Source organism: Oncorhynchus mykiss, chromosome 9, assembly GCF_013265735.2.
Source record: "Oncorhynchus mykiss isolate Arlee chromosome 9, USDA_OmykA_1.1, whole genome shotgun sequence".
Lineage (NCBI taxonomy): Eukaryota > Metazoa > Chordata > Actinopteri > Salmoniformes > Salmonidae > Oncorhynchus > Oncorhynchus mykiss.
The window spans coordinates 66,106,436-66,178,524 of NC_048573.1; the positions used below are offsets into that span (position 1 = coordinate 66,106,436).

Here is a 72,089-nt window from a genome sequence, read left to right on the forward strand (position 1 = left end):
GCTCCATTTTTATGGAATGGTCTGCCTACCCATGTGAGAGACACAGACTCGGTCTCAACCTTTAAGTCTTTATTGAAGACTCATCTCTTCAGTAGGTACTATAATTGAGTGTAGTCTGGCCCAGGAGTGTGAAGGTGAACGGAAAGGCACTGGAGCAACTAACCGCCTTTGCTGTCTCTGCCTGGCCGGTTCCCCTCTCTCCACTGGGATTCTCTGCCTCTAACCCTATTGCAGGGGCTGAGTCACTGGCTTACTGGTGCTCTTCCATGTCATCCCTCTGAGGGGTGCATCACTTGGGTGGGTTGAGTCACTGACATGATCCTCCCGTCCGGGTTGGCGCCCCCCCTTGGTTTGTGCCGTGGCAGAGATCTTTGTGGGCTATACTCGACCTTGTCTCAGGATGGTAAGTTGGTGGTTAAACATATCCCTCTAGTGGTGTGGGGGCTGTGCTTTGGGTTATATCCTGCCTGTTTGGCCCTGTCTGGGGGATTGTTGGATGGGGCCACAGTGTCTCTCAACCCCTCCTGTCTTAGCATCCAGCCTGCTAGTCATCTATGAACATTTGAACATCTTGGCCATGTTCTGTTATAATCTCCACCCGGCACAGCCAGACAAGGACTGGCCATCCCTCATAGCCTGGTTCCTCTCTAGGTTTCTTTCTAGGTTCTGTTTTTTCTAGGGAATTTTTCCTAGCCACGGTGCTTCCACACCTGCATTGCTTGCTGTTTGGGGTTTTAGGCTGGGTTTCTGTACAGCACTTTAAGATATCAGCTGATGTAAGAATGGCTTTATAAATAAAAGTGATTTTGATTTGAGTTGACTCAGTTATGCCAGCTCTGTCAGGAGGAATGGGCCAAAATGCACCCAACTTATTGTGGGAAGCTTGTAGAAGGCTACCTGAAACGTTTGACCCAAGTTAAACAATTTAATGGCAATGCTACCAAATACTAATTGAGTGTATACAAACTTCTGACCCACTGGGAATGTGATGAAAGAAACAAAAGCTGAAATAAATAATTCTCTCTACTATTATTCTGGCATTTCATATTCTTAAAATAAAGTGGTGATCCTAACTGACCTAAGATGGGAAATTTTTACTAGGATTAAATGTCAGGAATTGTGAAAAACTGAGTTTAAATGTATTTGGCTAAGGTGTATGTAAACTTCCGACTTCAACTGTACCTGGACTTCAGCGTCTGAGCAGACAGAGCACCATAGCACATATTGTTAATGATTTATTCAGCTGTGGTATTTGCACTCATATTACGCCTACGTTAACTGTATGATAGTGTATTATGTAGCATGGGCGTACAAGTATGTTTAACTAACATTTGCTCCTTGTACTCCATGCACCAAAGATGTTTAGCATGACAAGGAGTGGCAAGGCACTGTAGCTGAACAGACTAGTACCCAGAATGCATTATTGTACATTACCTTTTGCAAGGATTTGCTAAACATGTTTATAATCTGAAAACTGGCAACTCAGAATGGCATGCTTTGAAATATTTAATTTGAGGGAGAGCATTTATCTCCATGATAATAATAATTGATTGAATACATATTTTTTTTAAATCCGGTCTCGAATTCATTACCTGCTAATTCACATTTGTATTGTTCCTTTTACTCTTATCAGACAATACTTGACCTTCAATCAGTAAAATATTTGAAACTTTATAGGTTTAATGTGGCCTCCAGAAAACAAGGATTTGGGGGCATTAAGGTTATCTACATAGACAATAAGAAACCTTACTTTGCTAGGGGGGCATCTAGTGGCCAAAATTGATATGGACTCAACAAGCATGTTGTGCATTAAAAAAAAACACATACATACACCCACATTTACTGTAAAAGGTTTCAATAAATGTTATTAGCATATATGTAATTTATTTAGTCATATTTTAAAGGGTTTTGTACCTTGACCTCCTCACATGGCATGTATTGGTTAATATTTAACAGAGATTGTGCCTCAATTGTGTGAGTGCGTGCACACGTGCTCGAGTGTCTCATAGAACAAGATTTCCTAATCTCGGTCCACATCGGCTAGCCAGCCACGGCCTGTTTGCTGTCCCTTCACACTAGTTTAGTCTAGAAGCCTATTACCTTAAAAACAACATCAGATATGCAAAGTGGAGGCTTTTGAACTGAGAGGGACATGCTGGGAAAAAACTATTGATAAAGGCATGCACAGTGAACAGGTTTTCCATTCATTTTAATCAATGAAATACCTACATTTATTCAGAAGAATATGAATTTTAATACTATCACGAAGCCCATAACAAAAAGGGAGACAAGGTGGAGATAAGGAATAACCAAATATATTTATTAACTAAGGTAACCTAAATGCAATTAACAATGGTGTGTGTAATCAGTAGTGTAAGTGAGTGAGTGTTTGGCATGCATAAATGTGATAATGTGGGGTGTTGAAAGGTGCCAAAGCAAGCAAACAAACAAACAAACAAACAAGCAAACAAACAAACAAACAAACAAACAAACAAAATGCCACAAAAAAATACCACAACAAAATCTATTAAGGTGTCTGCATGGAGAAAGTCTCCCCAATGAATGTGGGAGAGGTCTATTTGTCCTGGGACACACCCGGGCCGAAGGTGTTTCCCATGTAGCTGACAACCCTCCTGGCTCCGCCCACCAGCATCCTAATAAGAAAACCAGAGCAAAGAGAGAGAATACGGCAGACAGAGTGGGAGGGTCATCACAATACTTTAACGAGATTAGAAGCCTAAATATCTTTATAGGCCTATGTGACTGCAGTTATAACTAGGCCTTTATAACCTACTCAGAATAACTGCCGCCTGGTCGTATTTGCACAATTCTAACTGACTTTGGTATAATTTACAGAACCAGTCAAAAGTGATAAAAAAACTACTCATCCAAGGGTTTTTCTTTATTTTTTACTATTTTCTGTATTGCAGAAGAATAGTGAAGACATCACAACTATGAAATAACACATATGGAATCATGTAGTAACCAAAAAAGTGAATCTACGGGATCGGTGTCCCTATACCGGGACAGTTGAACTAACGTGCACTAATGTGATTAGAATTGTGCAAATACTACCAGGCTGCAGTTATTTACCCAGAAGTTCTGAGTAGGCTATAAAGGCCTAGTTATAACTGCAGTCACATAGGCCTATAAAGATACGTAGTGTAGGCTACTAATCTCGTTAAAGTATTTAAAAGTCATATTCTTCTAAATAAATGTTGGTATTTCATTCATTCAAATGACTAGAAAACTTGTGTGAAGCGTTTTACTGTTTTGAATTGTTAGATACTACTGCACTGTTGGAGCTAGGAACACAAGCATTTAGTTAGATATTACTGCACTGTTAGAGCTAGGAACACAAGCATTTAGTTAGATATTACTGCACTGTTGGAGCTAGGAACACAAGCATTTAGTTAGATATTACTGCACTGTTGGAGCTAGGAACACAAGCATTTAGTTAGATATTACTGCACTGTTGGAGCTAGGAACACAAGTATTTTGCTACAACATCTGCTAAATATGTGTATGTGACCAATAACATTTTATTGGATTTTATTTTTCAGTTGCTTCCTGCATCCTGGATGCATCCTGCATCCTGGGCGTATCTTTGTATCTCTATTATTTTATCAGATCTGGAACGCACCCAATATCCTCAATAGTATTTGTTTTTGTACTGTTTTTGGTTTGAACAAGGTAATGCGCAGATTCACTGATCTACACATTATCATGCATTGCGAACAAGGTAATGCGCAGATTCACTGATCTACACATTATCATGCATTGCGAACAAGGTAATGCGCAGATTCACTGATCTACACATTATCATGCATTGCGAACAAGGTAATGCGCAGATTCACTGATCTACACATTATCATGCATTGCGAACAAGGTAATGCGCAGATTCACTGATCTGCAAATGATTGTCCACTGCGAAATAACTAACCTGTAAATAGTTTTTTACGTGATCTGTACCGAGGCTGCAAAAATCTGTAATTCTGCGCAGCGTCTCACACATTTTGATTTTCTCAATCTAGGAGCGTGGTTTCGGGAAGGAGGCGGGCTCTTAGGTCAAACGCGATATTTCCATCCGTCAAATGCCGCGGTTTCGGAGATTACACTGTAACGCTTAAAAACGTGGATTTTTACAGGGACGTTAGTCATGCTGTAGGTTATTTTCTGAGCGGTTGTGTACATTGAGAGCTACCAACTTCAATACTGGACTGACCCACTGTGTGATGGTGTAACGTCGTCCTTTAGTCTCGAAATTCATCAATTCATTGTAGGCTAGGTTGCACTCTCAATGTAGAGGTTGCTTTCCATATTCTCGTCAACAAACTCTGGTCAACAAACACAGGTAATTATTATATTTTGGGACACAATAACTGATGATAAAATGTATTGACGGGGAAAGATGATCGCGGTAACACGCGTGCGTCGCTGTTATGTTGTCGTGGTGGTCTCTGTAACATTGTATCAATTTATCTTCTCCAGTTATTAGGACTAGTCCAGATTCTCACCCACCAGGAGATTAAGGCTAGGGAAGATACGGGGTAGCTTGCAAACTGTACTATACAATGTTACCATTGTGTTAAGACATGTTTTTCAGTGCAGTACAGCAGGCAGCAGAGGGGGTATAGACAGTGTAACCTAGTCTGTCTGTTAAGGGGTTATATAAACTTGGCCTATTTAGTGTAAATAATTAACTTCCTGGTCCATGATAAGAGGTCTCTAACCTCCATATGTGTTAAAGTGAGTTTGTTTATCTGAAAGCTATGGTGGCAAGGGTCTCTGTAGTTCCATTGCACGCCTGAAATGTCTTTTGAAATTTAACTTCTAGTCAATGGACCGGATTCTAGTAAACTGGCCACTCCTGTTTGCGCTTTCACTCTTGTAGTTTCACTCTCATCTAAAATAAATGAATCCAACAAGAACATGAATCACCTACCTGGGTGATAAGATTGCATTGCTATCGGCCAACTGGTTTCTCTAGACAAAGTCTACAGAAGAGCAAGGTTCCTGACACACCTCCAGTGTGTACTTTCACATGTAGTTGGGCTGAGCTGTCATGGTTCATGCAAAACAAGCAATTTACTCCTTAAAGGGCAGTTCCGCCACTTTTCAACAATTCATTATCTTCAGCACAATACCAGTTTATACATATGTGAAAATTTTGCATTTCTATGATCTGTGTTTAAAAAGATGAGAAGAAAGTTCCTAAAATAATTATTCCCTGAGACATCACAGGGCAGGGTTAAAAGTAAGAAAATCACTGAAAATCACACAGAGGTTTTTGGATATAAAGAGGAACTTTATCGAACAAAACAAACATTTATTGAGTAAATGGGAGTCTTGTGAGTGCAACCATATGAAGATCATCAAAGGTAAGTTATTCATTTTATCGCTATTTCTGACTTGTGTAACTCCTCTACTTGGCTGGTAACTGTTTGTAATGATTTGTCTGCTGGGTGCCGTTCTCAGATAATCGCATGGTATGCTTTCGCCGTGAAGCCTTTTTGTAATCTGACACCGTGGTTGGATTAACAAGAAGTTAATCTTTAAACCGATGTATAACACTTGTATGTTTTATGAATGTTTATAATGAGTATTTCTGTTTTTGAATTTGGCGTTCTGCAATTTCACTGGATGTTGGCCAGGTGGGACTGTCCCAGAGACCCTAGTGAGGTTAAACTTTTGATGTCATCGGGTAAAACTTTTTAATTATAATTTTTCTCTACAAAATGTAGAAATGTACCATTTCCACATACTTTATGTGCATACTGGCATTGTGCTGGATAATTTGAAAATTAGGTTTAAAAGTGGTGGAGTTGTCCTTTAAATCATTCAGACATTTATGATTAACGATCAGTTGGTTTCTGGCTACTTGAAAGAAACTATTTTTGAAATTATTGTTGCTTCTAGGTGGCTATCTTGTCTGCCTATTCATCCCTACTGTTCTCTTTCAATCTCAGACAGAGATGCTGTGATCATAGTGACAAGGAGGAACTACTAGAGACGAGGAGAGGGAGGGAGGAGGTCACCATGAAAGGCTTGAGTGGCTCCAGATGCTGCTTCTACATGGGTTTCTTAGTGGGAACCCTGAGCCTGTACTTCCTGCGCCAGGTGGGTTAAAGTGAAATGGAAACACTAGGCCTCAGAACACCAGCTAACTGTAACTGTAAATCGCCATATTGGCATTGTTGCATCATCTGTAGGAGAGTTTTGGAATTCCTGAATTTATTGAGACCATGACCTCTACGTACATTAATGAGCATTATTTTCTGGTGTCAAACCATAAATGAAGACATAATACATATTTTGAAAGCTGAGAAACAGCCCTTTCAAACGATATAACATGCAATACAGATGTAGGATCTTAATTTGAGCTAGTTTGCTACAGCAGGAAATTTGAATTATGTGGATTATAATTAATTAAACATTACATTAGGGCAAATCAAGTCTGAATGTTTTAAGTGGAAATTACACACGTTAGAAGCCCTTTTAAACGTTGAATACACTACAAGTTTGCAGGAAAATTCTCATCAACAAAAGTGATCAAACTAAGATCCTACATATCTAGCACCATATCAATCAAAGGGTAATCCGTCAAGAAAAAACACCTGTGAAAATGCGTAACTTATATGCTTTCCCCCCAAACAACTGCCATTTACACAACTTCCTAATGAATATAAAGAAAAAAGCATATTGAAATCATGATAGTGATAGCTTTTACTGTGAATGACTTACAGTCGTTTCACTGACTTGTTACACTATTATTGCACTGTACATGCAACTTATTATGTGACATGTTAAGCACATTTTAACTCCTGAATATATTTAGGCTTGCCATTAAAAAAGGGGTTGAATAAATAATTGACTCAAGACATTTCAGGTGTTAATTTTTAATTAGTAAAACATTCTAAAAACATAATTCCGCAGTATCGAGATATGTAGCTATGTAGTTAGCTAGCTAGCTATATAGGGATGATACATTTTACAGGTAAAATAGCAATCCTACAGCAGCCCTCTCTTCTGTATGACTGGCTAGCTAGCAAGCTAGCTTCATATCTTAACTGAATTACTAGCCAGTTCATTTTATCTAGGTCTAGCTCATACCTAATGAAAAATGCTCTTCAAAATGTCAAGAATGAGTATTTTATTTTGTACAGTTATCAATGAAAACATTTACATCAAAAAGACAAGACGAGAGAAAAGCTAAATCAATTAGGCTAGCTAGCTACCTTGCCTGGTTTTATCTGATTGTGTACTCGGCTTGTTATCAACATTTAATTTCACACTTAAATTGGAAATGTAACTATTATAATTACCAACATAAAAACAAATTGTTTACAGTTTCTTAAATGTAATTGTCTTGATCTAAATGACAGAGCATTCGAAGTTATGAGAAACCTTTTAGGTCCACTAGAAGCAAGGCGCCTCCTGGTGGCACTTCAACATAGCACTACCCATACCTCTAAGAAACATTGTCCAAGATCAGAAGACAAAAAATAAAGATGTTTATGTGTTACAAGCCCATATTTAGTATTATTGGATTGAATACATCTCTTTGTTTAGCTTTATTTCCAGAAGTGTTTCCAATATCTAGTGGCCCTATAGCCCTGTAATTAGTATTCATTCTATACAGCTGTAATTACTATTCAAGTAGCCCTACCTACAGTTGAAGTCGGAGGTTTACATACACCTTAGCCAAATAAATTTAAACTCAGTTTTTCACAATTCCTGACATTTAATCCTAGTAAAAATTCCCTGTCTTAGGTCAGTTAGGATCACCACTTTATTTTAAGAATGTGAAACATCAGAATAATAGCAGAGAGAATGATTTATTTCAGCTTTTATTTCTTTCATCACATTTTCAGTGGGTCAGAAGTTCACATACACTCAATTAGTATTTGGTAGCATTGCCTTTAAATTGTTTAACTTGGGTCAAATGATTCAGGTAGCCTTCCACAAGCTTCCCACAATAAGTTGGGTGAATTTTGGCCCAATCCTCCTGACAGAGCTGGTGTAACTGAGTCAGGTTTGTAGGCCTCCTTGCTCGCACACGCTTTTTCAGTTTTGCCCACAGATTTCCTATCGGTTTGAGGTCAGGGCATTGTGATGGCCACTCCAATACCTTGACTTACTTGTCCTTAAGCCATTTTGCCACAACCTTGGACTTATGCTTGGGGTCATTGTCCATTTGGAAGACCCAATTGCAACCAAGCTTTAACTTCCTGACTGATGTCTTGAGGTGGTTGCTTCAATATATCCATATAATTTTCCTTCCTTATGAAGCTATCTATTTTGTGAAAGTGCACCGGTCCCTCCTGCAGCAAACCACCCCCACAACATGATGCTGCCACCCCCGTACTTCACGGTTGGGATGGCGTTCTTAGGCTTACAAGCCTCCCCCTTTTTCCTCCAAAAATAGCGATGGTCATTACGACCAAACAGTTCTATTTTTGTTTCATCAGACCAGAGGACATTTCTCCAAAAAGTACGATCTTTGTCCCCATGTGCAGTTGCAAACTATAGTCTGGCTTTTTTATGGTGGTTTTGGAGCAGTGGCTTCTTCCTTGCTGAGTGGCCTTTCAGATTATATCGATATAGGACTTGTTTTATTGTGGATATACAGTGGGGCAAAAATGTATTTAGTCAGCCACCAATTGTGCAAGTTCTCCCACTTACAAAAGATGAGATAGGCCTGTAATTTTCATCATAGGTACACTTCAACTATGACAGACAAAATTAGAAAAAAAAATACAGAAAATCACATTGTAGGATTTTTTAATTAATTTATTTGCAAATTATGGTGGAAAATAAGTATTTGGTCAATAACAAAAGTTTATCTCAATACTTTGTTATATACCCTTTGTTGGCAATGAGAGGTCAAACGTTTTCTGTAAGTCTTCACAAGGTTTTCACACACTGTTGCTGGTATTTTGGCCCATTCCTCCATGCAGATCTCCTCTAGAGCAGTGATGTTTTGGGGCTGTTGGTGGGCAACACAGACTTTCAACTCCCTCCAAAGATTTTCTATGGGATTGAGATCTGGAGACTGGCTAGGCCACTCCAGGACCTTGAAATGCTTCTTACGAAGCCACTCCTTTGTTGCCCGGGCGGTGTGTTTGGGATCATTGTCATGCTGAAAGACCCAGCCACGTTTCATCTTCAATGCCCTTGCTGATGGAAGGAGGTTTTCACTCAAAATCTCACGATACATGGCCCCATTCTTTCCTTCCTTTACACAGATTAGTCGTCCTGGTCCCTTTGCAGAAACACAGCCCCAAAGCATGATGTTTCCACCCCCATGCTTCACAGTAGGTATGGTGTTCTTTGGATGCAACTCAGCATTCTTTGTCCTCCAAACACGACAAGTTGAGTTTTTACCAAAAAGTTATATTTTGGTTTCATCTGACCATATGACATTCTCCCAATCTTCTTCTGGATCATCCAAATGCTCTCTAGCAAACTTCAGACGGGCCTGGACATGTACTGGCTTAAGCAGGGGGACACGTCTGGCACTGCAGGATTTGAGTCCCTGGCGGCGTAGTGTGTTACTGATGGTAGGCTTTGTTACTTTGGTCCCAGCTCTCTGCAGGTCATTCACTAGGTCCCCCCGTGTGGTTCTGGGATTTTTGCTCACTGTTCTTGTGATCATTTTGACCCCATGGGGTGAGATCTTGCGTGGAGCCCCAGATCGAGGGAGATTATCAGTGGTCTTGTATGTCTTCCATTTCCTAATAATTGCTCCCACAGTTGATTTCTTCAAACCAAGCTGCTTACCTATTGCAGATTCAGTCTTCCCAGCCTGGTGCAGATCTACAATTTTGTTTCTGGTGTCCTTTGACAGCTCTTTGGTCTTGGCCATAGTGGAGTTTGGAGTGTGAATGTTTGAGGTTGTGGACAGGTGTCTTTTATACTGATAACAAGTTCAAACAGGTGTCATTAATACAGGTAACGAGTGGAGGATAGAGGAGCCTCTTAAAGAAGAAGTTACAGGTCTGTGAGAGCCAGAAATCTTGCTTGTTTGTAGGTGACCAAATACTTATTTTCCACCATAATTTGCAAATAAATTCATAAAAAATCCTACAATGTGATTTTCTGCATTTTTTTTCTAATTTTGTCTGTCATAGTTGAAGTGTACCTATGATGAAAATTACAAGCCTCTCATCTTTTTAAATGGGAGAACTTGCACAATTGGTGACTAAATACTTTTTTGCCCCACTGTAGATACTTTTGGACCTGTTTCCTCCAGCATCTTCACAAGGTTGTTTGCTGTTGTTTTGGGATTGCTTTGAATTTTTTGCACCAAAGTACGTTCATCTCTGGGAGACAGAACGCGTCTCCTTCCTGAGCGGTATGACGGCTGCGTGGTCCCATGGTGTTTATACTTGCGTACTATTGTTTGTACAGATGAACGTGGTACCTTCAGGCCTTTCGGAAATTGCTCCCAAGGATGAACCCCACTTGGAGGTCTACAATTATTTTTCTGAGCTCTTGGCTGATTTCTTTTGATTTTCTCATGATGTCAAGCAAAGAGGCACTGGGTTTGAAGGTAGGCCTTGAAATACATTCACAGGTACATCTCCAATTGACTCAAATGATGTAATTAGCATAAGCTTCTAAAGCCATGACACCATTTTCTGGAATTTTACAAACTATTTAAAGGCACAGTCAACTTAGTGTATGTAAACTTCTGACCCACTGGAATTGTGATACAGGGAATTATAAGTGAAATCATCTGTCTGCAAGCAATTGTTGGAATAGTAGATGTCCTGACCGACTTGCCATTATTGTTTGCTAACAAGAAATTTGTGTGAGTGGTTGAAAAACGAATTACGGTACTCTCTCCTTGCATTGTTGTTACTGTTGACTGTACCTACGGTATTTTGTATACCTGCTATGGTATTATGATGTTATCAGTCAGTAAACTTAGTTGAATTTGAATCACGTCATCTTTATTTGTAAAAACAGGTGTGGTTCGAGATGAGCATGGAGCCCGATGTGCTGGGAGAGGGCCAGGACAGCTCAGTAGCAGCGTTGTCGAAGAAGAGACAGGCTAGTGACAGTAATAACTGGAGGATGGAAGGAGCAACCCTCATCAACCTCAACCATCCACACCACATAGGTACACAGGCCCAATAAGACACAGGACCTCTTCAGGTTAAAGGAAATGAATTTCCTCTGAAGTTTCTCATAAATCTGTGTGGAAGTATGAAAGGTGTGTGTTGGGTATTTTAATATAGAAAATAGATCTCTTTGCTGCCACAAAGACAATTCATTATTGAAATAGGCTCATTCCAAAACATCCATACATCTCCCCATAGAAATATGAATACTATACAGTGTCTCTCTTCCATCAATTAAAGTTGTTTCTAATTTGGCTATGGTTTTCAGGTGAGGACAGTAGCGTGGCAGATGAGCTGTACCGGAAGGTGCGCATCCTGTGCTGGGTGATGACTGGTCCCAGTAACCTGCAGACCAAGGCCCGCCACGTAAAGGCCACCTGGAGCCGCCACTGCAACGTCGTGGTCTTCATGAGCTCTATCGACGACCCAGGTAGGTACCCAGCCAGGTAGCCTAGAGGGCAGAGAGGCGGGCTGGTTCGAGGTTGGCCGGTTCGAATCCCATTAACGGTAAAAATCTGGATGCTGTCTCCTGCTTTTGTGCCCTTGAGCAAGGCACTTAACCCTAACTGCTCTCGGTCCAGTGTTGGTGAAATGGCAATAAAGTATTCTTCTTCTCCAGACTTCCCCACAGTGGGGCTCGGCACGGGGGAGGGCCGCGACCAGCTTTACTGGAAGACCATCCGGGCCTTCCACTACGCCCTGGAGCATCATGGGAATGATGCCGACTGGTTCCTCAAGGCGGACGACGACACCTTCGTTGTGGTGGACAACCTCCGCTGGGTCCTGTCCAATCACACGCCCGAGGAGCCCCTCTACTTTGGCAAGCGCTTCAAGCCCTACGCAAAGCAGGGGTACATGAGTGGTGGAGCAGGATATGTGTTGAGTAAAGAAGCTCTCAGGAGGTTTGTGGAGGGGTTCAAGACCAAGGTGTGTACCCATACCACCTCTGTGGAGGACTTGGCTCTGGGACAGTGTCTGGAGAAGATGGGTGTTCTGGCTATGGACTCGAGGGATACCCTTCAACGGGAGACGTTTCATCCGTTTGTTCCCGAGCATCATCTGACAGGGAAGTTCTCCAAGAGCTTCTGGTACTGGAGCTACTGCTACTACCCCATCGTAGAGGTCTGTCTTGTTGTTGTTACTTGTTGGCTTTCAGTTTCACAGATTATTCAAGTGAAACGGACAGTGTTTTAACTACTTTGCAGATATGAAACAAATAGACAATCATAATATCAGTCAAAAATATCAAATTCCCAATTCATGCTACAAAACCAACATTATGAGGTTTTAAGAATAGGGTCTATTTGACTCAACATTCCTAGCTAAAAACATTGGAGGAGTGGGTGAGTGACTGGTTTATTCCCCACCTATAATTTTTTGGTTGCTATACACAGCTAGTGATGCAGGTGTCATTTGGTTAGCTAGCAAGAACTTGAACGACTGTTATCCAGTTAGCATATCTCTTGCTTTCGCAAATTCACTCTGGCTATTTACCCCAATTTCAAAGCACTCTCATCTGAGTGCGCCAGGGCGCAGAATAACTGATACATTCACGAACGCTCTAGATAACATTTAAACAAGGTGCAAAAGGACGAGTAGGCTACAATTCCCTATTGTTTATCAGTGCAATTTTGACGAGGGTTTATCAAATGTTCCTTTGTTAAATTTTAGCCCAACTTGACCTAGCTAGCATTAGTTGTTGAGCTTGTTGATGTGCATAACTGTGAGAGCCTACCTTTTCATGGTTGTTTGATCAATAGGACTGAAAAGTTCCCAGATGTTAAGAGGACTCCCATGTGATATTTACATATTTGCAAAAATCCATTCAGGTGTATTTTGTGGCTTTTGGCAAATGTGTTCTAATGATCTAAAGTTGCGCAGTTGCAATGATGAATGTGAATGATGACAGGCCTGTGTGGCAATGGCTTGTTTGCATAAAGGCCTATTGTAGCTCTGATTGGCTATGGTGCACTGGTCTGCATAGACTGGTTGAGACAGATGTTTTATTTACTGCAGTGTTTATTAATTGTCCAAATGCACTGCCGCTTTCCCACTCTATATTGCTATAGAATTTTCACAAATACCTTAGTATACGTAACTCCCAAACATTCCTAAAATGTATGAAAACGTGAAAATGATCGCTTGTCCGATACATTTATTTTTTATTTTTTTTTATATTTCAAACTATGTTTGATGTATTTCAAATCAAATTTAATTTGTCACATACACATGGTTGGCAGATGTTAATGCAAGTGTAGCGAAATGCTTGTGCTTCTAGTTCCGACAATGCAGTACTAACCAACGAGTAATCTAACCTAACAATTCCACAACTACAACCTTATACACACAACTGTAAAGGGATAAAGAATATGTACATAAAGATATATGAATGAGTGATGGTACAGAACGGCATAGGCAAGATACAGTAGATGGTATCAAGTACAGTATATACATATGAGATGAGTAATGTAGGGTATGTAAACATTATATTAAGTGGCATTGTTTAAAGTGGCTAGTGATAAACATTTTTTTACATCAATTTCCATTATTAAAGTGGCTGGAGTTGAGTCAGTATATTGGCAGCATACTATTCCCCCTATTCCGCCCCAGCCATTACCATGAGCCCGTCCTCCCCAATTAAGGTGCCACCAACCTCCTGTGACACCAAGTGTTTTTGGTCTATTAAAAGGTATGGCATCTTTTGACCAGTGCATCAGTCTTACACAAACCCTCTTGGTGTAATATATATGGTATATTTACACTTATTTTCAATGAACAAACGGCCTGAATATAAACAACATATTATGTAAAGGCTATCTCACAGTGAATGACAACATTAATGAATGTTGGTTCTACTTCATACCTTTCAGATCGTCAGTATCATTGGAAGTATAGATTATATCCCTCGTGCTCCGTGCGGGTCCAGTAATAATAACAACAAAGTCACGCCGGTGACGTGACAGCGTGGGAGGACGTGCCCCCACGCTTCATAAAAAAAACGGACGTCAGACCACATCTCTTATTTCTTCTTCCAAAGTTAGCTGAGCCATATCACCCAAGTTGACTGCTCCACTGCATCTTCCCAGGTAGCGGTACGATAAACTAAACTCTGTGAGTTGTGTGTACTGTCGGTCTGTCACCAACAGCCTGTGACCTATGGGTCAGAGCGCAAAATTCACCCTCCAAGGCTGTGTGACAGGTCTCCCCTACCTATCCCTTTTATCTGAGGATATCGGGCTTCCTTGTCTTGTGCGGATTTAGCCCACTTGCTAGGGTGTGTCTGTGTTGGCCACCGCACTCTGATGCTAACCTTGTCAAGATATCCTCCACTGCTGTGCTCATTATTGAGGCCACAACTATTTAAAACTCCAACTGGTCACTTCTCGAGATAACCGCGTCCAGGAAGGTTGTTAGCCTAGTCAGCTATAAGACGTGAGATTCGGATTGCCTCCCCTAGGCATCCCTCTCCCCTGGTACACTATATTACCAAAAGTATGTGGACACCTGGTCATCAAACATCTCATTCCAAAATCATGGACATTAATATGGAGTCCGTCCCCCCCTTTGCTGCTATAACAGCCTCCACTCTTCTGGGAAGGCTTTCCACTAGATGTTGGAAAATTGCTGCGGGGACTTGCTTCCATCCAGCCTTAAGAGCATTACTCAGGTCGGGCACTGATGTTGGTTGATGTAAGGGAATTCTGTCCTATGTGCACAGAAGTGACCACAGGAATCTTCTTTGATCAGAGGTTAGTTTGTTTAATAAGGATTGCAAGCCGGATTGCAACCCGGAGTATACAATTACAGTAATTTGCAAGTAACACACTCAGCACAAAATATGGTGTTTTCCCTTTTTATCCCCTACTGAGGATCACCCCGACCAGGGTGATGTCCCTTAACTTTAATACCATATAAGCTCATAATTAATAGTTGCTAATACAAAGATGTCTCTGCTAGGTGGAGTTCAGGGGTGGGAGGGGGAACTGTCATGCTGAAATAGGGAAGGGCCTTCACTAAACTGTTGCCAAAAAGTTGGAAGCACAGAATTGTCTACAATATCATTGTATGCTGTAGCGTTAAGATTTCCCTTCACTGGAACTAAAATCATGAAAAACAGCCCCAGACCATTATTCCTCCTCCACCAAAATGTACAGTTGGCACCGTGCATTGGGGCAGGTAGTGTTTTCCTGGCATCAGCCAAACCCGGATTTGTCCTTCAGACTGCCAGATGGTCCAGCTACTCATTGGACCCTATGATCACTCGGCTACTCATGCCTCTCCCTAATGTCAATATGCCTTGTCCATTGCTGTTCTGGTTAGTGTTTATTGGCTTATTTCACTGTAGAGCCTCTAGCCCTGCTCATTATACCTTATCCAACCTTTCAGTTCCACCACCCACACATGCGATGACATCACCTGGTTTCAATGATGTTTCTAGAGACAATATCTCTCTCATCATCACTCAATACCTAGGTTTACCTCCACTGTATTCACATCCAACCATACTTTTGTCTGTACATTATGCCTTGAATCTATTCTACCGTGCCCAGAAACCTGCTCTTTTTACTCCTCTGTTCTGAACGTACTAGACGACCAGTTCTTATAGCCTTTAGCCGTACCTTTATCCTACTCCTCCTCTGCTCCTCTGGTGATGTAGAGGTGAATCCAGGCCCTGCAGTGCCTAGCTCCACTCCCATTCCCCAGGTGCTCTCATTTGTTGACTTCTGTAACCGCAAAAGCCTTCGTTTCATTTCATTAGAAGCCACCTCCCTAAGTTTGTTTTATTCATTGCTTTAACACACTCTGCCAACCCGGATGTCCTAGTTGTCTGAATCCTGGTTTAGGAAGGCCACCAAAAACCCTGAAATTTCCATCCCTAACTTAACATTTTCCAACAAGAGAGAACTGCCAAAGGGGCGGAGTTAGCCTACAGTTCTGTCTTACTATTCAGGTCTGTGCCCAAACAATTTTTTCCTTCTACTTAAAAATCGACCTTTCCAGGAACAAGTCTCTCACTGTTGCTGCTTGCTGTAGACCACCTTCTGCCCCCAGCTCTGCCCTGGACACCATATGTGAATTGATTGCCCCCCATCTATCTTCAGAGCTCGTGCTGTCAGGTGACCTAAACTGGGACATGCTTAACACTCCAGCCATCCTACAATCTAAGCTTGATGCCCTCAATCTCACAAAAATGATCAATGAACCTACCAGGTACAACCCCAAATCTGTAAACCTAGGCACCCTCATAGATATCATCCTAACCAACCTGCCCTCCAAATACACCTCTGCTGTCTTCAACCAGGATCTCAGCGATTACTGCCTCATTGCTTGCGTCCGTAATGGGTCTGCGGTCAAACGACCACCCCTCATCACTGTCAAACTCTCCCTAAAACACTTCAGTGAGCAGGCCTTTCTAATCTCCCTGGCCCAGGTATCCTGGAGGGATATTGACCTCACTAATTTCATGAATCAGTATATTACATAAGAAATATTTGATAGTTGTTTTTTCTCCACATTCTGAGCTGAGAGAACACTGCATCACCATGATGCTGGGCATGCATGGCTGTTCCTCTTGTGGAGCTGAACTACAAGTACAAGATGGTCATGACCTGTGCCCCGCCTGCCTAGGCTTTGGCCACCTGCGTGAGGCCCTTACTGACCCCTGCATTAACTGCACCATCCTTCCTGTGAAGGTGAGGGAAGTGTGGCTAGCCAGAGTTGAGGGCCTGGTTTTCACAAATAATTTACCAGTGTTGTTTGCCAGGACCCACCCAGGACCACCAAAAGAGGGAAATTCCACAAAACCGATGGTGCCCCCTTCGTGAAAAAGTCAAAAAATAAGAGCCTCACTCGGAATGTCAATTCCCTATCCTCTGAGATAGAGCAGCTAAAAATGATTTTGTCTTCTTCCGAGCCCCCTGAGTTGGGGCCCTATAGGACTCCCTCCAGAGGACTCAGATAGCCTTGATGATGACCTGCTTTCCACTCGGGCATCCAACTGGCACTTTACTCACCAGGATGATGAAAAGCCCAACATGGCGAAGGGGGTGCCAACCAGTTGTGGACCCATTCAGCCTCAACGCTAAAGATGGGTCAGAGGAGTCATTCCGAGGTTCTGATCACACTGAGTCAGAAGAAAGTTCTGCCTCACTATGCGCTGTCCTGTCCTGTGTACATTCTTAGCTAGGCTAGAGCTTGAGCACCCTCAAGCCACAGCCCCTGCAGCTAACCTGTTCTTTAAGAAGGCCCCAGCAGCTACACCATTCAAATCAAATCAAATTTATTTGTCACATACACATGGTTAGCAGATGTTAATGCGAGTGTAGTGAAATGCTTGCACTTCTAGTTCCAAACAATGCAGTAATAACCAACGAGTAATCTAACCTAACAATTCCAAAACTACTACCTTATACACACACAAGTGTAAAGGGATAAAGAATATGTACATAAAGATATGAATGAGTGATGGTACAGAACGGCATAGGCAAGATGCAGTAGATGATAGAGTACAGTATATACAGTGGGGCAAAAAAGTATTTAGTCAGCCACCAATTGTGCAAATTCTCCCACTTAAAAAGATGAGAGAGGCCTGTAATTTTCATCATAGGTACACTTCAACTATGACAGACAAAATGTGAGAAAAATTCAGAAAAAAATTCAGAAAAAAATTCAGAAAATCACATTGTAGGATTTTTAATGAATTTATTTGCAAATTATGGTGGAAAATAGGTATTTGGTCAATTACAAAAGTTTATCTCAATACTTTGTTATATACCCTTTGTTGGCAATGACAGAGGTCAAATGTTTTCTGTATGTCTTCACAAGGTTTTCACACACTGTTGCTGGTATTTTGGCCCATTCCTCCATGCAGATCTCCTCTAGAGCAGTGATGTTTTGGGGCAGTTGCTGGGCAACACAGACTTTCAACTCCCTCCAAAGATTTTCTATGGGGTTGAGATCTGGAGACTGGCTAGGCCACTCCAGGACCTTGAAATGCTTCTTACGAAGCCACTCCTTCGTTGCCCGGGCGGTGTGTTTGGGATCATTGTCATGCTGAAAGACCCAGCCACGTTTCATCTTCAATGCCCTTGCTGATGGAAGGAGGTTTTCACTCAAAATCTCACGATACATGGCCCCATTCATTCTTTCCTTTACACGGATCAGTCGTCCTGGTCCCTTTGCAGAAAAACAGCCCCAAAGCATGATGTTTCCACTCCCATGCTTCACAGTAGTTATGTTGTTCTTTGGATGCAACTCAGCATTCTTTGTCCTCCAAACACGACGAGTTGAGTTTTTACCAAAAAGTTATATTTTGGTTTAATCTGACCATATGACATTCTCCCAATCTTCTTCTGGATCATCCAAATGCTCTCTAGGAAACTTCAGACGGGCCTGGACATGTACTGGCTTAAGCAGGGGGACACGTCTGGCACTGCAGGATTTGAGTCCCTGGCGGCGTAGTGTGTTACTGATGGTAGGCTTTGTTACTGGTCCCAGCTCTCTACAGGTCATTCACTAGGTCCCCCGTGCGGTTCTGGGATTTTTGCTCACCGTTCTTGTGATAATTTTGACCCCACGGGGTGAGATCTTGCGTGGAGCCCTAGATCAAGGGAGATTATCAGTGGAGTGTACCAATGATGAAAATTACAGGCCTCATCTTTTTAAGTGGGAGAACTTGCACAATTGGTGGCTGACTAAGAGTAGGGGTAGGTGACCCTGGTGTCCTGGCTAAATTCCCTTTCTGGCCCTCATACTATCACAGTCACCTAATCATCCCCAGCTTACAATTGGCTCATTCATCCTGTCCCTTGTAACTATTCCCCAGGTTGTTGCTGTAAATGAGAATGTGTTCTCAGTCAACTTAGCTGGGGAAAGCAGGGTCAAATAAAATAAATAACTCTTGCGAGTGTGCAGCCGAGAGCACAGCGCTGACACTGACCCTAGTCATCGTACTGGGTCTTACCGTGAACAACGAAAATAGCAACTGCACACCAAGCCAAAAGGTCACCTTTTATTTGCATGGTTCTGAACTTCCACACGATGAGGGCATGTGTAACACCTCAGTGTGTGGACAGCATTAATCTTCTTCTGCAAAAATTCCTGTTGAATGTGTTGGTGAAGGTACGAACGTTCAACAACTGATGGGCATGTTCGTGGTGACCGTACTGACGGTCTCCAAATATTTGTAGAACCATAGTTACATTCGTAACTTCCGATTGTCTGTCCCACTGGGTCTTTGGCCCTAGTTAGTACAGCTTTAAAATAAATACATAAATTACATTGATGCTGAGGTGGATGATTGCAGTAGAGACAAAACTCTGTCAACAATAGGAACATTTGCCAATTTGTTACAGATAAAAGCGCTAGTTCTTTGTGCTTTGCAATGCAAATGAGAAGTCTATTATGAGTCTGTCAGACAGAGACCATCGAGACACACGGCAATACAATTAGGGTTAAACAAGCGTATTTGTGATGGAAACACAGCCAGTGTATCTGCTGTTCGATACCAAGGTAGCCTATTTCCAAATGGTTATCAGATCGACAGTCAAAAAGGGGCAATGAGATGTTCATAGTACCCAAGATACTGAAAGCCATTTGAAACAGACAGTGAACACCACAATAGTCAGGTATAAATTCAAGCTGTTGAATTGAATATACAAAAATCCCTGATATTTTTAAGGGTGCGATTCGGAGCCTTGGTTCCTGTATCCCGCTCTGTCAACAGATACAGTGAAAGGCCATGTAGTACGTTTTAGAATACTGTGTGTGATGTGTGTGCTTTCCTTCACCAGGGTCCCCGGTGCTGCTCAGACCTGGCAGTATCCTTTCACTATGTGGATGCAGAGCTGATGTACACACTGGAATACTGGACCTACCACCTCCGTGCCTACGGCTACAGGTACCGCTACAGACCTCCACTATCCCAGGGCCTGGTGGAGCGGCAGGCCCAAACAGAGAGGCCTACAGTGGGTACAGCTGGGAGAGGGAGAACCCCAGCTGGTATTACTGTTGGGGGTGATGGAGACCAGTCCAAAGCCGAGTCCGGGGCAAAGCCTTTGTCAGACAAAGGTGGGAAGGAGACATTGGGTAAAATCCCCATTGACAACAACAGGACTGCAGTCACACAGGAGAGGCAAGGGTGATTCTCTCTGTATGGGTTACATGTGTTTTTGTAATGGGAATGTGTAGTGTATGGACCAGGATGGGGCAATTCCACTTAAATTCAGTCAATTTAAGTTTACTTCCTGAATTGACTGAATTGAAGTGGAATTGACACATGAATAATGAAAAAATGATTACCCACAGTGCTCTTATGGCCAGTTCCACCACAGTGCAGGTTTAATTGATTATGGGGATTTTATATATATATATATATTTATCTTTTAAGTGAGTCCATATACTGTAAATCATTTAACTTGAAAGTCTTAACTGTTTTTATTTGATATCTGTTGCGATTTAATATGATATTCTGTTTGAATTGAAATAGTATGCAGTTACTTACCATTCATCTATATCCAGTACTTGACAGCTTATTAGGTGTTACGCACGCCTCTTTCGTTACGCTTGATAACTTGGTACAATAGACTGTGATGCCCTTTGGAATGCGTAATGCATCTGTTACTTAAAAGGTTTAAAACGTGCATTGTATTTGAGGTTTAAAAAGGGTTTTGAAGTTTTTAATTTCCACTTTGAAAGTTCAGACTTGATTTTCCCTTACGAAAAAATTTATCAACCCCTACAAAAAAGTCCATTAATTATAATCCACATAATAATTCACATTTCTTGTTACTACAGGATTATTTTCTTGCTGTAGCAAACTGGCTCATTTAAATCCTACATCTGTAGATGCTTTGAATGTCATGAAGATTGTAAAATGGTTGATATGGTTGGAATGACTTGGCTTCTTTCTTAACGGTAGTTTTTAAGCCATTTACCTTGTTCTTTGGTTTCGTTGTCTTTTTGGGAGGTCAAAGAGAAGATTTCATATCTACCTTAATTTTCTACACTAAACATTGACCTGTATGTTTTTCAGCTGGAATGAAACAAGCTATTTAGGGTGGGTTCAATCCGATTGCCGGTTATTGGCATTGCAGCTTTTAAAGGCCATTTTGTGTACCGATTTACTAAGGCTGGGATCTCTGCGAAAGCGGCAACATTGCCTTTGAAAGCCGCAATGCCTATAACCCGTGATTGTATTGAATCCCAGCCTTAGTATACATCATATTACCTTTTGTACTGTATACTCTACCAGTATAATTGGTGACAGCTGTGGGATCCTGTATTTCCATAGTCTCTCGTTCCATTTGATAAGATATTACAGTTGTGATATGACAAGAAGTACAAAGATGGGTTAAATTAATATTTTAATTTACAACAACGAAAAAGTGTTTTATCTTGAACTTTTGGGGAAAAAGAACCAACTATGTTAAGGAAATAGATCATATCAGATGTGACTGTTTTTTTTTTGTGACAATACATGTTATATACAAACTGTATAGTTATTAGTTACTATGACAACCCATCTGGAATGTTACAGTAATATGTTGGTTTGGTCAGTTTAAATTCCATTGACGTTTTCAGAATACTTTGTTTTTGTAAAATATATCGTTGATCTTCTGTATTGTATAATAATATCTCCAATCTTCTGAAAAGGGGTGTTGCCTTAGCTGGATGGTAGAGATGGGTCCAGATGAATGTCTTGTCTATAACCCACGACGAAACCTGGATCAAAACCGGAACAGTGGATGTACAGTATCATACATTTATAATCAATAAAGGTTCATAAATGTGTTTTTAAAATAGTTTTATAGTTTATTTAATTCAACATGAAATATGAAGCACTTGATTTCTTATTCAATGTATTCTGGTACGTAGAGAGCTGAACTAAAGCTGTTCATTTGAGTGGAGGCCTACAGAGAATTGTCCTGCACAGCAGGAAATGCAAACTTGTAGTATATTTGAGTTTTAAAAAAGGCTTCAAAAGTTCAAAAGATTTGATTTGCTAACTGAAAATGTATCAACCCCTACAAAAATGTCCATTAGTTTTAATCCGCATAATTCACATTTCTTGTTGCTGCAGGATTATTTTCTTGCTGTAGCAATCTGGCTCAAATTAAGATCCTACATCTGTAGATGCTTTGAATGTCATGAAGATTGTAAAATGGTTGATATGGCTGGAATGACTTGGCTTCTTAACGATTGTTTTTAAGCCAAGCAAACTGGCTCAAATTAAGATCATGCATTTGTAATTAACACGTGAATGGAAAACAGTATATAATGCATGCAGTCTACTGAGTGACATGGGAGAGAAGATGCCTTACACACTCACTCACCTCAGTCTGCACTTGTTAAAGAATAGACCTCCTTTTCTTGTTTCTGGGTACACCTCCTTCCTCAAAGGACGCATGTTACCTGTAAGACAGAGCCCACACTGAGTGACTTAGCTGAAAAAATACTGTACATTGGATTACTATAGAGGTATAGATACCGTAGACTAATTAATATGATCATGTATCCCACTTAGCCAAAGCTTTTATCCAAAGTTACTTAAAATACAGTATGATCCCTGTAGGAATTGAATCCATGGCCTTGGTGTTACTAGCACCTCACTCTTATCAACTGAGCCACACAAGCTGAGTTGCAGAGGATCATTATATAAACTATATTCTCATGTATGTGTAGCGGATTTGATATACTATGTCTATTTATGTCTGTTTATCGGTCACAGGGTTATATTTTTTAACAATATTCAATGTAGCAAACAAGCTAGTGAGCTAGGCTAGCTAGCTATCGAGAGGGGCTGCTAGCTAGCTTCAAAGGGTGCCTGCTCGTGCCCTGGGGAATGCGTGTCCATATCCAAGTAACTATTTTCTAATGTATATTACAGTTAATGTATTGGATGGTTTATTTGTTCAACAGGGGAGTAATGTCATCTCATGGTTCAGGGGGATGCAGAACGTATTTGGGCTGTTATTACAGTATTACTCTGTCGTGGTTCTATCATCAGACTTTTGAACTGTTTGTCTCTTGCTGATGTGGTCATCATAAAATGGAGCTGTTTGCTATACAAGACTGGGAGACTGAATGTTAGTGTGTTCATGGAGGAGACTGAAATACTGAATGGTGTTTTGTTTCATTGGGTAATGTCAATTCTATTTTTGTTATTTTGTGAAATTCAATCTGAGATGAATTTCCTATTTAGGTCAACTTGATATATGAATATTAATTTATTCAACTTTTGATTGATTATTAAAACGGAGTCACTTGATAAAGTTGAAACATTCTCATGTGCTTCCTTTTTTACACCGCATTTAATATTACTACCTTACTGCTCTCAGATCTCCATTCTGAGGGTAGTAACATTTTGGGGGCTCGTCTGTGATCTACAACACTGACCAGAGTTGTGGATCGTGAAAGAACCACGGCGACAAACGCTTGGAGTCCAGAGCAAGCTGGGTTGGGTTAAATGCGGAAGACACATTTCAGTTGAATGCATTCAGTTGAACAAATTACTAGGTATCCCCCTTTTCAGAAGTGTTCGACGTAGACACACAGAAGTCAATAGATGGTAGGGGGAATGGCATGAGTTAACACATGTAAAAAGCTAGTGTAGGACATTCAAAAACGATTGATCCAGCTCAACGAAATGCAGTCATACAAACTGGCAGCTGTCCTGATTGGGGAAACGCTTGTAGAGGCTCCCACTGTCACAGGGACTAATGATGCAGAAATGCATGACTACATTGTGTTACATGAACAGTAAACAGCTGAGTGAGCTGGAAGATGAGGGCGTCGGTCAGCTGCTATTTCTGCAGGATCTTGTCACCCAACTGCTGGGGGACACCGACGACTACACAACAGCCAGCGAGATGAACTGGACTCCATCAAAGGACAACGAACAAGGACAGCGAGAGTCAACAGACAACAACGTACAGACACACCAACGTACAGCGGCCATGTGGTGGTTCCTGAGGAAGTCGCCATTCCTGACACCAAAAATGCAGAGACCTAGTGTTCTGGTGAGCGTGTCAGACGTGGCAACCCTTCTGCCACAACATGAATTGAAGGTCTTTGGTGGTCAAATAGCCGAGTCAGGTGCTGATATTAGTTATAGTAGCATTTTTTAAGCAAATTGAGGAAACCAGAGCAAACATTTCTGAATCAGAGGTACAGTGCCTTGCGAAAGTATTCGGCCCCCTTGAACTTTGCGACCTTTTGCCACATTTCAGGCTTCAAACATAAAGATATAAAACTATTTTTTTGTGAAGAATCAATAACAAGTGGGACACAATCATGAAGTGGAATGACATTTATTGGATATTTCAAACTTTTTTAACAAATCAAAAACTGAAAAATTGGGCGTGCAAAATTATTCAGCCCCTTTACTTTCAGTGCAGCAAACTCTCTCCAGAAGTTCAGTGAGGATCTCTGAATGATCCAATGTTGACCTAAATGACTAATGATGATAAATACAATCCACCTGTGTGTAATCAAGTCTCCGTATAAATGCACCTGCACTGTGATAGTCTCAGAGGTCCGTTAAAAGCGCAGAGAGCATCATGAAGAACAAGGAACACACCAGGCAAGTCCGAGATACTGTTGTGAAGAAGTTTAAAGCCGGATTTGGATACAAAAATATTTCCCAAGCTTTAAACATCCCAAGGAGCACTGTGCAAGCGATAATATTGAAATGGAAGGAGTATCAGACCACTGAAAATCTACCAAGACCTGGCCGTCCCTCTAAACTTTCAGCTCATACAAGGAGAAGACTGATCAGAGATGCAGCCAAGAGGCCCATGATCACTCTGGATGAACTGCAGAGATCTACAGCTGAGGTGGGAGACTCTGTCCATAGGACAACAATCAGTCGTATATTGCACAAATCTGGCCTTTATGGAAGAGTGGCAAGAAGAAAGCCATTTCTTAAAGATATCCATAAAAAGTGTTGTTTAAAGTTTGCCACAAGCCACCTGGGAGACACACCAAACATGTGGAAGAAGGTGCTCTGGTCAGATGAAACCAAAATTGAACTTTTTGGCAACAATGCAAAACGTTATGTTTGGTGTAAAAGCAACACAGCTCATCACCCTGAACACACCATCCCCACTGTCAAACATGGTGGTGGCAGCATCATGGTTTGGGCCTGCTTTTCTTCAGCAGGGACAGGGAAGATGGTTCAAATTGATGGGAAGATGGATGGAGCCAAATACAGGACCATTCTGGAAGAAAACCTGATGGAGTCTGCAAAAGACCTGAGACTGGGACGGAGATTTGTCTTCCAACAAGACAATGATCCAAAACATAAAGCAACATCTACAATGGAATGGTTCAAAAATAAACATATCCAGGTGTTAGAATGGCCAAGTCAAAGTCCAGACCTGAATCCAATCGAGAATCTGTGGAAAGAACTGAAAACTGCTGTTCACAAATGCTCTCCATCCAACCTCACTGAGCTCGAGCTGTTTTGCAAGAAGGAATGGGAAAAAATGTCAGTCTCTCGATGTGCAAAACTGATAGAGACATACCCCAAGCGACTTACAGCTGTAATCGCAGCAAAAGGTGGCGCTACAAAGTATTAACTTAAGGGGCCTGAATAATTTTGCACGCCCAATTTTTCAGCTTTTGATTTGTTAAAAAAGTGTGAAATATCCAATAAATGTCGTTCCACTTCATGATTGTGTCCCACTTGTTGTTGATACTTCACAAAAAAATACAGTTTTATATCTTTATGTTTGAAGCCTGAAATGTGGCAAAAGGTCGCAAAGTTCAAGGGGGCCGAATACTTTCGCAAGGCACTGTAGTTAGAGCTGTCCTCAAGGTTATCAGAATTGGGCACATTCTTAGAGATGTTCGTTAACTATGAAGGACTTACAGTTGATGAATTAAAGTCATTTCTCAAATCACACATGAAAGATAAAGCCAGTAGTGAGCCGTTGCAAAACGACTAGATAAAGAGACCCCACAGGAATTTGCATATAGGCTTATTGGGTTGAAACAGCGCATAGTGCTGGCCACGAGGGTGCAAACACACTAACATATGACAAACCATTGGTCCAGCATGTTTTCCTTTGCCCTTTACATCAAGGCATCAAGGGTTCAGTGTCAAACATGCAAATATAGGAAGTGATTTAAAAGCATATGTATCTGATTTTAAGATTAAAGATGATTTCCTTGTAGATCTAATCACTGAGTCAGCAAGGGATGACGCAGAAATCCAAAATCCCATGGGGGTCTTACAGACAGTGCTCAGTAGTTGCTAATGTATTACAGCAAAGTGAGGGGGGTGAAAGTGTGACGGAATAAAACCAAGGCCACATACAAGGTGATGTTCAGGCAAACAGAGTAGCCATCCAAGAGTTAACTACTCAAGTCACAGTCCTCGCAAAGAACCTGGAAAAAATTATCAGACCAAAAAGTGAGCGTGGGCAGTGTGCTGACACTATGGTAGCAAAAACAGCAGTGTTAGAAGAAGGAGGATAAGGGGAAATGCAACACCAGTGTGAAACAAGCTAAAGATAAATGTATCTATTGCTTCTTCTGTGGACAGGCTGGCCACCGAGCAGTGGGTTGTCTGCCGAAAGGACAGAGACTGGGAAACTGGAGGAGGTCACAGGGCGGGGACGACCAGTGACCTCAAACATGGGAAAGTCCCCTCCTGAGGTATTTACTGACCAAACCGATACTACAGCAAGGTCTAGTGACAGAATTATTCTCACTTTATTCAGAAGATGGACAATACAGTAATGGGCAAAATACAAAATACATAGCACAGTTAATTGGGGGAAAGTGTCTGCTCTCATGTTTCATGGAGTGTCATGTGAGGCACTATTAGACACAGGCGCACAGGTTAGCATAGTGGGAAAGAAGTGGCTTGAGAAGACACTGCCCACCACTGACACATTACTTGGAGATAAAGAACACCGCAATATGAAAGCAGCAAATGGAACCAGAGTACCCTTTGAGGGGTGGATTGAGGTGCTGGTGGACATCCAAAGTACCAAATATGGCTATAACGGTTCCCATGCTAGTGAGCCAGAGCTCTGTTGACTTCCCACTTGTGGGCTTTAATGTTATTGAGGAGCTCATAAAGGAAGGAGGTGGTAAGCCACAACAAAATGGGTTTGACTTGAAATCAAATCAAATGTTATTAGTCACATGTGCTGAATACAACGGGCCTTACAGTGAAATGCTTACTTATGAGCCCCTAACCGACAGTACAGTTAAAAAAATATGGATAAGAATAAGAGATAAAGGTAACAAGTAATTAGAGAGCAGCAGTAAAAAATAACAATATATACAGGGTGGGTGCCGGAGTCAATGTGCGGGGCACCGGTTAGTTGAGGTAGTATGTACATGTAGGTAGAGTTAATTAAAGTGACTATGCATAGATGACAACAGAGCGTGGCAGTGGTGGGGAGGGGGGGGGGGGGGGCAATGTGAATAGTCTGGGTAGCAATTTGACAAAATGTTCAGGAGTCTTATGGCTTGGGGGTAGAAGCTGTTTAGAAACCTCTTGGACCTAGATTTGGTGCTCCGGTACAGCAGGAAGCTTGGCCGCAGTGATGTACTGGGCCGTTCGCACTACCCTCTGTAGTACCTTGCGGTCGGAGGCCGAGCAGTTGCCATACCAGGCAGTGATGTATCCAATCAGGATGCTCTCGATGGTGCAGCCATAGAACCTTTTGAGGATCTGAGGACCCATGCCAAACCTTTTCAGTCTCCTGAGGGAGATTAGGTTTTGTCGAGCCCTCTTCACGACTGTCATGGTGTGCTTGGACCACGTTAGTTTGTTGGTGATGTGGAGGCCAAGGAACTTGAAGCTCTTAACCTGCTCCACTGCAGCCCCGTTGATGAGAATGGGGGTGTGCTCAGTCCTCTTTTTCCTGTAGTCCACAATCATCTCCTTTGTCTTGATCACTTTGAGGTAGAGGTTGTTGTCCTGGCACCACACGGCCAGGTCTCTGACCTCCTCCCTATAGGCTGACATGACCCTCCAGCATGACAATGCCACCAGCCATACTGCTCGTTCTGTGCGTGATTTCCTGCAAGACAGGAATGTCAGTGTTCTGCCATGTCCAGTGAAGAGCCCGGATCTCAATCCAATTGAGCACGTCTGGGAGCTGTTGGAACGGAGGGTAAGGGCTAGGGCCATTCCCCCCAGAAATGTCCGGGAACTTGCAGGTGCCTTGGTGGAAGAGTGGGGTAACATCTCACAGCAAGAACTGGTAAATCTGGTGCAGTCCATGAGGAGGAGATGCACTGCAATACTTAATGCAGCTGGTGGCCACACCAGATACTGACTGTTATGTTTTATATTGACCTCCCCCCCTTCGTTCAAGGACACATTATTCAATTTATGTTAGTCACATGTCTGTGGAACTTGATCAGTTTATGTCTCAGTTGTTGAATCTTGTTATGTTCATACAAATATTACACATGTTAAGTTTGCTGAAAATAAACGCAGTTGACAGTAAGAGGACATTTCTTTTTTTGCTGAGTATATGTGCAAAAGTACTATCTCACAACTAAATGAAACCTTCACTCTTGCGCAGACATTTAGAAACAAAACATGCCAATTTGAAAAATAAGCCAGGGTAGTTTTTTTATTGTTGGATCTATAGGGGCGCTATTTCATTTTTGGATAAAAAACGTTCCCGTTTTAAGCGCAATTTTTTGTCAGGAAAAGATGCTCGACTATGCATATTATTGACAGTTTTGGAAAGAAAACACTCTGAAGTTTCAGAATCTGCAAAGATATTGTCTGTAAGTGCCCCAGAACTCATTCTACAGGCGAAACCAAGATGAAACGTCAAACAGGAAATGAGCAGAATTTCTGAAGCTCTGTTTTCTTATGTCTCCTTATATGGCTGTGAATGCGACAGGAATAATCTTAGACCTTCTGCCGTTTCCCCAAGATGTCGGCAGCATTGTGACGTATTTGTAGGCATATCATTGGAAGATTGACCATAAGAGACTACATTTTCCAAGTGTCCGCCTGGTGTCCTGTGTCGAAATTGGTGCGCAAAGCCAGGTGCAAGTATTTTTCCATTTGATAGAGAGGAGAAACCATGCTTCCACGAACGATATATCATCGATTGATTCTAAACAACGTTTGTCATGTTTTCAGTCGATATTATGGAGTTAATTTGGAAAAAAGTTCGCGTTTTGAGGACTGAATTTTCGGGTTTTTTTGGTAGCCAAATGTGATGTACAAAACGGAGCTATTTCTAATACACAAAAAATATTTTTGGAAAAACTGAGCATTTGCTATCTAACTGAGAGTCTCCTCATTGAAAACATCCGAAGTTCTTCAAAGGTAAATGATTTTATTTGAAGGCTTTTATGTTTTTGTTGAAATGTTGCCTGCTGGATGTTAGCGCTAATGCTAACGCTAAATGCTACGCTAGCTAGCTACTTTTACACAAATTATTGTTTTCCTATGGTTGAGAAGCATATTTTGAAAATCTGAGGTGACAGTGTTGTTTACAAAAGGCTAAACTTGAGAGATGGCATATTTATTTCATTTCATTTGCGATTTTCATGAATAGTTAACGTTGCGTTATGGTAATGAGCTTGAGTCTGTATTCACGATCCCGGATCCGGGATGGGGAGATCAGAGAGGTACTACTTTCGAGTAGTAAGACATGTATAAAAGCAACAGATACCATTAATAAGAAGTGGCTAGGAGCGTCTTATATGGTGAGTTACTGAGTGGCTAGGACAGGCAAGCCCCATACTATTGTGGAGGACTTAATTATTCCTGCTGCCGCGGATATGGCTGGGACAATGCTGGGGGAAAACGCCAAAAAGACTATACAGACAATGTCTTCATCAAACAACCCTGTTTCATGACACATCAGTGACATGGCAGGAGATGTTTTGAAACAATTACTGCTTCGCATACATGCCAGGGAATTCTATGCGTTACAGCTGGATGAGTCAACAGACGTGGCGGGCCTGGCACAGCTCCTGGTATATGTCCGTTATGTTAATGGGGGTCAATTAAGGAAGACATCCTTTTCTGGAAACCCCTGGAAACCAGGACAACAGGAGAGGATATTTTTAAGGTACTGGACAGCTTTGTGACATCAAATGGACTTCGGTGGTCAAGATGTGTTGGTATCTGTACTGATGGTGCAAAAGCCATGACAGGGAGACATAGTGGAGTTGTAACGCGCATGCAAGCAGTTGCTCCCGACCCCACTTGGGTACACTGCAGCATCCACCGAGAGGCTCTTGCTTCCTAAGGAATGCCTGACAGCTTGAAAGACGTTTTGGACACCACGAGTGAAAATGGTTAACTTTGTTAAAGCAAGGCCCCTGAACCCTCATGTATTTTCTGCACTATGCAATGATACGGGCAGCGATCATGTAACGCTTTTACAACATACAGAAGTGCGCTGGTTATCAAGGGGCAAAGTATTGACACGCTTTTTTCAAATTGATAGACGAGCTTAAAGTTCTTTACTGAACATAAATGTATTTTGTCTGACCGCTTGCATGATGACGAGTTTCTCCCACGACTGGCCTATCTGGGTGATGTTTTTCACTTGTCTGACTGCTTGCATGATGACGAGTTTCTCCCACGACTGGCCTATCTGGGTGATGTTTTTCACTTGTCTGACCGCTTGCATGATGACGAGTTTCTCACACGACTGGCCTATCTGGGTGATGTTTTTCACTTGTCTGACTGCTTGCATGATGACGAGTTTCTCACACGACTGGCCTATCTGGGTGATGTTTTTTCTCACCTGAATGATCTGAATCTAGGATTACAGGGACTCTCTGCAACTATATTCAATGTGCGGGATAAAATTGAGGCAATGATTAAGAAGTTGGAGCTCTTCTCTGTCTGCATTAACAAGGACAACACACAGGTCTTTCCATCATTGTATGATGTTTTTATGTGAAAATGAACTCAAGTTTACGGACAATGTCAAATGTGATATAGCGAAGCACCTGAGTGAGTTGGGTGCGCAATTACGTTGGTACTTTCCCGAAACGGATGACACAAACAACCCTATTCATTATCCCTTTCATGCCCTGCCTCCAGTCCACTTACCGATATCTGAACAAGAGAGCCTCATCAAAATGGCAAGAAGTGGTTCTGTGAAAATTACATTTTTGTCACGCTCTGATCTGTTTCACCTGTCTTTGTGATTGTCTCCACCCCCCTCCAGGTGTCACCTGTTTTTTGCTAGTCTGCCCGGTTTTGACCCTTGCATGTCCTGACCCCGAGCCTGCCTGCCACCCTGTACCTCCTGGACTCTGATCTCTGATCTTTTGCCTGCCCACGACCATTCTCTTGCCTGCCCCTTGGATTATAATAAATATCAGAGCCTCAAACCATCTGCCTCCTGAGTCTGCATCTGGGTCTCGCCCTGTGCCCTTATATAATTGATTCAGAAGCCACTGCCAGATTTCTGGATTTGGCTGTGCTCAGAGTATCCTGCCTTGGCAAATTTCGTTGTTAAGACACTGATGCCCTTTGCAACCACGTACCTATGTGAGAGTGGATTCCTCGCCCACACTAGCATGAAAACGAAATACAGGCACAGACTGTGTGTGGGAAATGATTCAAGACTGAGAGTCTCTCCAATACAACCCAACATTGCAGAGTTATGTGCATCCTTTCAAACACACCCTTCTCCTTAACCTGTGGTAAGTTATTCACAATTTTCGATGAACAAATCACATTTTATATGTAAGATGGCTAAATAAAGAGCAAAATTATTGATTATTATTATTTGTGCCCTGGTCCTATATGAGCTCTTTGTCACTTCCCACGAGCCGGGTTGTGACAAACTCACAGTCATTCTTATATTTAATAAATGTATCGTATAGTGTGTGTGTGTGTGGCATGCTTACAATGATGGCATAAAACAACATTTGAGAGTGCTCTGACCCTGGTGCTAGAGGGGGTACAGGTGGCCCTGGTGCTAGAGGGTTGTACAGCTGACCCTGGTGCTAGAGGGGGTACAGGTGGCCCTGGTGCTAGAGGGGGTACAGGTGACCCTGGTGCTAGAGGGGGTACAGCTGACCCTAGTTCTAGAGGGTTGTACAGCTGACCCTGGTGCTAGAGGGGGTACAGCTGACCCTGGTGCTAGAGGGGGTACAGCTGACCCTGGTGCTAGAGGGGGTACAGCTGATCCTGGTGCTAGTGGGAGTACAGCTAACCCTGGTGCTAGAGGGGGTACAGCTGACCCTGGTGCTAAAGAGGTTGAATATTTGAAGGGGTATGGGACGATAAAATGTTTGGGAGCCACTGATCTAGATTCAAGGCAGGAATAAGTAGTGAGACGAATGTAGTTCGACGAATCAGAATTCCGGGAGATATAGGTTGTGTGAACCTACGTGATGACACACCTGTACAGAAATCCTACAACTCCATTCCAAAACCATTGTAGAAGGAAGTGAAGGAGCATGTGCACACACTGCTTGAAAGAGGGGGGGTAAGAAAGTCAGTGGTCCTACTCATTACCTGTTGTGTGAGAACAGTGGGAGAGGTGAGGCCTATTCTCTGATTTCTAGGTTCCTATAGAAGATTTCTTGAGACTCGCAAAACCGTTGAATGAACTGCTCCAGCCCGACTGAGAAAATACAGTGGAGAGCAAAATGTCCCAAAGAACATCGAAAGGAAAGCTGAAAACCAAATGTTCAGGTCAATTGCCATCAAAGATGCCAGTAGAATGGACAGCAGCACACCAGGCCATTGTAGATAGATTTGTGAATGCAGTTAACTACCAGTAAACTACCAAAGGCAGCAGGAAAATATATGAATGATAGGTTATAGGCCGAAGACCTTGTCTCCAGCTGAAAATAACTATCACCTACACTCCAGAAAGCTCGAATTCCTGGCTCTAAAATGGGCTGTGACAAGTTCCGTGATAATCTCTACTATGCCTCATCTTTTACAATATACACAGATAACAATCCCCTTATATTTGTGATGAGTACTGTCAGGTTTAACGCTGTAGGGCACAGATGGGTGCGTGAACTAGCAAACTTACATTTTTTTTTATTTATTTTTTTACATTAAGTACCGCCCAGGGAAAGTCAATATTGACGTAGACACTCTATCCAGAAACCTACTTGCCCTCCAATAAGGGTGAATGCGAGTTCACCAACAACATGACTCAAGATGTAATTACTGCCATCTGGAAGGAAAGTAAAGGTGTCAAAGAAAAGGAGGCTATGTGGGCAGCTGCTCTGTCAATCAGTCTTCCATTTCCTGACAACACTAATGTCTGGGAAGACATGATACCGTTAACCGTTGAGGACATCCAAGCTGCCGAAGAGGTTAAAGGGGCGACAACCAACAGACACCGAGAAAAGTGACCCTCCAAACTGGAGATAGAGTCTTGGTGAAGAATATGTTAGAGAGAGGAGAACCAGGCAAGTTGCAGGCCTACTGGGACATTGCCATACACAGGGTGGTAATAAAGATTGGGGAAGTACCAGTCTACAAGGTGGAAAGGGAGAATGGTGCTAAGGGCATCAGAGTTCTCCATAGCAACATGCTGTTGTTAGTGAACGACATACCTGTGTGAAACATGAGACCTTGGAAGAGAGGAAACAGCATGCTAGTAAAAGATCATCAAACATGGAACATGGAGGAGATGGGGATGAAACTTCAGAAGAATCTAATGAGGAGGAAGACATCTGTTCTCGTGGAGTTAACCCAGTTGCAAGCGCAGAACACCCAAGACCTCAGATAAAATCACTGACAGAAGAGGCCTATATGTTTCATCCCTGTATTCAGGATACAGAAAGTAGTTAGTATGAGAACATGAAGCAGGAATCAGAGGTCCTAGAAGAACCAAACAATGAGGATTGGGACAATGCCGAAGGGAGAGAGGACCATGTTGAAAGGAGAGATGACACTCCCGAAACTGTAGTTGGGCCCAATCCAGACAATGGTTGTTCATGTATGAATGACGTCATGGATTCAGATCAGCAGTGCGTAGAGGAAGGGATGGATATCAGAAGATCCCAATGTATCCAAAAACCCGTGGTGGAAAAAGTACTCAAAAGTCATACTTGAGTAAAAGTAAAGATACCTTAATAGAATATGACTCAAGTAAAAGTGAAAGTCACCCAGTAAAATACTACTTGAGTAAAAGTCTAAAAGTATTTGGTTTTAAATATACTTAAGTATCAAAAGTAAATGGAATTGCTAAAATGTACTTAAGTATCAAAAGTAAAAGTATGAATCATTTCAAATTCCTTATATCATGCAAACCGATAGCATAATTTCATTTTTTTTTTTGTATATATATTTACGGATAGTCAGGGGCACACTACAACACTGACATTAATTTACAAACAAAGCATTTGTGTTTAGTGAGTCCACCAGATCAGAGGCAGTAGGGATGAACAGGGATGTTCTCTGTTTAGTGAGTCCTCCAGATCAGAGGCAGTAGGGATGAACAGGGATGTTCTCTGTTTAGTGAGTCCACCAGATCAGAGGCAGTAGGGATGACCAGGGATGTTCTCTGTTTAGTGAGTCCACCAGATCAGAGGCAGTAGGGATGACCAGGGATGTTCTCTGTTTAGTGAGTCCGCCAGATCAGAGGCAGTAGGGTTGACCAGGGATGTTCTCTTGATAAGTGCGTGAATTGGACCATTTTCCTGTCCTGCTAAGCATTCAAAACTAGTACTTTTGTTGTCAGGGAAAATGTATAGAGTGAAAAGTACATTATTTTCTTCAGGAATGTAGTGAAGTAAAACTAGAAGTTATCAAAAATATAAATAGTAAAGTAAAGTACAGATAGCACAAAAAACAACTTGAGGTACTTTAAAGTATTTTCTACTTGAGTACTTTACACCACTGCCTAAAACCAAGGAGCAAGCTAACTTATGACACTCTTGGACAGCCAACATACCAGGTGTGGAGACCTAACATTCATGCCTTATAGCAAACTCTACCACCCACTCCACCAATATGCATGTCTACTTACCAATGTCAGCAGTGTGACCAATATCAATACCAGTGCCGAAACCTATACAGAACACCAGACATACCGCTCAGTTACAGACTTGCTGAGTAATAAGAGGAGGGACTATTTAAAGAGGGTGCGTGTGTAGCAGGTTGCAAATAATTGAGTTAGAACTTAAAGTACATGGGATTCAAGGGATACCTTTTATATTTTGCTGGACTAAGTCTATCCATTCCTATGCAGTCAGGTATTTATTATGCAGCAGTAGATGCAATTACAGTCAGGACACAAGAGGGCGCTCTAACTTTGGTATTGGACTAGGAATCAAGGGAGTAAGTACTGAGCTGGCTTCAGTGTTGACATGTTCGCAGTTTTCTAGCGAAATTGGGCTACTTTGAAAACGATGTCGATGTTGGTCGCGGGTGGCGGGTTTTTGGGCTACTTCCAAAATCATCGCAATCGTATTTCTCCTTTAAAATGTTTATATATATATATATATATATTTCACTGAGTCAGGGAGACAGAGCAGCACGCGCGCACATCGTGATAACTTTTTACCGGTTGTAGCTAGGCTATTTAGATGGGTCATTATGGAGACACCCCCTTTCCATAAAACATTAACAAGCTAGAACTGATAACGGCGAGAATGCATTTGAAAACGACTTTAGGCGCACTAGAGTACTTTAGATAAATTCGCTCAGAGGTGGTTTAAAGTAAACTGCATTTTTGAAGGTGACTTTTCTTATGGATAACCGTATCAGGCGAAGGGTTTTACTCATGCTCAGTTCTAGGGACATTTGAAATGGAAGTTTGTGTTATGGGGAAATGTCCACAATGAAAATCACATTACATGTGGGGACTGATAGGCGACATTTGCATCTGATGGCCATCAAGTAAGCTATTCATTTATATGCCATTCTCGGCTACTGTAGCCTGCCATTTGATTCAATAAATACAGTATGTTGAAATGATTATGTCACTGGAGTCGATGCAAATCAATTTGTGCCACTTGTGTAGCCTACCTGGAGCTGGCAAACGAATTTAATAGAATATAATTCAGTTTGTTGTTGTATCCTTGTGTAATTATGCAATTATTAATGGCCATGTTTAGTTAAATTAAATTGGAAGTTATCAATTGTGATCATGGTCACAGCTCTATCACAAATGTGTCATTCTCCATTGTGGATTTTTCCCTGAAATTAGATGTTGGCATGTTGGCCTATCAGGGGCTATAGGCCACCTGCATCTGTCACAGTTGAATTGCAATTATATTGAATTATATTGCCTATTGAAATAACAAGTCAATCTCGCAAATAGGCGATTTATGTTTGTAGTCTTAACATTTGGCAGATAATGACGGCACAATTGCGAGAAAATAGACTAATATTCGTTTTTTAAAGTTTGTCCAAGTGATTCTTGCAGAGATTTCGAGACCCTCTGTCCAACTTTCATCACTCAAACTCTCAGGTCGATGTATCTATAGTTATGCACGTGCACAACCAGGGTTCATTTAAGCAATAAAGCACGAGGGGGTGTGGTATATGGCCAATACACTACGGCTAAGGGCTGTTCTTATGCATGATGCATCGCGGAGTGCCTGGATACAGCCCTTAGTCGTGGTATATTGGTCATATACCACAAACACCAGAGGTGCCTTATTGCTATTATAAACTGGTTACCAATGTAATTAGAACAGTAAAAATAAATGTTGTGTCATACCTGTGTTATAAGGTCTGATATGCCACTTATGTCAGCCAATCAGCATTCAGGGCTCGAATGATCCAGTTTATAATTATAATTGAGTACTGAATGCTGATTGGTTGAAAGCCATGGTATATTAGATGTGTACCAAGGGAATGACAAAAACATACTTTTTACCATTCTAATTACATTGGTAACCAGTTTATAATAGCAATAAGGCAATTTAGGGATTTGTGGTAAATGGCCAATATACCACGGCTGAGGGCTGTTCTTACCACACCTCCTCCAGCCTTACTGCATAATCAAAGCAGTCAAAACAAGTCCAATCTACATCCATTGATGGACAATGATCTGGATAGTTTAATACGGGTGTTTTATCTTTTCTCTCGCGACTTATTCTTAAACTCACAAGAATTGTTATTTTGATGAAAAAACAAATTTTGCTTCTTAGTCTAAGTCGTTAAAAATGACATTGATATTCCTTCTTAATTCGGTTGATAACTACGGAAAAAGGGTAATTGGATAAATGTGGCAACTCTTGCAACAACATTTTTTAGGGGCTAATGGTCAGGCCTTGTGGGCGGGTTTTCAGAGGTCATTGGCCTATACATTTTAGCATTTTAGGGGCTGCTAGCTAGCTTCAAAGGGTGCCTGCTCGTGCCCTGGGGAATGCGTGTCCATATCCAAGTAACTATTTTCTAATGTATATTACAGTGAATGTATTGGATGGTTTATTTGTTCAACAGGGGAGTAATGTCATCTCATGGTTCAGGGGGATGCAGAACGTATTTGGGCTGTTATTACAGTAATACTCTGTCGTGGTTCTATCATCAGACTTTTGAACTGTTTGTCTCTTGCTGATGTGGTCATCATAAAATGGAGCCGTTTGCTATACAAGACTGGGAGACTGAATGTTAGTGTGTTCATGGAGGAGACTGAAATACTGAATGGTGTTTTGTTTCATTGGGTAATGTCAATTCTATTTTTGTGATTTTGTGAAATTCAATCTAAGAATCATTTCCTCTTTATGTAAACTTATTTGATATGAATATTCATTTATTTAACTTTTGATTGATTATGAAAACGGAGTCACTTGATACAATTGAAACGTTCTCATGTGCTTCCTTTTTTACACCGCATTTCATATTTCTACCTTACTGCTCTCAGATCTCCATTCTGAGGGTAATAACATATACATTAACATATACCCATCCACCTACACTCACCAAGTTCAGAGTTTCTTCTGCCCATTAGCCCAACAAAGACGTCGTCCATCTCCCCTGTTACAAAAAAGGCTTAGGTCATTATCAAATGCAGGTGTTCACAGTATGTTTACATTTTTTAGGACCTTGGGTATGAAAAAATCACTTTATGAATTAGTATTATATGACACGAAATGCCTCATAATTTTCAATTAAAGATAATAACATTTCTATTGATATGTAAAAGAAACAGTAAATGAATGGTTATTACTAACTTTTATGGGGAGATGGTGGTAGATCATTTATATCTGGGGAAAAACAAGTCAAATGTCAAAAAATCATAAATCCCAATAGATCTCCAATAAAAAGTGAATTAGTCCTATTAGTCCTTTACCAGCAGTGAACACCAGCATCAGCATTGAACATGTTATGAAATAATTAAAGATGTATCATTGGTATAAACACTTCTATCCATCATGAAAGGCCTAAGTCAACACAACATCATCTCTTTAGGCCAGGGCAAGCACTTTGTGACAACTGTTGTCTGCTGATGTAAAAAGGTATTTCTAAATAACTTTAGTTTGATCTAGGATGTGGAGTAGACAGAGCAGACGCTTACCAGCGCTCCTTCTCCCCATCAGCCCGACAAAGCTGTCATAATCCAGACCGTTATATCTCTTCAGAATGGTCCGCTGGATGTTTCCCAAACCTGGACCCTCCTGTAATGATGACACATGATTGTATTCAGTGTTTTTTATTTTTGTTCGATCACCTGTGCAAGTTTTTAGATGTAAGTGGTATACTCCCGGGTACAAAACTCTGAACTGATAACACTTGTAATGCCCCCTATTTTATGTTCAAAACCTTGCATACATTGGGGTTTCACACATCTTTCACCCCTGAGTCATCCATGCCAAAATATTTTCTGTGAAATACCATGAGAACATTTTGTTTGGTCATCAATACATCAGATAACGATAGGCTAACCATTTAATCATTTTAACTACCATTTAATCCAATAGCAAAAAAACAACGTTAGTTTTTATAGTGTTGAATAGAAAGAATAGTAGATGGTAAGTATCATTTCCCATACAGTATATTTGTATCCAGTGGCAGATTGTGAGCATATTGAGAAACATGTAAAGCTTATAGTTTAATTATCCTTATAAATTACATACGTAGGACAAATCATCAAAATAGTGGTATTGTAAAGCAGTTGGCTACTGTAAAAACGCAGCACAGTGTTGTATGTCATTTGTGCCTCATGCAACATTTTTCAAGATCACTTTTTTCACCTTTTTACCCATATTGCCTGTTTCTCTGCTTACAGTGTATCAATGCAATTCAGATAACGAGTGGAATATAATATGTATATATATATATATATTTAGGTATTTCAGCAGTGCATTGTACACTACACTAGAATTCCAAACGGTAGCACATAGTGACTAGTTCTACTTTGTTCTGTTGAAGAACAATGGCTGATGGAGAATGATGATGTAGTATTTACAGCCACATCCATATATGATTCGGTTTTACCTTCCAACATATATGTATGTCAAATTGACACATTTATGAGGTAAATATATAGAAATGTACAGTGTTCAGCAGTAATCAAACTATAATGTTAACTAGGCACTACATACATTTGTTTCAGTAGTTATTAGTGTTGATCAGTTTGATTAAGTGATAGTTAATTGTATTGTTAACAAATGACATTAAAAAAGTAAAGAGGATATTGCATTGTGAAAAGCAGATACGTAGGTTGAATATGTATACACATTGGAAGAGTGATTTGGTGCAGTGGATAAGATACTTTGTGAATTAGCTTGTTGTACTCAGTCAATTGAAAATGTACTTGGAAGTTTTGAAACACCAGCCATTGATGATCTGTTTAGATTTGTGTGCTTAGAGTTGTGAAAATGTAACACATACTGTACTTGTGAAAATTGCACCAAAGTGATGACTGTGGTCATTCCACCCCCCAAAGATCAATGTGATGACGTTGAATCAGCTTGGAAAACGATTTGGATTTTCCAAAGGTAATCAATGAATGGCATTGCGTCTCTTTTTCACCCAACTTTTAACCTACATCCAATTACATGGTAAATAGTTTTGTTGATTTCACGTTGAATTAGTCGACAACTCAACCAAATGTAAATCAAAACTAGACGTTGAACTAACGTTTGTTCCCAGTGGGCAAGGTCTGGTGAAATATGAAGGAATTAATTCATTCCAACTCATTTAATGTTTTCATGGCATATGAAACAATGTTATCTCTCCACATTCCGGATTTGATTCAACCTATTCATTGGCTATAGTGTATTTTATCAGTAATTTGAATTCATAAATCTTATTTATTGTATGAAGGAAAAACAGAACATTTACGCGCTAACCAGAGATTTAAATTGAAACGTTAGGCTGAAAAACTTCCATACCTCTGAGTCGGTTGATCTGTGTGCCCCAGCCGCAGGTTCCTCGCAGCTGGACTGGCTTGAGTGGAGTTTCATGGCGACAAACAAAGCCACCAGCAAAATGCCGCTTCTCATCTTTTTACCACTACCTGTAAGGTGAGTGACGATGGGTTAGCAACAATATAGCCAAACAACTTGAAAAGTTTGGATAAGAGCTCTGCGGAAACCAATCTCGCATCACATTTGAGCCTGATTTTAAGCGAATTAATATTGTCCCTCAATAAATATAATATAGCTGACAGATATGACTCTACAATACAATCTTTAAAAAAAAACTGAAAATAAAAAGACCCAAAAGGAAATGGCTTCTTGTTTGAAAATATGCATAATGCGCACTGAAATGTTGCCATGCATTTTGAATGTAAAGTCTATATTAATAAACAATGGCAGTAATGTTTGCTTTGTTCGGATGTTTTCAAGGACATTAATCATGTTTCAACAACAACAGTACAATATTTATGTTTTTTCCCCGCTGCGTTCAAGGTTGGGTTATCAGCGTCTCCAAATGTCGCTGAAATATGCACGCCATTTAACAAGCATAGCAATCATTTAAAAACATCTAGATATATAATACATCAATACAGGGCATATTTCTCTAAAATAAATACTTACTTACCTGTTTTCCGATCGAAGTGGTAATATTCTGTTACACCGCGCGTGTGCCCAGGTGCGTTCTGGAGTGAGGAAAGGCGTGAATAGCTCCTGCAGTGCAGCGACGAGATCCACGACGAAAGTGAGAGGTCCAGTCCACCTCTGTTTATTAAATGATAGCTGGGTATCTGCGCGAGTCCAATCGGATGCAGAAACGTAGGTGGGTTCTCGACGTCATAGCACATTCTCGTGTACACTCACTCATATTCATACTACTCGTGATGATGACCATGCTGTTCAAATGGAGCCCGTGGCGCCTAGCTGTCATCGGAAAAACGAACACCATGATCCATTCAATGGCCTCAAACGTTCCATAGTCCTATTCTTTGATACATGACACAAATCTAATTGGTACTGAAGATAAGTGGATTATGGTTCATTTTGGTTTTTGCTATGCCTTAGTTAACTGCTAAATAGCTGCTCTCATCGTGGTGGCCTGTGCTCTTGATCGCTTAATTGTAGTGGTCATTGACAAGAGCCCAATCCGTCTAGGAAGTCATTATAGACTATAGAGATAGGAGCTGCCACAGCACCGTGAGGCTACATGGATGGACGTCTTGGAGACAGCTAATTGAGCTGCTGCCTGCTTGCCGGGTTGATTAGCAGAAAGAGATCCTGTAAAGATGTCAAAGTGATTGGCAGTCAGTGTGTGTGTGTGTTTCCAAAGGTCTTTTTAAATTGCTTCCTCTGCTGCTAAATTCCTACTTAAACGCTTTTGACAGCCGTTGCGATCAAACATCGATTCTGCAACTTACCACAAGCATGACATTAGACCCAAAGAGTACGATTAATTTCTTCACAAGGAATAAGAAAATTGAGTAAAAGCTTTTTCAGGATTTGTGGGTCCCCTGCGGGATGGTTGAGCTAATGTAGGCTAATGCATGAGGTTGTAAGCAAGAAGAACATTACTCAGGACTTAGACATATCTGATATTGGCAGAAAGCTGAAATTCTTGTTAATCTAACTGCACTGTCCAATTTACAGGAGCTATTACAGTGAAATAATACCATGCTATTGTTTGAGGAGAGTGCAGTTTTGAACATGAAAAGTTATTCATAAACAAATTAGGCACATTTTGGCAGTCTTGATACATTTTGAACATAAATGCAATGGTTCTTCGAATCAGTCTAAAACTTTGCACATACACTTCTGCCATCTAGTGACCAAAATCTAAATTGTACATGGGCTGGGATAATACATTATGGCCTTTCTCTTGCATTTCAAAGATGGTACAAAAAAAAATACAAAAGGTGTTTTTTCATTTTATTATCTTTTACCATATCTAATGTGTTATATTCTCCTACATTCCTTTAACATTTCCACAAACTTCAAAGTGCACAATTTTGCACTAACTACGTTTTATCAGACATTTTGAAAAACACAAATAAATAATCATAACATTTAAAACTATATAAATATATACAGAAATAAGACTCATAAATATAAAAAAGAAGTAACAAAGACAAATAGAAACAAATTGTAGTATATAAATACAAATAAATAAGTATCAAATTGTTAAACTATTATCCTATTGCTAACAAGAAACACACAAATAAAACTAAATTGCACTAAATCACACAAATACACAAAAAGAATAACACACTCATATGAGAGATGGAGAGCACATGGGCATTCGTTACTCACAGCATTTATAGTGGTGGAACATCCCACATACAAACCCAGTAATAATAAAATCATCATTGTTACCTCGAAAATGGAAACTTAAAACTTTGCAAAATGGAAATTATTTATTTTGTTTATGTTATGCAGTGATGCACACATAAACACATGTGTGTACCCACACACACACATGTATGTCCACGTGCTACACAAACACACCTGAAGAATCCTGCTGTGGAGAAGTGGAAGCAAATGGGTCCTCAGGCTCAGACAACATTTGTGAAGACACCTGTGTGGCTGAGGAGGTGGAAGGCCCCTCATCCCAAGGCGCCAAGATAATTTCTGAAGAGGCCTGTGTGGCTGAGGAGGTAGATGGCTCCTGATCCTGGCCAGTGCCAGAGGGTGCTCCAAAATATTTCAGAGGTGCCCTTGAATCTGCATTGAAATACAATATATATGAGTCTGACACCCTAAATACATGTGTTGCACAATTAAATATACATGTCATTATGCACAATTTATCAAACTTTCAGAATAGGAACCAAATGAACCATACAACCGCCTTGGGTAATTCTTGGCATAAGACACCAAAAGACTCAATATATCACAAAAGATTCAAAATATCAGCATAATATAGACAGACGTCTTTTAAGTTAGCCTACAGCATTGGAAATTCCCCTTACTGAGTTCAGGACCTAGACAATACAATCACACAAAACCTTTATGATGTCACCTCAATGAAAGTTAACAAAATCAATAATGCACTAGTTAGGTTGTAATCACTTTGCTACAGGCTACACACACTGTCATGATGAAACTGTGAAATTATATCAAATGTCTTGTAAGCTAGTTGGACAGAAAACGGAATATTGTCGCCCTATGTGTAATAGCATAGCAAGCAACATGGGCTAACAAACATACAGTGCCTTGCGAAAGTATTCACCCCCCTCGGCATTTTTCCTATTTTGTTGCCTTACTACCTGGAATGAAAGTAGATTTTTGGGGGGTTTGTATCATTTGATTTACACAACATGCCTAGCACTTTGAAGATGCAAAATATTTTTTCTTGTGAAACAAACAAGAAATAAGAAAAAAAAACGGAAAACTTGAGCGTGCATAACTATTCAACCCCCAAAGTCAATACTTTGTAGAGCCACCTTCTGCAGCAATTACAGCTGCAATTCTCTTGGGATATGTCTTTATAAGCTTGGCACCTCTAGCCACTAGGATTTTTGCCCATTCTTCAAGGCAAAACTTCTCCAGCTCCTTCAAGTTGGATGGGTTCCGCTGGTGTACAGCAATCTCTAAGTCATACCACAGATTCTCAATTGGATTGAGGTGTGGGCTTGACTAGGCCATTCCAAGACATTTAAATGTTTCCCCTTAAACCACTTGAGTGTTGCTTTAGCAGTACGCTTAGGGTCATTGTCCTGCTGGAAGGTGAACCTCCGTCCCAGTCTCAAATCTCTGGAAGATTGAAAGAAAGAAGAAATAATTTCCCTGTATTTAGCACCATCCATAATTCCTTCAATTCTGACCAGTTTCCCAGTCCCTGCTGATGAAAAACATCCCCACAGCATGATGCTTCCACCACCATGCTTCATTGTGGAGATGGTATTCTTGGGGTGATGAGAGGTGTTGGGTTTGTGCCAGACATAGTGTTTTCCTTGATGGCCAAAAGCTACATTTTAGTCTCATCTGACCAGGGTACCTTCTTCCATATGTTTGGGGGGTCTCTCACATGCCTTTTGGTGAACACCAAACTTGTTTGCTTATTTTTTTCTTTAAGCAATGGCTTTTTTCTGGCCACTCTTCCGTAAGCCCAGCTCTGTGGAGTCTACGGCTTAAAGTGGTCCTATGGACAGATACTCCAATCTCCGCTGTGGAGCTTTGCAGCTCCTTCAGTGTTCTCTTTGGTCACTTTGTTGACTCTCTGATTAATGCCCTCCTCGCCTGGTCCGTGAGTTTTGGTGGGCGGCCCTCTCTTGGCAGGTTTGTTGTGGTGCCATATTCTTTAATGGTGCTCCGTGGGATGTTCAAAGTTTCTGATATTTTTTTACAACCCAACCCTGATCTGTACTTCTCCACAACTTTGTCCCTGACCTGTTTGGAGAACTCCTTGGTCTTCATGGTGGCGCTTGCTTGGTGGTGCCCATTGCTTAGTGGTGTTGCAGACTCTGGGGCCTTTCAGAACAGGTGTATATATACTGAGATCATGTGACACTTAGATTGCACACAGGTGGACTTTATTTAACTAATTATGTGACTTCTGAAGGTAATAGGTTGCACCAGATCTTATTTAGGGGCTTCATAGTAAAGGGGTGAATACATATGGATGACCCCTTATTTAGGGGCTTCATAGTAAAGGGGGTGAATACATATGGATGGCCCCTTATTTAGGGGCTTCATAGTAAAGGGGTGAATACATATGGATGGACCCTTATTTAGGGGCTTCATAACAAAGGGGGTGAATACATATGGATGTCCCCTTATTTAGGGGCTTCATAACAAAGGGGGTGAATACATATGGATGGCCCATTATTTAGGGGCTTCATAACAAAGGGGGTGAATACATATGGATGGCCCCTTATTTAGGGGCTTCATAGTAAAGGGGGTGAATACATATGGATGGCCCCTTATTTAGGGGCTTCATAGTAAAGGGGTGAATACATATGGATGGCCCCTTATTTAGGGGCTTCATAGTAAAGGGGGTGAATACATATGGATAGCCCCTTATTTAGGGGCTTCATAGTAAAGGGGTGAATACATATGGATGGCCCCTTATTTAGGGGCTTCATAACAAAGGGGGTGAATACATATGGATGGCCCCTTATTTAGGGGCTTCATAGTAAAGGGGTGAATACATATGGATGCACCCTTATTTAGGGGCTTCATAACAAAGGGGGTGAATACATATGGATGGCCCATTATTTAGGGGCTTCATAACAAAGGGGGTGAATACATATGGATGGCCCCTTATTTAGGGGCTTCATAGTAAAGGGGGTGAATACATATGGATAGCCCCTTATTTAGGGGCTTCATAGTAAAGGGGCGAATACATATGGATGGCCCCTTATTTAGGGGCTTCATAGTAAAGGGGGTGAATACATATGGATAGCCCCTTATTTAGGGGCTTCATAGTAAAGGGGTGAATACATATGGATGGCCCCTTATTTAGGGGCTTCATAACAAAGGGGGTGAATACATAAGGATGGCCCCTTATTTAGGGGCTTCATAGTAAAGGGGTGAATACATATGGATGGCCCCTTATTTAGGGGCTTCATAACAAAGGGGGTGAATACATATGGATGGCCCCTTATTTAGGGGCTTCATAGTAAAGGGGGTGAATACATATGGATGGCCCCTTATTTAGGGGCTTCATAGTAAAGGGGTGAATACATATGGATGGACCCTTATTTAGGGGCTTCATAGTAAAGGGGGTGAATACATATGGATAGCCCCTTATTTAGGGGCTTCATAGTAAAGGGGTGAATACATATGGATGGCCCCTTATTTAGGGGCTTCATAACAAAGGGGGTGAATACATATGGATGGCCCCTTATTTAGGGGCTTCATAGTAAAGGGGTGAATACATATGGATGGCCCCTTATTTAGGGGCTTCATAGTAAAGGGGTGAATACATATGGATGGACCCTTATTTAGGGGCTTCATAACAAAGGGGGTGAATACATATGGATGGCCAATTATTTAGGGGCTTCATAGTAAAGGGGTGAATACATAAGGATGGCCCCTTATTTAGGGGCTTCATAGTAAAGGGGTGAATACATATGGATGGCCCCTTATTTAGGGGCTTCATAACAAAGGGGGTGAATACATAAGGATGGCCCCTTATTTAGGGGCTTCATAGTAAAGGGGGTGAATACATATGGATGGCCCCTTATTTAGGTGCTTCATAGTAAAGGGGGTGAATACATATGGATGGCCCCTTATTTAGGGGCTTCATAGTAAAAGGGGTGAATACATATGGATGGCCCCTTATTTAGGGGCTTCATAGTAAAGGGGTGAATACATATGGATGGACCCTTATTTAGGGGCTTCATAACAAAGGGGGTGAATACATATGGATGTCCCCTTATTTAGGGGCTTCATAACAAAGGGGGTGAATACATATGGATGGCCCATTATTTAGGGGCTTCATAACAAAGGGGGTGAATACATATGGATGGCCCCTTATTTAGGGGCTTCATAGTAAAGGGGGTGAATACATATGGATGGCCCCTTATTTAGGGGCTTCATAGTAAAGGGGTGAATACATATGGATGGCCCCTTATTTAGGGGCTTCATAGTAAAGGGGGTGAATACATATGGATAGCCCCTTATTTAGGGGCTTCATAGTAAAGGGGTGAATACATATGGATGGCCCCTTATTTAGGGGCTTCATAACAAAGGGGGTGAATACATATGGATGGCCCCTTATTTAGGGGCTTCATAGTAAAGGGGTGAATACATATGGATGGCCCCTTATTTAGGGGCTTCATAGTAAAGGGGTGAATACATATGGATGGACCCTTATTTAGGGGCTTCATAACAAAGGGGGTGGATACATATGGATGGCCCATTATTAAGGGGCTTCATAACAAAGGGGGTGAATACATATGGATGGCCCCTTATTTAGGGGCTTCATAGTAAAGGGGGTGAATACATATGGATAGCCCCTTATTTAGGGGCTTCATAGTAAAGGGGCGAATACATATGGATGGCCCCTTATTTAGGGGCTTCATAGTAAAGGGGGTGAATACATATGGATAGCCCCTTATTTAGGGGCTTCATAGTAAAGGGGTGAATACATATGGATGGCCCCTTATTTAGGGGCTTCATAACAAAGGGGCTGAATACATAAGGATGGCCCCTTATTTAGGGGCTTCAAAGTAAAGGGGTGAATACATATGGATGGCCCCTTATTTAGGGGCTTCATAACAAAGGGGGTGAATACATATGGATGGCCCCTTATTTAGGGGCTTCATAGTAAAGGGGGTGAATACATATGGATGGCCCCTTATTTAGGGGCTTCATAGTAAAGGGGTGAATACATATGGACGGACCCTTATTTAGGGGCTTCATAGTAAAGGGGGTGAATACATATGGATAGCCCCTTATTTAGGGGCTTCATAGTAAAGGGGTGAATACATATGGATGGCCCCTTATTTAGGGGCTTCATAACAAAGGGGGTGAATACATATGGATGGCCCCTTATTTAGGGGCTTCATAGTAAAGGGGTGAATACATATGGATGGCCCCTTATTTAGGGGCTTCATAGTAAAGGGGTGAATACATATGGATGGACCCTTATTTAGGGGCTTCATAACAAAGGGGGTGAATACATATGGATGGCCCCTTATTTAGGGGCTTCATAGTAAAGGGGGTGAATACATATGGATGGCCCCTTATTTAGGTGCTTCATAGTAAAGGAGGTGAATACATATGGATGGCCCCTTATTTAGGGGCTTCATAGTAAAGGGGGTGAATACATATGGATGGCCCCTTATTTAGGGGCTTCATAACAAAGGGGTGAATACATAAGGATGGCCCCTTGTTTAGGGGCTTCATAGTAAAGGGGTGAATGCATATGGATGGCCCCTTATTTAGGGGCTTCATAGTAAAGGGGGTGAATACATATGGATGGCCCCTTATTTAGGGGCTTCATAACAAAGGGAGTGAATACATATGGATGGCCCCCTATTTAGGGGCTTCATAGTAAAGGGGGTGAATACATATGGATGGCCCCTTATTTAGGTGCTTCATAGTAAAGGGGGTGAATACATATGGATGGCCCCTTATTTAGGGGCTTCATAGTAAAGGGGGTAAATACATATGGATGGCCCCTTATTTAGGGGCTTCATAGTAAAGGGGTGAATACATATGGATGGCCCCTTATTTAGGGGCTTCATAGTAAAGGGGGTGAATACATTTGGATGGCCCCTTATTTAGGTGCTTCATAGTAAAGGGGGTTAATACATATGGATGGCCCCTTATTTAGGGGCTTCATAGTAAAGGGGGTGAATACATATGGATGGCCCCTTATTTAGGGGCTTCATAGTAAAGGGGTGAATACATATGGATGGACCCTTATTTAGGGGCTTCATAACAAAGGGGGTGAATACATATGGATTTCCCCTTATTTAGGGGCTTCATAACAAAGGGGGTGAATACATATGGATGGCCCATTATTTAGGGGCTTCATAACAAAGGGGGTGAATACATATGGATGGCCCCTTATTTAGGGGCTTCATAGTAAAGGGGGTGAATACATATGGATGGCCCCTTATTTAGGGGCTTCATAGTAAAGGGGGTGAATACATATGGATAGCCCCTTATTTAGGGGCTTCATAGTAAACGGGTGAATACATATGGATGGCCCCTTATTTAGGGGCTTCATAACAAAGGGGGTGAATACATATGGATGGCCCCTTATTTAGGGGCTTCATATTAAAGGGGTGAATACATATGGATGGCCCCTTATTTAGGGGCTTCATAGTAAAGGTGTGAATACATATGGATGGACCCTTATTTAGGGGCTTCATAGTAAAGGGGTGAATACATAAGGATGGCCCCTTATTTAGGGGCTTCATAGTAAAGGGGTGAATACATATGGATGGCCCCTTATTTAGGGGCTTCATAACAAAGGGGGTGAATACATAAGGATGGCCCCTTATTTAGGGGCTTCATAGTAAAGGGGTGAATACATATGGATGGCCCCTTATTTAGGGGCTTCATAGTAAAGGGGGTGAATACATATGGATGGCCCCTTATTTAGGGGCTTCATAGTAAAGGGGTGAATACATATGGATGGACCCTTATTTAGGGGCTTCATAAAAAAGGGGGTGAATACATATGGATGTCCCCTTATTTAGGGGCTTCATAACAAAGGGGGTGAATACATATGGATGGCCCATTATTTAGGGGCTTCATAACAAAGGGGGTGAATACATATGGATGGCCCCTTATTTAGGGGCTTCATAGTAAAGGGGGTGAATACATATGGATGGCCCCTTATTTAGGGGCTTCATAGTAAAGGGGTGAATACATATGGATGGCCCCTTATTTAGGGGCTTCATAGTAAAGGGGGTGAATACATATGGATAGCCCCTTATTTAGGGGCTTCATAGTAAAGGGGTGAATACATATGGATGGCCCCTTATTTAGGGGCTTCATAACAAAGGGGGTGAATACATATGGATGGCCCCTTATTTAGGGGCTTCATAGTAAAGGGGTGAATACATATGGATGCACCCTTATTTAGGGGCTTCATAACAAAGGGGGTGAATACATATGGATGGCCCATTATTTAGGGGCTTCATAACAAAGGGGGTGAATACATATGGATGGCCCCTTATTTAGGGGCTTCATAGTAAAGGGGGTGAATACATATGGATAGCCCCTTATTTAGGGGCTTCATAACAAAGGGGGTGAATACATAAGGATGGCCCCTTATTTAGGGGCTTCATAGTAAAGGGGTGAATACATATGGATGGCCCCTTATTTAGGGGCTTCATAACAAAGGGGGTGAATACATATGGATGGCCCCTTATTTAGGGGCTTCATAGTAAAGGGGGTGAATACATATGGATGGCCCCTTATTTAGGGGCTTCATAGTAAAGGGGTGAATACATATGGATGGACCCTTATTTAGGGGCTTCATAGTAAAGGGGGTGAATACATATGGATAGCCCCTTATTTAGGGGCTTCATAGTAAAGGGGTGAATACATATGGATGGCCCCTTATTTAGGGGCTTCATAACAAAGGGGGTGAATACATATGGATGGCCCCTTATTTAGGGGCTTCATAGTAAAGGGGTGAATACATATGGATGGCCCCTTATTTAGGGGCTTCATAGTAAAGGGGTGAATACATATGGATGGACCCTTATTTAGGGGCTTCATAACAAAGGGGGTGAATACATATGGATGGCCAATTATTTAGGGGCTTCATAGTAAAGGGGTGAATACATAAGGATGGCCCCTTATTTAGGGGCTTCATAGTAAAGGGGTGAATACATATGGATGGCCCCTTATTTAGGGGCTTCATAACAAAGGGGGTGAATACATAAGGATGGCCCCTTATTTAGGGGCTTCATAGTAAAGGGGGTGAATACATATGGATGGCCCCTTATTTAGGTGCTTCATAGTAAAGGGGGTGAATACATATGGATGGCCCCTTATTTAGGGGCTTCATAGTAAAAGGGGTGAATACATATGGATGGCCCCTTATTTAGGGGCTTCATAGTAAAGGGGTGAATACATATGGATGGACCCTTATTTAGGGGCTTCATAACAAAGGGGGTGAATACATATGGATGTCCCCTTATTTAGGGGCTTCATAACAAAGGGGGTGAATACATATGGATGGCCCATTATTTAGGGGCTTCATAACAAAGGGGGTGAATACATATGGATGGCCCCTTATTTAGGGGCTTCATAGTAAAGGGGGTGAATACATATGGATGGCCCCTTATTTAGGGGCTTCATAGTAAAGGGGTGAATACATATGGATGGCCCCTTATTTAGGGGCTTCATAGTAAAGGGGGTGAATACATATGGATAGCCCCTTATTTAGGGGCTTCATAGTAAAGGGGTGAATACATATGGATGGCCCCTTATTTAGGGGCTTCATAACAAAGGGGGTGAATACATATGGATGGCCCCTTATTTAGGGGCTTCATAGTAAAGGGGTGAATACATATGGATGGCCCCTTATTTAGGGGCTTCATAGTAAAGGGGTGAATACATATGGATGGACCCTTATTTAGGGGCTTCATAACAAAGGGGGTGGATACATATGGATGGCCCATTATTTAGGGGCTTCATAACAAAGGGGGTGAATACATATGGATGGCCCCTTATTTAGGGGCTTCATAGTAAAGGGGGTGAATACATATGGATAGCCCCTTATTTAGGGGCTTCATAGTAAAGGGGCGAATACATATGGATGGCCCCTTATTTAGGGGCTTCATAGTAAAGGGGGTGAATACATATGGATAGCCCCTTATTTAGGGGCTTCATAGTAAAGGGGTGAATACATATGGATGGCCCCTTATTTAGGGGCTTCATAACAAAGGGGCTGAATACATAAGGATGGCCCCTTATTTAGGGGCTTCAAAGTAAAGGGGTGAATACATATGGATGGCCCCTTATTTAGGGGCTTCATAACAAAGGGGGTGAATACATATGGATGGCCCCTTATTTAGGGGCTTCATAGTAAAGGGGGTGAATACATATGGATGGCCCCTTATTTAGGGGCTTCATAGTAAAGGGGTGAATACATATGGACGGACCCTTATTTAGGGGCTTCATAGTAAAGGGGGTGAATACATATGGATAGCCCCTTATTTAGGGGCTTCATAGTAAAGGGGTGAATACATATGGATGGCCCCTTATTTAGGGGCTTCATAACAAAGGGGGTGAATACATATGGATGGCCCCTTATTTAGGGGCTTCATAGTAAAGGGGTGAATACATATGGATGGCCCCTTATTTAGGGGCTTCATAGTAAAGGGGTGAATACATATGGATGGACCCTTATTCAGGGGCTTCATAACAAAGGGGGTGAATACATATGGATGGCCCCTTATTTAGGGGCTTCATAGTAAAGGGGGTGAATACATATGGATGGCCCCTTATTTAGGTGCTTCATAGTAAAGGAGGTGAATACATATGGATGGCCCCTTATTTAGGGGCTTCATAGTAAAGGGGGTGAATACATATGGATGGCCCCTTATTTAGGGGCTTCATAACAAAGGGGTGAATACATAAGGATGGCCCCTTGTTTAGGGGCTTCATAGTAAAGGGGTGAATGCATATGGATGGCCCCTTATTTAGGGGCTTCATAGTAAAGGGGGTGAATACATATGGATGGCCCCTTATTTAGGGGCTTCATAACAAAGGGAGTGAATACATATGGATGGCCCCTTATTTAGGGGCTTCATAGTAAAGGGGGTGAATACATATGGATGGCCCCTTATTTAGGTGCTTCATAGTAAAGGGGGTGAATACATATGGATGGCCCCTTATTTAGGGGCTTCATAGTAAAGGGGGTGAATACATATGGATGGCCCCTTATTTAGGGGCTTCATAGTAAAGGGGTGAATACATATGGATGGCCCCTTATTTAGGGGCTTCATAGTAAAGGGGGTGAATACATTTGGATGGCCCCTTATTTAGGTGCTTCATAGTAAAGGGGGTTAATACATATGGATGGCCCCTTATTTAGGGGCTTCATAGTAAAGGGGGTGAATACATATGGATGGCCCCTTATTTAGGGGCTTCATAGTAAAGGGGTGAATACATATGGATGGACCCTTATTTAGGGGCTTCATAACAAAGGGGGTGAATACATATGGATTTCCCCTTATTTAGGGGCTTCATAACAAAGGGGGTGAATACATATGGATGGCCCATTATTTAGGGGCTTCATAACAAAGGGGGTGAATACATATGGATGGCCCCTTATTTAGGGGCTTCATAGTAAAGGGGGTGAATACATATGGATGGCCCCTTATTTAGGGGCTTCATAGTAAAGGGGGTGAATACATATGGATAGCCCCTTATTTAGGGGCTTCATAGTAAAGGGGTGAATACATATGGATGGCCCCTTATTTAGGGGCTTCATAACAAAGGGGGTGAATACATATGGATGGCCCCTTATTTAGGGGCTTCATATTAAAGGGGTGAATACATATGGATGGCCCCTTATTTAGGGGCTTCATAGTAAAGGGGTGAATACATATGGATGGACCCTTATTTAGGGGCTTCATAGTAAAGGGGTGAATACATAAGGATGGCCCCTTATTTAGGGGCTTCATAGTAAAGGGGTGAATACATATGGATGGCCCCTTATTTAGGGGCTTCATAACAAAGGGGGTGAATACATAAGGATGGCCCCTTATTTAGGGGCTTCATAGTAAAGGGGTGAATACATATGGATGTCCCCTTATTTAGGGGCTTCATTGTAAAGGGGGTGAATACATATGGATGGCCCCTTATTTAGGGGCTTCATAACAAAGGGAGTGAATACATATGGATGTCCCCTTATTTAGGGGCTTCATAGTAAAGGGGGTGAATACATATGGATGGCCCCTTATTTAGGTGCTTCATAGTAAAGGGGGTGAATACATATGGATGGCCCCTTATTTAGGGGCTTCATAGTAAAGGGGGTGAATACATATGGATGGCCCCTTATTTAGGGGCTTCATAGTACAGGGGTGAATACATATGGATGGCCCCTTATTTAGGGGCTTCATAGTAAAGGGGGTGAATACATATGGATGGCCCCTTATTTAGGGGCTTCATAGTAAAGGGGTGAATACATATGGATGGCCCCTTATTTAGGGGCTTCATAGTAAAGGGGTGAATACATATGGATGGCCCCTTATTTAGGGGCTTCATAGTAAAGGGGGTGAATACATATGGATGGCCCCTTATTTAGGGGCTTCATAATAAAGGGTGAATACATATGGATGGCCCCTTATTTAGGGGATTCATAGTAAAGGGGGTGAATACATATGGATGGCCCCTTATTTAGGGGCTTCATAGTAAAGGGGGTGAATACATATGGATGGCCCCTTATTTAGGGGCTTCATAGTAAAGGGGGTGAATACATATGGATGGCCCATTATTTAGGGGCTTCATAGTAAAGGGGGTGAATACATATGGATGGCCCCTTATTCAGGGGCTTCATAGTAAAGGGGTGAATACATATGGATGGCCCCTTATTTAGGGGCTTCATAGTAAAGGGGGTGAATACATATGGATGGCCCCTTATTTATGGGCTTCATAACAAAGGGGGTGAATACATATGGATGGCCCCTTATTTAGGGGCTTCATAGTAAAGGGGTGAATACATATGGATGGCCCCTTATTTAGGGGCGTCATAGTAAAGGGGGTGAATACATATGGATGGCCCATTATTTAGGGGCTTCATAGTAAAGGGGGTGAATACATATGGATGGCCCCTTATTTAGGGGCTTCATAGTAAAGGGGGTGAATACATATGGATGGCCCCTTATTTAGGGGCTTCATAGTACAGGGGTGAATACATATGGATGGCCCCTTATTTAGGGGCTTCATAGTAAAGGGGGTGAATACATATGGATGGCCCCTTATTTAGGGGCTTCATAGTACAGGGGTGAATACATATGGATGGCCCCTTATTTAGGGGCTTCATAGTAAAGGGGGTGAATACATATGGATGGCCCCTTATTTAGGGGATTCATAGTAAAGGGGTGAATACATATGGATGGCCCCTTATTTAGGGGCTTCATAGCAAAGGGGTGAATACATATGGATGGCCCCTTATTTAGGGGCTTCATAGTAAAGGGGGTGAATACATATGGATGGCCCCTTATTTAGGGGCTTCATAGTAAAGGGTGAATACATATGGATGACCCCTTATTTAGGGGATTCATAGTAAAGGGGGTGAATACATATGGATGGCCCCTTATTTAGGGGCTTCATAGTAAAGGGGGTGAATACATATTGATGGCCCCTTATTTAGGGGCTTCATAGTAAAGGGGGTGAATACATATGGATGGCCCATTATTTAGGGGCTTCATAGTAAAGGGGGTGAATACATATGGATGGCCCCTTATTTAGGGGCTTCATAGTAAAGGGGGTGAATACATATGGATGGCCCCTTATTTAGGGGCTTCATAGTACAGGGGTGAACACATATGGATGGCCCCTTATTTAGGGGCTTCATAGTAAAGGGGGTGAATACATATGGATGGCCCCTTATTTATGGGCTTCATAGTAAAGGGGTGAATACATATGGATGGCCCCTTATTTAGGGGCTTCATAGTAAAGGGGTGAATACATATGGATGGCCCCTTATTTAGGGGCTTCATAGTAAAGGGGGTGAATACATATGGATGGCCCCTTATTTAGGGGCTTCATAGTAAAGGGTGAATACATATGGATGGCCCCTTATTTAGGGGATTCATAGTAAAGGGGGTGAATACATATGTATGGCCCCTTATTTAGGGGCTTCATAGTAAAGGGGGTGAATACATATGGATGGCCCCTTATTTAGGGGCTTCATAGTAAAGGGGGTGAATACATATGGATGGCCCCTTATTTAGGGGCTTCATAGTAAAGGGGGTGAATACATATGGATGGCCTCTTATTAAGGGGCTTCATAGTAAAGGGGGTGATTACATATGGATGGCCCAATTTTTAGGGGCTTCATAGTAAAGGGGGTGAATACATATGGATGGACCCTTATTTAGGGGCTTCATAGTAAAGGGGGTGAATACATATGGATGGCCCCTTATTTAGGGGCTTCATAGTAAAGGGGGTGATTACATATAGATGGCCCATTATTTAGGGGCTTCATAGTAAAGGGGTGAATACATATGGATGGCCCCTTATTTTGGGTCTTCATAGTAAAGTGGGTGAATACATATGGATGGCCCCTTATTTAGGGGCTTCATAGTAAAGGGGTGAATACATATGGATGGCCCCTTATTTAGGGGCTTCATAGTAAAGAGGGTGAATACATATGGATGGCCCCTTATTTAGGGGCTTCATAGTAAAGGGGGTGAATACATATGGATGGCCCCTTATTTAGGGGCTTCATAGTAAAGGGGGTGAATACATATGGATGGCCCCTTATTTAGGGGCTTCATAGTAAAGGGGGTGAATACATATGGATGGCCCCTTATTTAGGGGCTTCATAGTAAAGAGGGTGAATACATATGGATGGCCCCTTATTTAGGGGCTTCATAGTAAAGGGGGTGAATACATATGGATGGCCCCTTATTTAGGGGCTTCATAGTAAAGGGGGTGAATACATATGGATGGCCCCTTATTTAGGGGCTTCATAGTAAAGGGGGTGAATACATATGGATGGCCCCTTATTTAGGGGCTTCATAGTAAAGGGGGTGAATACATATGGATGGCCCCTTATTTATGGGCTTCATAGTAAAGGGGGTGAATACATATGGATGGCCCCTTATTTGGGGGCTTCATAGTAAAGGGGGTGAATACATATGGATGGCCCATTATTTAGGGGCTTCATAGTAAAGGGGGTGAATACATATGGATGGACCCTTATTTAGGGGCTTCATAGTAAAGGGGGCGAATACATATGGATGGACCCTTATTTAGGGGCTTCATAGTAAAGGGGTGAATACATATGGATGTCCCCTTATTTAGGGGCTTCATAGTAAAGGGGGTGAATACATATGGATGGACCCTTATTTAGGGGCTTCATAGTAAAGGGGGTGAATACATATGGATGGCCCATTATTTAGGGGCTTCATAGTAAAGGGGTGAATACATATGGATGGACCCTTATTTAGGGGCTTCATAGTAAAGGGGGTGAATACATATGGATGGCCCCTTATTTAGGGGCTTCATAGTAAAGGGGGTGAATACATATGGATGGCCCCTTATTTAGGGGCTTCATAGTAAAGGAGTGAATACATATGGATGGCCCCTTATTTAGGGGCTTCATAGTAAAGGGGGTGAATACATATGGATGGCCCCTTATTTAGGGGCTTCATAGTAAAGGGGGTGAATACATATGGATGGCCCCTTATTTAGGGGCTTCATAGTAAAGGGGGTGAATACATATGGATGGCCCCTTATTTAGGGGATTCATAGTAAAGGGGGTGAATACATATGGATGGCCCCTTATTTAGGGGCTTCATAGTAAAGGGGGTGAATACATATGGATGGCACCTTATTTAGGGGCTTCATAGTAAAGGGGGTGAATACATATGGATGGCCCCTTATTTAGGGGCTTCATAGTAAAGGGGGTGAATACATATGGATGGCCCCTTATTTAGGGGCTTCATAGTAAAGGGGGTGAATACATATGGATGGCCCCTTATTTAGGGGCTTCATAGTAAAGGGGGTGAATACATATGGATGGCCCCTTATTTAGGGGCTTCATAGTAAAGGGGTGAATACATATGGATGGCCCCTTATTTGGGGGCTTCATAGTAAAGGGGGTGAATACATATGGATGGCCCATTATTTAGGGGCTTCATAGTAAAGGGGGTGAATACATATGGATGGACCCTTATTTAGGGGCTTCATAGTAAAGGGGGCGAATACATATGGATGGACCCTTATTTAGGGGCTTCATAGTAAAGGGTGAATACATATGGATGGCCCCTTATTTAGGGGCTTCATAGTAAAGGGGTGAATACATATGGATGTCCCCTTATTTAGGGGCTTCATAGTAAAGGGGGTGAATACATATGGATGGCCCCTTATTTAGGGGCTTCATAGTAAAGCGGGTGAATACATATGGATGGCCCCTTATTTAGGGGCTTCATAGTAAAGGGGTGAATACATATGGATGTCCCCTTATTTAGGGGCTTCATAGTAAAGGGGGTGAATACATATGGATGGACCCTTATTTAGGGGCTTCATAGTAAAGGGGGTGAATACATATGGATGGCCCATTATTTAGGGGCTTCATAGTAAAGGGGTGAATACATATGGATGGACCCTTATTTAGGGGCTTCATAGTAAAGGGGGTGAATACATATGGATGGCCCCTTATTTAGGGGCTTCATAGTAAAGGGGGTGAATACATATGGATGGCCCCTTATTTAGGGGCTTCATAGTAAAGCGGGTGAATACATATGGATGGCCCCTTATTTAGGGGCTTCATAGTAAAGGGGTGAATACATATGGATGTCCCCTTATTTAGGGGCTTCATAGTAAAGGGGGTGAATACATATGGATGGACCCTTATTTAGGGGCTTCATAGTAAAGGGGGTGAATACATATGGATGGCCCATTATTTAGGGGCTTCATAGTAAAGGGGTGAATACATATGGATGGACCCTTATTTAGGGGCTTCATAGTAAAGGGGGTGAATACATATGGATGGCCCCTTATTTAGGGGCTTCATAGTAAAGGGGGTGAATACATATGGATGGCCCCTTATTTAGGGGCTTCATAGTAAAGGAGTGAATACATATGGATGGCCCCTTATTTAGGGGCTTCATAGTAAAGGGGTGAATACATATGGATGGCCCCTTATTTAGGGGCTTCATAGTAAAGGGGGTGAATACATTTGGATGGCCCCTTATTTAGGTGCTTCATAGTAAAGGGGGTTAATACATATGGATGGCCCCTTATTTAGGGGCTTCATAGTAAAGGGGGTGAATACATATGGATGGCCCCTTATTTAGGGGCTTCATAGTAAAGGGGTGAATACATATGGATGGCCCCTTATTTAGGGGCTTCATAGTAAAGGGGGTGAATACATTTGGATGGCCCCTTATTTAGGTGCTTCATAGTAAAGGGGGTTAATACATATGGATGGCCCCTTATTTAGGGGCTTCATAGTAAAGGGGGTGAATACATATGGATGGCCCCTTATTTAGGGGCTTCATAGTAAAGGGGTGAATACATATGGATGGACCCTTATTTAGGGGCTTCATAACAAAGGGGGTGAATACATATGGATTTCCCCTTATTTAGGGGCTTCATAACAAAGGGGGTGAATACATATGGATGGCCCATTATTTAGGGGCTTCATAACAAAGGGGGTGAATACATATGGATGGCCCCTTATTTAGGGGCTTCATAACAAAGGGGGTGAATACATATGGATGGCCCCTTATTTAGGGGCTTCATATTAAAGGGGTGAATACATATGGATGGCCCCTTATTTAGGGGCTTCATAGTAAAGGGGTGAATACATATGGATGGACCCTTATTTAGGGGCTTCATAGTAAAGGGGTGAATACATAAGGATGGCCCCTTATTTAGGGGCTTCATAGTAAAGGGGTGAATACATATGGATGGCCCCTTATTTAGGGGCTTCATAGTAAAGGGGGTGAATACATATGGATGGCCCCTTATTTAGGGGCTTCATAACAAAGGGAGTGAATACATATGGATGTCCCCTTATTTAGGGGCTTCATAGTAAAGGGGGTGAATACATATGGATGGCCCCTTATTTAGGTGCTTCATAGTAAAGGGGGTGAATACATATGGATGGCCCCTTATTTAGGGGCTTCATAGTAAAGGGGGTGAATACATATGGATGGCCCCTTATTTAGGTGCTTCATAGTAAAGGGGGTGAATACATATGGATGGCCCCTTATTTAGGGGCTTCATAGTAAAGGGGGTGAATACATATGGATGGCCCCTTATTTAGGGGCTTCATAGTACAGGGGTGAATACATATGGATGGCCCCTTATTTAGGGGCTTCATAGTAAAGGGGGTGAATACATATGGATGGCCCCTTATTTAGGGGCTTCATAGTAAAGGGGTGAATACATATGGATGGCCCCTTATTTAGGGGCTTCATAGCAAAGGGGTGAATACATATGGATGGCCCCTTATTTAGGGGCTTCATAGTAAAGGGGGTGAATACATATGGATGGCCCCTTATTTAGGGGCTTCATAATAAAGGGTGAATACATATGGATGGCCCCTTATTTAGGGGATTCATAGTAAAGGGGGTGAATACATATGGATGGCCCCTTATTTAGGGGCTTCATAGTAAAGGTCGTGAATACATATGGATGGCCCCTTATTTAGGGGCTTCATAGTAAAGGGGGTGAATACATATGGATGGCCCATTATTTAGGGGCTTCATAGTAAAGGGGGTGAATACATATGGATGGCCCCTTATTTAGGGGCTTCATAGTAAAGGGGTGAATACATATGGATGGCCCCTTATTTAGGGGCTTCATAGTAAAGGGGGTGAATACATATGGATGGCCCCTTATTTATGGGCTTCATAACAAAGGGGGTGAATACATATGGATGGCCCCTTATTTAGGGGCTTCATAGTAAAGGGGTGAATACATATGGATGGCCCCTTATTTAGGGGCTTCATAGTAAAGGGGGTGAATACATATGGATGACCCATTATTTAGGGGCTTCATAGTAAAGGGGGTGAATACATATGGATGGCCCCTTATTTAGGGGCTTCATAGTAAAGGGGTGAATACATATGGATGGCCCCTTATTTAGGGGCTTCATAGTACAGGGGTGAATACATATGGATGGCCCCTTATTTAGGGGCTTCATAGTAAAGGGGTTGAATACATATGGATGGCCCCTTATTTAGGGGATTCATAGTAAAGGGGTGAATACATATGGATGGCCCCTTATTTAGGGGCTTCATAGCAAAAGGGTGAATACATATGGATGGCCCCTTATTTAGGGGCTTCATAGTAAAGGGGGTGAATACATATGGATGGCCCCTTATTTAGGGGCTTCATAGTAAAGGGTGAATACATATGGATGGCCCCTTATTTAGGGGATTCATAGTAAAGGGGGTGAATACATATGGATGGCCCCTTATTTAGGGGCTTCATAGTAAAGGGGGTGAATACATATTGATGGCCCCTTATTTAGGGGCTTCATAGTAAAGGGGGTGAATACATATGGATGGCCCATTATTTAGGGGCTTCATAGTAAAGGGGGTGAATACATATGGATGGCCCCTTATTTAGGGGCTTCATAGTAAAGGGGGTGAATACATATGGATGGCCCCTTATTTAGGGGCTTCATAGTACAGGGGTGAATACATATGGATGGCCCCTTATTTAGGGGCTTCATAGTAAAGGGGGTGAATACATATGGATGGCCCCTTATTTATGGGCTTCATAGTAAAGGGGTGAATACATATGGATGGCCCCTTATTTAGGGGCTTCATAGTAAAGGGGTGAATACATATGGATGGCCCCTTATTTAGGGGCTTCATAGTAAAGGGGGTGAATACATATGGATGGCCCCTTATTTAGGGGCTTCATAGTAAAGGGTGAATACATATGGATGGCCCCTTATTTAGGGGATTCATAGTAAAGGGGGTGAATACATATGTATGGCCCCTTATTTAGGGGCTTCATAGTAAAGGGGGTGAATACATATGGATGGCCCCTTATTTAGGGGCTTCATAGTAAAGGGGGTGAATACATATGGATGGCCCCTTATTTAGGGGCTTCATAGTAAAGGGGGTGAATACATATGGATGGCCCCTTATTAAGGGGCTTCATAGTAAAGGGGGTGATTACATATGGATGGCCCATTATTTAGGGGCTTCATAGTAAAGGGGGTGAATACATATGGATGGACCCTTATTTAGGGGCTTCATAGTAAAGGGGGTGAATACATATGGATGGCCCCTTATTTGGGGGCTTCATAGTAAAGGGGTGAATACATATGGATGGCCCCTTATTTTGGGTCTTCATAGTAAAGTGGGTGAATACATATGGATGGCCCCTTATTTAGGGGCTTCATAGTAAAGGGGTGAATACATATGGATGGCCCCTTATTTAGGGGCTTCATAGTAAAGAGGGTGAATACATATGGATGGCCCCTTATTTAGGGGCTTCATAGTAAAGGGGGTGAATACATATGGATGGCCCCTTATTTAGGGGCTTCATAGTAAAGGGGGTGAATACATATGGATGGCCCCTTATTTAGGGGCTTCATAGTAAAGGGGGTGAATACATATGGATGGCCCCTTATTTAGGGGCTTCATAGTAAAGGGGGTGAATACATATGGATGGCCCCTTATTTAGGGGCTTCATAGTAAAGGGGGTGAATACATATGGATGGCCCCTTATTTAGGGGCTTCATAGTAAAGGGGGTGAATACATATGGATGGCCCCTTATTTAGGGGCTTCATAGTAAAGGGGGTGAATACATATGGATGGCCCCTTATTTAGGGGCTTCATAGTAAAGGGGGTGAATACATATGGATGGCCCCTTATTTATGGGCTTCATGGTAAAGGGGGTGAATACATATGGATGGCCCCTTATTTAGGGGCTTCATAGTAAAGGGGGTGAATACATATGGATGGCCCCTTATTTAGGGGCTTCATAGTAAAGGGGGTGAATACATATGGATGGCCCCTTATTTAGGGGCTTCATAGTAAAGGGGGTGAATACATATGGATGGCCCCTTATTTAGGGGATTCATAGTAAAGGGGGTGAATACATATGGATGGCCCCTTATTTAGGGGCTTCATAGTAAAGGGGGTGAATACATATGGATGGCACCTTATTTAGGGGCTTCATAGTAAAGGGGGTGAATACATATGGATGGCCCCTTATTTAGGGGCTTCATAGTAAAGGGGGTGAATACATATGGATGGCCCCTTATTTAGGGGCTTCATAGTAAAGGGGGTGAATACATATGGATGGCCCCTTATTTAGGGGCTTCATAGTAAAGGGGGTGAATTCATATGGATGGCCCCTTATTTAGGGGATTCATAGTAAAGGGGTGAATACATATGGATGGCCCCTTATTTGGGGGCTTCATAGTAAAGGGGGTGAATACATATGGATGGCCCATTATTTAGGGGCTTCATAGTAAAGGGGGTGAATACATATGGATGGACCCTTATTTAGGGGCTTCATAGTAAAGGGGGTGAATACATATGGATGGACCCTTATTTAGGGGCTTCATAGTAAAGGGTGAATACATATGGATGGCCCCTTATTTAGGGGCTTCATAGTAAAGGGGTGAATACATATGGATGTCCCCTTATTTAGGGGCTTCATAGTAAAGGGGGTGAATACATATGGATGGCCCCTTATTTAGGGGCTTCATAGTAAAGAGGGTGAATACATATGGATGGCCCCTTATTTAGGGGCTTCATAGTAAAGGGGGTGAATACATATGGATGGCCCCTTATTTAGGGGCTTCATAGTAAAGGGGGTGAATACATATGGATGGCCCCTTATTTAGGGGCTTCATAGTAAAGGGGGTGAATACATATGGATGGCCCCTTATTTAGGGGCTTCATAGTAAAGAGGGTGAATACATATGGATGGCCCCTTATTTAGGGGCTTCATAGTAAAGGGGGTGAATACATATGGATGGCCCCTTATTTAGGGGCTTCATAGTAAAGGGGGTGAATACATATGGATGGCCCCTTATTTAGGGGCTTCATAGTAAAGGGGGTGAATACATATGGATGGCCCCTTATTTAGGGGCTTCATAGTAAAGGGGGTGAATACATATGGATGGCCCCTTATTAATGGGCTTCATGGTAAAGGGGGTGAATACATATGGATGGCCCCTTATTTAGGGGCTTCATAGTAAAGGGGGTGAATACATATGGATGGCCCCTTATTTAGGGGCTTCATAGTAAAGGGGGTGAATACATATGGATGGCCCCTTATTTAGGGGCTTCATAGTAAAGGGGGTGAATACATATGGATGGCCCCTTATTTAGGGGATTCATAGTAAAGGGGGTGAATACATATGGATGGCCCCTTATTTAGGGGCTTCATAGTAAAGGGGGTGAATACATATGGATGGCACCTTATTTAGGGGCTTCATAGTAAAGGGGGTGAATACATATGGATGGCCCCTTATTTAGGGGCTTCATAGTAAAGGGGGTGAATACATATGGATGGCCCCTTATTTAGGGGCTTCATAGTAAAGGGGGTGAATACATATGGATGGCCCCTTATTTAGGGGCTTCATAGTAAAGGGGGTGAATACATATGGATGGCCCCTTATTTAGGGGATTCATAGTAAAGGGGTGAATACATATGGATGGCCCCTTATTTGGGGGCTTCATAGTAAAGGGGGTGAATACATATGGATGGCCCATTATTTAGGGGCTTCATAGTAAAGGGGGTGAATACATATGGATGGACCCTTATTTAGGGGCTTCATAGTAAAGGGGGTGAATACATATGGATGGACCCTTATTTAGGGGCTTCATAGTAAAGGGTGAATACATATGGATGGCCCCTTATTTAGGGGCTTCATAGTAAAGGGGTGAATACATATGGATGTCCCCTTATTTAGGGGCTTCATAGTAAAGGGGGTGAATACATATGGATGGCCCCTTATTTAGGGGCTTCATAGTAAAGCGGGTGAATACATATGGATGGCCCCTTATTTAGGGGCTTCATAGTAAAGGGGGTGAATACATATGGATGGCCCCTTATTTAGGGGCTTCATAGTAAAGGGGTGAATACATATGGATGTCCCCTTATTTAGGGGCTTCATAGTAAAGGGGGTGAATACATATGGATGGACCCTTATTTAGGGGCTTCATAGTAAAGGGGGTGAATACATATGGATGGCCCATTATTTAGGGGCTTCATAGTAAAGGGGTGAATACATATGGAAGGACCCTTATTTAGGGGCTTCATAGTAAAGGGGGTGAATACATATGGATGGCCCCTTATTTAGGGGCTTCATAGTAAAGGGGGTGAATACATATGGATGGCCCCTTATTTAGGGGCTTCATAGTAAAGGAGTGAATACATATGGATGGCCCCTTATTTAGGGGCTTCATAGTAAAGGGGTGAATACATATGGATGTCCCCTTATTTAGGGGCTTCATAGTAAAGGGGGTGAATACATATGGATGGCCCCTTATTTAGGGGCTTCATAGTAAAGGAGTGAATACATATGGATGGCCCCTTATTTAGGGGCTTCATAGTAAAGGGGGTGAATACATATGGATGGCCCCTTATTTAGGGGCTTCATAGTAAAAGGGGTGAATACATATGGATGGCCCCTTATTTAGGGGCTTCATAGTAAAGGGGGTGAATACATATGGATGGCCCCTTATTTAGGGGCTTCATAGTAAAGGGGGTGAATACATATGGATGGCCCCTTATTTAGGGGCTTCATAGTAAAGGGGTGAATACATATGGATGGCCCCTTATTTAGGGGCTTCATAGTAAAGGGGGTGAATACATATGGATGGCCCCTTATTTAGGGGCTTCATAGTAAAGGGGTGAATACATATGGATGGCCCCTTATTTAGGGGCTTCATAGTAAAAGGGGTGAATACATATGGGTGGCCCGTTATTTAGGGGCTTCATAGTAAAGGGGGTGAATACATATGGATGGCCCCTTATTTAGGGGCTTCATAGTAAAGGGGTGAATACATATGGATGGCCCCTTATTTAGGGGCTTCATAGTAAAGGGGTGAATACATATGGATGGCCCCTTATTTAGGGGCTTCATAGTAAAGGGGGTGAATACATATGGATGGCCCCTTATTTAGGGGCTTCATAGTAAAGGGGGTGAATACATATGGATTGCCCCTTATTTAGGGGCTTCATAGTAAAGGGGGTGAATAAATATGGATGGCCCCTTATTTAGGGGCTTCATAGTAAAGGGGGTGAATACATATGGATGGCCCCTTATTTAGGGGCTTCATAGTAAAGGGGGTGAATACATATGGATGGCCCCTTATTTAGGGGCTTCATAGTAAAGGGGGTGAATACATATGGATGGCCCCTTATTTAGGGGCTTCATAGTAAAGGGGGTGAATACATATGGATGGCCCCTTATTTAGGGGCTTCATAGTAAAGGGGGTGAATACATATGGATGGCCCCTTATTTAGGGGATTCATAGTAAAGGGGGTGAATACATATGGATGGCCCCTTATTTAGGGGCTTCATAGTAAAGGGGGTGAATACATATGGATGGCACCTTATTTAGGGGCTTCATAGTAAAGGGGGTGAATACATATGGATGGCCCCTTATTTAGGGGCTTCATAGTAAAGGGGGTGAATACATATGGATGGCCCCTTATTTAGGGGCTTCATAGTAAAGGGGGTGAATACATATGGATGGCCCCTTATTTAGGGGCTTCATAGTAAAGGGGGTGAATACATATGGATGGACCCTTATTTAGGGGCTTCATAGTAAAGGGTGAATACATATGGATGGCCCCTTATTTAGGGGCTTCATAGTAAAGGGGGTGAATACATATGGATGGCCCCTTATTTAGGGGCTTCATAGTAAAGGGGGTGAATACATATGGATGGCCCCTTATTTAGGGGCTTCATAGTAAAGGGGTGAATACATATGGATGGCCCCTTATTTAGGGGCTTCATAGTAAAGGGGGTGAATACATATGGATGGCCCCTTATTTAGGGGCTTCGTAGTAAAGGGGTGAATACATATGGATGGCCCCTTATTTAGGGGCTTCATAGTAAAAGGGGTGAATACATATGGGTGGCCCGTTATTTAGGGGCTTCATAGTAAAGGGGGTGAATTCATATGGATGGCCCCTTATTTAGGGGCTTCATAGTAAAGGGGTGAATACATATGGATGGCCCCTTATTTAGGGGCTTCATAGTAAAGGGGTGAATACATATGGATGGCCCCTTATTTAGGGGCTTCATAGTAAAGGGGTGAATACATATGGATGGCCCCTTATTTAGGGGCTTCATAGTAAAGGGGGTGAATACATATGGATGGCCCCTTATTTAGGGGCTTCATAGTAAAGGGGGTGAATAAATATGGATGGCCCCTTATTTAGGGGCTTCATAGTAAAGGGGGTGAATACATATGGATGGCCCATTATTTAGGGGCTTCATAGTAAAGGGGGTGAATACATAAGGATGGCCCCTTATTTAGGGGCTTCATAATAAAGGGGGTGAATACATATGGATGGCCCATTATTTAGGGGCTTCATAGTAAAGGGGTGAATACATATGGATGGCCCCTTATTTAGGGGCTTCATAGTAAAGGGGGTGAATACATATGGATGGCCCCTTATTTAGGAGCTTCATAGTAAAGGGGTGAATACATATGGATGGCCCCTTATTTAGGGGCTTCATAGTAAAGGGGTGAATACATATGGATGGCCCCTTATTTAGGGGCTTCATAGTAAAGGGGGTGAATACATATGGATGGCCCCTTATTTAGGGGCTTCATAGTAAAGGGGGTGAATAAATATGGATGGCCCCTTATTTAGGGGCTTCATAGTAAAGGGGGTGAATACATATGGATGGCCCCTTATTTAGGAGCTTCATAGTAAAAGGGTGAATACATATGGATGGCTCCTTATTTAGGGGCTTCATAGTAAAGGGGGTGAATACATATGGATGGCCCATTATTTAGGGGCTTCATAATAAAGGGGGTGAATACATATGGATGGCCCATTATTTAGGGGCTTCATAGTAAAGGGGGTGAATACATATGGATGGCCCCTTATTTAGGAGCTTCATAGTAAAGGGGTGAATACATATGGATGGCTCCTTATTTAGGGGCTTCATAGTAAAGGGGGTGAATACATATGGATGGCCCATTATTTAGGGGCTTCATAGTAAAGGGGGTGAATACATAAGGATGGCCCCTTATTTAGGGGTTTCATAGTAAAGGGGTGAATACATATGGATGGCCCCTTATTTAGGGGCTTCATAGTAAAGGGGTGAATACATATGGATGGCCCCTTATTTAGGGGCTTCATAGGAAAGGGGGTGAATACATATGGATGGCCCCTTATTTAGGGGCTTCATAGTAAAGGGGGTGAATACATATGGATGGACCCTTATTTAGGGGCTTCATAGTAAAGGGGTGAATACATATGGATGGCCCCTTATTTAGGGGCTTCATAGTAAATGGGTGAATACATATGGATGGCCCCTTATTTAGGGGCTTCATAGTAAAGGGGTGAATACATATGGATGGCCCCTTATTTAGGGGCTTCATAGTAAAGGGGTGAATACATATGCATGGACCCTTATTTAGGAGCTTCATAGTAAAGGGGGTGAATACATATGGATGGACCCTTATTTAGGGGCTTCATAGTAAAGGGGTGAATACATATGGATGGCCCCTTATTTAGGGGCTTCATAGTAAAGGGGGTGAATACATATGGATGGCCCCTTATTTAGGAGCTTCATAGTAAAGGGGGTGAATACATAAGGATGGCCCCTTATTTAGGGGCTTCATAGTAAAGGGGGTGAATACATAAGGATGGCCCCTTATTTAGGGGCTTCATAGTAAAGGGGGTGAATACATAAGGATGGCCCCTTATTTAGGGGCTTCATAGTAAAGGGGTGAATACATATGAATGGCTCCTTATTTAGGGGCTTCATAGTAAAGGGGGTGAATACATATGGATGGCCCATTATTTAGGGGCTTCATAGTAAAGGGGGTGAATACATAAGGATGGCCCCTTATTTAGGGGTTTCATAGTAAAGGGGTGAATACATATGGATGGCCCCTTATTTAGGGGCTTCATAGTAAAGGGGTGAATACATATGGATGGCCCCTTATTTAGGGGCTTCATAGTAAAGGGGGTGAATACATAAGGATGGCCCCTTATTTAGGGGCTTCATAGTAAAGGGGGTGAATACATAAGGATGGCCCCTTATTTAGGGGCTTCATAGTAAAGGGGGTGAATACATATGGATGGCCCCTTATTTAGGGGCTTCATAGGAAAGGGGGTGAATACATATGGATGGCCCCTTATTTAGGGGCTTCATAGTAAAGGGGGTGAATACATATGGATGGACCCTTATTTAGGGGCTTCATAGTAAAGGGGTGAATACATATGGATGGCCCCTTATTTAGGGGCTTCATAGTAAATGGGTGAATACATATGGATGGCCCCTTATTTAGGGGCTTCATAGTAAAGGGGTGAATACATATGGATGGCCCCTTATTTAGGGGCTTCATAGTAAAGGGGTGAATACATATGCATGGACCCTTATTTAGGAGCTTCATAGTAAAGGGGGTGAATACATATGGATGGACCCTTATTTAGGGGCTTCATAGTAAAGGGGTGAATACATATGGATGGCATCTTATTTAGGGGCTTCATAGTAAATGGGTGAATACATATGGATGGCCCCTTATTTAGGGGCTTCATAGTAAAGGGTTGAATACATATGGATAGCCCCTTATTTAGGGGCTTCATAGTAAAGGGGTGAATACATATGGATGGCCCCTTATTTAGGGGCTTCATAGTAAAGGGGGTGAATACATAAGGATGGCCCCTTATTTAGGGGTTTCATAGTAAAGGGGTGAATACATATGGATGGCCCCTTATTTAGGGGCTTCATAGTAAAGGGGTGAATACATATGGATGGCCCCTTATTTAGGGGCTTCATAGTAAAGGGGGTGAATACATATGGATGGCCCCTTATTTAGGAGCTTCATAGTAAAGGGGGTGAATACATAAGGATGGCCCCTTATTTAGGGGCTTCATAGTAAAGGGGTGAATACATATGGATGGCCCCTTATTTAGGGGCTTCATAGTAAAGGGGGTGAATACATAAGGATGGCCCCTTATTTAGGGGCTTCATAGTAAAGGGGTGAATACATATGAATGGCTCCTTATTTAGGGGCTTCATAGTAAAGGGGGTGAATACATATGGATGGCCCATTATTTAGGGGCTTCATAGTAAAGGGGGTGAATACATAAGGATGGCCCCTTATTTAGGGGTTTCATAGTAAAGGGGTGAATACATATGGATGGCCCCTTATTTAGGGGCTTCATAGTAAAGGGGTGAATACATATGGATGGCCCCTTATTTAGGGGCTTCATAGTAAAGGGGGTGAATACATAAGGATGGCCCCTTATTTAGGGGCTTCATAGTAAAGGGGGTGAATACATATGGATGGCCCCTTATTTAGGGGCTTCATAGTAAAGGGGTGAATACATATGGATGGCCCCTTATTTAGGGGCTTCATAGTAAAAGGGGTGAATACATATGGGTGGCCCGTTATTTAGGGGCTTCATAGTAAAGGGGGTGAATACATATGGATGGCCCCTTATTTAGGGGCTTCATAGTAAAGGGGTGAATACATATGGATGGCCCCTTATTTAGGGGCTTCATAGTAAAGGGGTGAATACATATGGATGGCCCCTTATTTAGGGGCTTCATAGTAAAGGGGGTGAATACATATGGATGGCCCCTTATTTAGGGGCTTCATAGTAAAGGGGGTGAATACATATGGATGGCCCCTTATTTAGGGGCTTCATAGTAAAGGGGTGAATAAATATGGATGGCCCCTTATTTAGGGGCTTCATAGTAAAGGGGGTGAATACATATGGATGGCCCATTATTTAGGGGCTTCATAGTAAAGGGGGTGAATACATAAGGATGGCCCCTTATTTAGGGGCTTCATAATAAAGGGGGTGAATACATATGGATGGCCCATTATTTAGGGGCTTCATAGTAAAGGGGTGAATACATATGGATGGCCCCTTATTTAGGGGCTTCATAGTAAAGGGGGTGAATACATATGGATGGCCCCTTATTTAGGAGCTTCATAGTAAAGGGGGTGAATACATAAGGATGGCCCCTTATTTAGGGGCTTCATAATAAAGGGGGTGAATACATATGGATGGCCCATTATTTAGGGGCTTCATGGTAAAGGGGGTGAATACATATGGATGGCCCCTTATTTAGGAGCTTCATAGTAAAGGGGTGAATACATATGGATGGCTCCTTATTTAGGGGCTTCATAGTAAAGGGGGTGAATACATATGGATGGCCCATTATTTAGGGGCTTCATAGTAAAGGGGGTGAATACATAAGGATGGCCCCTTATTTAGGGGTTTCATAGTAAAGGGGTGAATACATATGGATGGCCCCTTATTTAGGGGCTTCATAGTAAAGGGGTGAATACATATGGATGGCCCCTTATTTAGGGGCTTCATAGTAAAGGGGGTGAATACATATGGATGGCCCCTTATTTAGGAGCTTCATAGTAAAGGGGGTGAATACATAAGGATGGCCCCTTATTTAGGGGCTTCATAGTAAAGGGGTGAATACATATGGATGGCCCCTTATTTAGGGGCTTCATAGTAAAGGGGGTGAATACATAAGGATGGCCCCTTATTTAGGGGCTTCATAGTAAAGGGGTGAATACATATGAATGGCTCCTTATTTAGGGGCTTCATAGTAAAGGGGGTGAATACATATGGATGGCCCATTATTTAGGGGCTTCATAGTAAAGGGGGTGAATACATAAGGATGGCCCCTTATTTAGGGGTTTCATAGTAAAGGGGTGAATACATATGGATGGCCCCTTATTTAGGGGCTTCATAGTAAAGGGGTGAATACATATGGATGGCCCCTTATTTAGGGGCTTCATAGTAAAGGGGGTGAATACATAAGGATGGCCCCTTATTTAGGGGCTTCATAGTAAAGGGGGTGAATACATAAGGATGGCCCCTTATTTAGGGGCTTCATAGTAAAGGGGGTGAATACATATGGATGGCCCCTTATTTAGGGGCTTCATAGGTAAGGGGGTGAATACATTTGGATGGCCCCTTATTTAGGGGCTTCATAGTAAAGGGGGTGAATACATATGGATGGACCCTTATTTAGGGGCTTCATAGTAAAGGGGTGAATACATAAGGATGGCCCCTTATTTAGGGGCTTCATAGTAAAGGGGTGAATACATATGAATGGCTCCTTATTTAGGGGCTTCATAGTAAAGGGGGTGAATACATATGGATGGCCCATTATTTAGGGGCTTCATAGTAAAGGGGGTGAATACATAAGGATGGCCCCTTATTTAGGGGTTTCATAGTAAAGGGGTGAATACATATGGATGGCCCCTTATTTAGGGGCTTCATAGTAAAGGGGTGAATACATATGGATGGCCCCTTATTTAGGGGCTTCATAGTAAAGGGGGTGA

At 42.0% G+C, this 72,089-nt stretch overlaps 2 protein-coding genes across 5 annotated transcripts; one reads left to right on the forward strand and one right to left on the reverse strand.

Annotated features, from left to right (window-relative positions):
• Positions 1–3,953: 3,953 nt before the first annotated feature.
• LOC110532691 (glycoprotein-N-acetylgalactosamine 3-beta-galactosyltransferase 1-B) lies at positions 3,954–23,408 on the forward strand. 3 transcript variants are annotated; one of them, XM_036988728.1, is made up of 7 exons: positions 3,960–4,354; positions 5,655–5,704; positions 5,970–6,120; positions 10,975–11,128; positions 11,398–11,559; positions 11,749–12,251; positions 19,922–23,408. In XM_036988728.1, exons 3-7 carry the CDS (start codon positions 6,040–6,042, stop codon positions 20,270–20,272), a joined length of 1,251 nt encoding a protein of 416 aa, XP_036844623.1. In that variant the 5' UTR covers positions 3,960–4,354; positions 5,655–5,704; positions 5,970–6,039; the 3' UTR covers positions 20,273–23,408. The 3 variants fall into 3 exon arrangements, with proteins under 3 accessions (XP_036844624.1, XP_036844623.1, XP_021472459.1); XM_021616784.2 differs by lacking the exon at positions 5,655–5,704 and having other exon boundaries at positions 3,964–4,354; XM_036988729.1 differs by lacking the exons at positions 5,655–5,704; positions 5,970–6,120 and having other exon boundaries at positions 3,954–4,354.
• Positions 21,481–41,182, reverse strand: LOC110532692 (tachykinin-3). Of its 2 annotated transcripts, XM_021616785.2 has the most exons (8): positions 41,062–41,182; positions 40,410–40,534; positions 38,591–38,690; positions 38,247–38,279; positions 37,996–38,049; positions 35,090–35,131; positions 22,463–22,541; positions 21,481–21,851 (listed from the first exon to the last, which is right to left on the reverse strand). In XM_021616785.2, the coding sequence occupies exons 2-8, from the start codon at positions 40,518–40,520 to the stop codon at positions 21,833–21,835; spliced, it is 438 nt and encodes a 145-aa protein (XP_021472460.2). In that variant the 5' UTR covers positions 40,521–40,534; positions 41,062–41,182; the 3' UTR covers positions 21,481–21,832. The 2 variants fall into 2 exon arrangements, with proteins under 2 accessions (XP_021472460.2, XP_021472461.2); XM_021616786.2 differs by lacking the exon at positions 35,090–35,131.
• Positions 41,183–72,089: the final 30,907 nt, after the last annotated feature.

What these genes read in the sequence shown, in the direction of transcription:
- LOC110532692 (XM_021616785.2), bottom strand. Translation starts at nt 40,520, where the DNA reads ATGAGAAGCGGCATTTTGCTGGTGGCTTTGTTTGTCGCCATGAAACTC. An exon ending in CAGAAGAAACTCTGAACTTG is followed by an intron (nt 35,132 to 37,995) that starts GTGAGTGTAGGT and finishes TGTTCTGTATAG; the next exon opens with GTTTCGGCACTGGTATTGAT. An exon ending in TGGTCACACTGCTGACATTG is followed by an intron (nt 22,542 to 35,089) that starts GTAAGTAGACAT and finishes TCTGTCTTACAG; the next exon opens with GTAACATGCGTCCTTTGAGG.
- LOC110532691 (XM_036988728.1), top strand. Translation starts at nt 6,040, where the DNA reads ATGAAAGGCTTGAGTGGCTCCAGATGCTGCTTCTACATGGGTTTCTTA. An exon ending in CAACCATCCACACCACATAG is followed by an intron (nt 11,129 to 11,397) that starts GTACACAGGCCC and finishes TATGGTTTTCAG; the next exon opens with GTGAGGACAGTAGCGTGGCA. An exon ending in GCTACTACCCCATCGTAGAG is followed by an intron (nt 12,252 to 19,921) that starts GTCTGTCTTGTT and finishes TTCCTTCACCAG; the next exon opens with GGTCCCCGGTGCTGCTCAGA.